Here is a 72,089-nt window from a genome sequence, read left to right as displayed (position 1 = left end):
AAAATCGCTTTCTGTCCTTCAGCCACAGCAACAAAAACCTGTCTTCCCGACTCTGGCAGTCTCTAAACCGGCCTCTAAATACAGGTATTCAGACTGTCAGAGTGAAATAAAGACTTTGAGATTTCCGTTCCATCTCTTACCCTTCAGATGCACCGGCACTTCAGATACACCCCGCTCAGTGTCCATGTAGGCGAACTGGCTGTCACCTGTTCAACAGATTAACCTGCATGAAGTCTGTTCTGTGTAATACTGTAAATTCATCAGCATTTACATCTGTAACACACAGTGTATTGTTCACCGTACCACGTTCCCGTATTTCATTCAATATTCTGCTCAGCTTCGGTAAATGGTGGTGTAGTTTCACAAAGGATTCCCACATCACCCTCCGGGCCCCTGAGCCCTTCTCCATCACCAGGTCCAGGAGGAGTTTGGAAGCGCCCGCTCGGTTTCCCTTCTCCGCCAGCTCAGTCACGCTCTGTAATGAACAATGGGGAATATATCGAGGAGCGGAGGGATGGGTACAAATCTACCCTGAACATGGACTGACCCAGTGCATTCTGCTCGCCGCAAATCACTAACAGCCATTGAAGTGTTCATAGTGGGGGAAAGAATTTAAAAGAAGTGAGCGGGGTCAGTCATGTCCTTCTCAACGCCACAGATTGTCGGGAAACATCCGCTTGGCAAGTTTTAAGTGGAGTAGACACAGTGTGAGTGAGCCAGGGATAGAGTGGGGAGTTGAGGCTTTGTGTCAGAGAAGGTTCAGTGAGGCAAGGTGGAGGCTTTAGGTAGATTTTGGATAGTATTTTCCCTTCCTTTTCACGGTTAGAACAGTGAGAATACCAGGCAGGATAGTGGAATGCTCTTCATACTGCGTGTAGCAAGGCAGGGAGACCGCCAGTGTCCCAGATAACTACACCTTCAGGAATTGCATCCAGCTGCAGCTTCTTACAGACTGTGATCAGGAATTGGAACTGGAGCTGGTTGAACCCAGGATCATTCAAGAGGATGAGAGGTTGACTGACAGGCTATACAGGGATGGAGCTATACCTAAGGCGCAGGACACAGGTAACTGAGAGGCAGCCACTGCAGGAAACTCCTCTGTAACAGGTATACAGATTTCTGTTTCGGGGTATGACCTAGCAGAGGAAAGCCACGGTCATTAAGCCTCTGATACCGAGTTTGGTTTTGTGACTCAGAACGAGTGAGAAGCGTGAGCTGAACTAACAGGGGGAATTCCGCGGTTAGGAAAACAGACTGGAGATTCTGTTGACGAGAACAATATTTCTGGATGGTGTGTCAGGGATATCTCGGTTCGAGTCTGAAACTTTCTTAAGGGCAGTGTGAGCAGCCAGAGGTCATGGTCCACGTTGGTACCAATGACAAGAGTAGTAAGTGTGATGAGGTCCTGCAAAGTGAGTTCATGGAGTTAGATGCTAAACTGAAGTGCAGGAACTCCAGGGTTGTGTTCTTAAGATTGCTACCCGTGCCCCATGCTGGGGAGGACTGAAATAGGACGATAATACAGTTTAACGTCTGGCTGATGAGATGGTGCATGACCGAGGGCTTCAGATGTTTGGATGTTTGGGCTCTCTTCCAAGGAAGTTGTGGCCTGGACACCCGTGATCGTTTTACACCCGAACTGGAGGCAGACTGATACCCCTGTGGGAAGGGTTGTTAGCGCTGCATGGAGAGAGGGGAGGTGTCAAACTTGAGTTGCAGGGGGTGAGGAACTAGCATGGATGGTGGAGTGGTTGTGTGGGAAAGATGTTGTTAAGCCAACATACAAAGTCAGGAAACTAAAGGATGAGAATCGTTTTTCCCAAAATACGTATTATTTCAATGCAAGGAGTACTGTATGAAAGACAGATCGGCCTAGCATGTGGATCAGCACATTGAATTACAGCATTGTAACCATTGTTGTGATTTGGTTGGAGGAGGTGCAGGATTAACAGCTCAGCATTCCAGTGTTCCGTTGCATTAGACACGATTCGATAGAGTGGGAGGGATTACAGAGGGACGGGTGGCATAACTAGTCAGAGAAAATGTCACTGCATTGCTCAGACAGGACAAACTGGATAGCTGGTCCAATGAGACTACATAGGTGAAACTACGGATTAAGAAAGGGATGACCATGTTAGTTGGATTATATTATAGAGCACCCAATAATCAATGGGATTTAGAAGAACAAACGTGCAGGGAGTTCACAGAAACAAGAAACATAAGATTCTGATGGTAGACAATTGACTTTCCATTTATTGACTGACTCACTGGGTTAAAGGGCTGGATGGGATAGTGTAGGTCAAATGTGTCCAGGGAAGTTTCTGTAATCGATATATTCAGGTCACAACTGGAGAGAGTGCATTCTGGAATCCCTATTAGGGAACAAAACAGGGCAAGCAATAGAGGAGTGTGCAGGAGAACACTTTGGATCTGGTGATCATAATAACATCAGTTTAACAATCATTATGGAAAAGGATGGGTCTGGTCTTTGGGTTAAGACTTTAAATTGGAGAAAAGCCAATTTTAAAGGTACCAGAAAGGATCTGATGAAAGTGGATTGGGACTGGTTGATTTCTGGTACAGATGTGCTTGGTAAGTGTAGGGCCTCCAAAACCTATATTTTGAGAGTACCGAGTTCAAATACAGAAATGACCACAAATGAAGAGTTTGAATGTTCCCGACAGAATAAAAGACAAGGGTATCTTCGTTTAGGGAATGTTGTTTTCTTCTTCTTTATTTTTTTTTTTTAAAAAGAGATATCAAGGCCCTGAGCATATCACAAGTATAGGCTCAAAGGATCAAATGAGGCATTTGATGAGTACAGGAAATGCAAGAGTTACTACAGGAGGAAATCAAGAGGGCGAAAGTACAGCCTGAGTTTGCTACAGCAGACAAGGGAAAAGAGAACCCCAAATCCTTCATCAAATGTATTTAGAACAAAAATATTCCAACGGTCTAAATTGGTCTGCTTGAAGCTCAGAGTGGGCATTTGTGCTTGAAGCTCAGAGAGGGCATTTGTGCTTGAAGCTCAGAGTGGGCATTTGTGCTTGAAGCTCAGAGTGGGCATTTGTGCTTGAAGCTCAGAGTGGGCATTTGTGCTTGAAGCTCAGAGTGGGCATTTATGCTTGAAGCTCAGAGTGGGCATTTATGCTTGAAGCTGAAGTAGATGGGGGAGACTTAAAATGGATTTTTTACAGTTATATTTACTCAGGAGACATATAGCATCTTTAGAGTGAGGCGGAACTGCAGTGAGATCATGGACTCTATACAGAGGAGGAGGTGGTTGCTGTCTTGAGGCAGATTAGGGAGGGTAAATCCCCAGGGTTTTCCTTCATAATTTGTCTGAGGCGAGTGCAGAGCTTGCAGGTGTTCCAGTAAAGATATTTAAAATGTTAGATGCAGAAGTATTGGAGGGTAGATAATGTTGTTCTGCTGTTTGAAAAGGCTGTAGAAATAAGCTGGGGAATTATAGGGTCGTGAGCCTGACAACAGTGGTGGTAAAGTTATTGGTGGGTATTCTAAGGGACTGGGTATGAGTATTTGGATGGACAAGGATTCATCAGGTATAGTCATCACTGATTTGTACCTGGTATATCTTGTCTTACCAATCTTATGGTTTCTTGAGGATGTTACCAGGGGAGCAGTGAAGGCAAGTGAGGGATGTTGTCTACATGGACTTCAGCAGGGCCTTTGACAAGGTCCCTCATGGGAGCCTGGTTAATAAGGTAAAGTCGCTTGACATTCATGACATGGTAGTAAGTTAGTTTAGATATTGGATTCGTGAGAGAATCTAAAAGAGGCAGTAGAGATTCTCTGACTGGAGGTCTATGACTAGTGGTGTGCTTCATGGATCTGGATGATAATGTGGTAAACTGAGTCAGTAAATCTGTGGATAACATCTAGGTAGTAACGGCGAGGAAGTTTATCAGAGTTTGCAGCGGGACCTGAAACAGCTGGAAGAAGGTGGAGTGGAGATCGGCAGATAGAATTTAATGAAGACAAGTGTGAGGTGTTGCACTATTTGAGGACAAACTAGGATAGCATTAAGACATTGAGTGGTTTGGCAATGAGCGGTGCGGTAAAACCAAGATATCAGGGAATACAGATCCAAAATTGCTTAAAAGTGTTGTCAAAGGTAGATGTCCTGATAAAACGTTTAGGATATGGGCCTTCTTAAATCAAAATATCGAATACAGAAGTTGGGATATTATGTTGAAATTCATGTTGCAGAGGCTAATTGGGAGCAATGTAACCATATAACCAGATGACAATTACAGCACGGAAACAGGCCTTCTCAGCCCTTCTAGTCCGTGACGAACGCTTAACCTCACCTAGTCCCACCGACCCGCACGCAGCCCACCTACCTCTCGGAAGGATATCAATAAGATTGAACGAGTGCAGAAAAAATTACAAGGTGTTGTCAGGACTTGAGGGCCTGAGGTAGAGGGAAAGTTTGAATAGGTTAGGACTGCCATAGAGTGTAGGAGGACGAGGAGAGATGTGATAGAGGTATAAAAGTTTATAAAAGGTATAGATAAAGTAGATGCAAATAGGCATCTGTTACTGAGGTTGGGTGAGACCGGAATTAGAGGCCATGGATTAAGGATGAAAGATGAAAGAAAATTTGAGGGAGAACTTCTTCACTCAGAGGCTGGTGAGAGTATGGAACGAGCTGCCATCGGAAGTGGTACATGTGCATTCGATTTGATCATTTAAAAACAATTTGCTTTAAGTACATGAATGAAAGGGGTATGGATGTCTCTTGTCGGTGTGCAGATCAATGAAACTAGGCATATAATAGGTCAGTGTGGACCTGATGGGCCGAAGAGCCTGTTGCTGTACTGTAGAGTTTGATGACTATGGCTAAGTCAAACTATGACAGAGTCACTGTTGATTTTCCCAGGGGTAATCTCTGGTGACCGCAGCAGGTTCACAATTAACTGCCCGGCTCCATGATGAGTCCAGTGTCAGCCTACAGCTGGGAACTAGCAGTGAGGAGCAGACAGTAATTACAGGACTTTTGTGCATGTCAGAGAGACCAAAGTCAAATGGTAGTAATACAGAGAGGGAAGGTTGGATTGAAATTGTCAGCTGTCGCATGTGGAATGTTAGCGCTGGGGATAATATGTGGCTCTTCACTAAAATTCAGTCTGGTGAGCAATAGGTGAATGTGTCCCAGTAACAGGAGGACCACTGGAAAGACGTTTCTTGGTAATTCTGTGTTATCTGCAGATGCTTGGACGATTTTCAGTGATATTATTTTGCAGTTCCTAGTGTTAACAGGAACTGTGGTAATTACAAACTCAACATGGAACAGTGACAAGGAACAGAAGGTAACTGAACCATGAGGATTGTTGGAATATTTGATCAAATGAAAGAGGGTCAGTAGTTGAAAAGAGAGACGATATTCAGTCCTGCCTGTTCAATTGATGATGGAGTTGAAGGTAGACTCGAGAAATGAGCTGAGAAATAAGTTAATATATATTTGATTTGTGGGAAACCCGGGAGTAATCAAGAGAGTCTGCTGAATGGCCATTAAGGTCGAGCATTGGGAACATGATGTGATGTCAGTGGTTCTCTGTCCACTTGCAATGCCCATCAAGTGTCACATCACTAAATTCACCTGTCAATCATTGTCTGTATCCTAACCTGTCTAAAAGTGAATGTGTTCAGTAATATTGACAGAGGTCTGGGTTGGTTTCTGCAAACAAAAACTCTGTTCTTGATGTTGACCACAAGCATTGCAGGATTTTCATAGCCCAGAGGTAACATTACACTGGTTCTGTCAGTCTGTGATTGATTCAGTAGAATCTACACTCAGTCTATGTTCCTACCACTTACGTGATACTCTGGCCCGGTGAAGTGATCCTCGCCCATTAACATGAAGCCGACTCCCTCCACACCCTCCTCAATCGCCTGCTCCAGTCGCTCCATGTAGAATCTCGTCAACTGGAACAGTTGGTGATCCTCACAATTTGACAGGAAGGCCGAGATTGCGGAGTTCAGATCTGTAGTCAGTCATAGAACGTAAAATATTTGAGTGTACGATGTGTATGCGGACACGATGCCAATTTAAACCAATCCCATCTTCAGGAACATGGTCAATATCCCTCCGTTCCCGGCCTACTCATGAGTTCAAACCCTCTCAGATGCTGCTGAGTATCTGTTTCCAGTCCCTCCCTCGGCAGCTCATTCCAGACACCGATTACTCTCTGTGGAAAACATGCATCCTAAATCCCCTTTAAACTTTACCCTCTAACCTTGAACCTATTCACTCCAGTGCTTGATATTTGCACAAAGCCATGGACTGTCGAACTTTGCTTTGCCCCTCATAAATATATGAATTCTCTGAGATAGAGGTCTCAGACTCCGACGCTCCAGAGAAAGGAATCCAAGCTTGATCGACCTCTCCCAGAAGCCAATATTCTGTAATCAGGGTGAAACTCACCTGCACCCTCGCCAGAGCCTTTACATCATTCTCATGATATGGCTACCAGATTTGTGCACAATACTGAGATTGTCTCTTAACCACAGTTCATCCAGTTACAGCACAACTTTAAAAATTACGTACTCACACATCAACTCATCGTTAGCACGCTGCCAATTGTGTTCCCACTTTCAGGGAGCTATGCCCATCCATCACAAGACCCATCCATACATCAGCCTTCCTAACGGTCCCAGCATTCACTGTGCACAGCGCTAGCAAACTTGATCTCCCAAGGTGCAACTCCTCACATTTGCCCGAATTAACTGTACTCGGTGACTTTCTGTTCATATTTCTCATTGGATGCTGAACATTTTGACAACAGTCCCAAATTCACACAACTCCGCCGAGTTGGTTAATCGACGAATCAATCCACCTACGTGATTCTTTCTATTTAATACATAGTTTATTATTAAGTTATTTACATCACACACGACACATAGCGAGCCAGTAGCCTTGCGGAGATTACTGGTCACAGACCTTCACCCAGAAGAATGATCCTCCATTCCTGCTCTATTTGATGTGGCCAAGACAACACTGAAATCAATGTACAAAGTCTCCGCTGAAGATTCCTCAAACCGAAACGTCGATTGTTCCTTTCCCTCGATAGGTGCTGCCTGACCTGCTGAGCTCCTCCACCATTTTGTGTGCTGCCCTCACTACTTACCCTCTTGTTTTACTTTAATCCTATTCACCAAGGACATTCAATGCCTCCGTAGCCCACTCAGATTCCCTGTTTAAAATTTCTCTGTCACTGTCTCCCGCACCCAGCCCGTTCTCCCACAATATAACGCTCCTTAACTCGGCCACAGAAAACACACCGAGAACTCCCCTCAGCTCCATTGAGCAACAACCCGGAAATCCGGGGAGAATTCACCACTGGCCTTCCAAACAGAAAACAACATCTGTTTCTCACTGTCTGTTGAAGGCATTTCCCACATCAGGATGTAACAAATACTGACAGAAATTCTGTCTGTTCCCTGGACGGTTACATTGCCCGCTGCTGTATTCCTGTCTGAGTGTCACCCATACCCACCTTATTCAGGAGCTCCTTCCCCTTTCACTCAGGTGAAGATCTGCACGGTGAGCGGAGTGATTCGACCATTCCCGTTGTAGGTCCCTGCGCTGGACCTAGTGAATTGTTCCAGTGCTCAAGGTCGCTTTACCGGTAGGGTCAATGACCCCGTTTAATGGCACGTTTTGCTGTGCCCCTTTAGCGCCCAAGTTTATTCCTCTGAACTATTGATGATTTGACTACACGTGTACAATGATGACAGAGTTTTAATGACAGAGAGCCCAGTGAACATACCTGTGTACATTCTGACTCTGAATGACGTTGGTTGATTGTCGTCTGCTTGTCCGCCGTCTGGGTGGAAGAAAGCACCACCTGCTGGCGATGATCTGAATTACACAAATAAAAGAGTGAGTCAGTCAAGCCTGGTTTATACTCTGCGTCAACGCGTCGCTGTAAGCTCTGCGTCACCGCAAACCCTACGCAAATTTGATAAGGACCCCCACGCGACAGCTTGCATTGCTGCGACGCGCACCTCTCACAAAATTCAATCGCGCGTCGCGGCAACACAGAACGCAACAACTGTGATCGGTCCGCTTCATTGTATCGCATGTCATTCTACGCTGCAATAGCTTCCCATTGGGCGACTGAAGGGCAGGGAAGGAACTCTGGTTGTAATGCTTTCCATAAAGCCTTACAGACCTCCGAAATTGGACAGGTTGCTCTCTGGGAAGGATGTGATCGGTCGGTGGGAAGCCTTCAAAGAAGAAATTTTGAGAGTGCAGAGTTTGTATGTTCCTGTCAGGATTAAAGGCAAATTGAATAGGAATAAGGGACCTTGGTTCTCAAGGGATATTACAACTCTGATAAAGAAGAAGAGGGAGTTGTATGAAATGTATAGGAAGCAGGGAGTAAATAAGGTGCTTGAGGAGTATAAGAAGTGCAAGAAAATACTTAAGAAGGAAACCAGGAGGGCTAAAAGAAGGCATGAGGTTGCCTTGGCAGTCAAAGTGAAGGATAATCCAAAGAGCTTTTACAGGGTATATTAAGAGCAAAAGGATTGTAAGGTATAAAATTGGTCTTCTTGAAGATCAGAGTGGTCGGCTATGTGCGGAACCAAAGGAAATGGGAAAGATCTTAAATAGTTTTTTCTGCATCTGTATTTACCAAGGAAACTGGCATGAAGTCTATGGAATTAAGGGAAACAAGTAGTGAGATCATGGAAACTGTACAGATCGAAAAGGAGGAGCTCCTTGCTGTCTTGAGGAAAATTAAAGTGGATAAATCTCTGGGACCTGACAGGGTGTTCCCTCGGACCTTGAAGGAGACTAGTGTTGAAATTGCAGGGGCCCTGGCAGAAATATTTAAAATGTCAGTGTCTACAGTTGAGATGCCGGAGGATTGGAGAGTGGCTCAGGTTGTTCCGTTGTTTGAAAAAGGATCGAAAAGTAATCCGGGAAATTATAGACCGGTAAATTTAACGTTGGTAGTAGATAAGTTATTGGAGGGAGTACTAAGAGACAGAATCTACAAGCTTTTGGATAGACAGGGGCTTATTAGGGAGAGTCAACATGGCTTTGTGCATGTTAGGTCATGTTCGACCAATCTATTGGAGTTTTTCGAGGAGGTTACCAGGAAAGTGGGTGAAGGGAAGACAGTGGATCTTGTCTACATGGACTTCAGTAAGGCCTTTGACAAGGTCTCGCATGGGAGGTTAGTTAGGAAAATTCAGTTGCTGGGTATACATGGAGAGTTGGTAAATTGGATTAGACATTGGCTCGATGGAAGAAGACAGAGAGTGGTGGTAGAGAATTGCTTCTCTGAGTGGAGGCCTGTGACTAGTGGTGTGCCACAGGGATCAGTGCTGGGTCCATTGTTATTTGTCATCTATATCAATGATCTTGGATGATAATGTGGTAAATTGGATCAGCAAGTTTGCTGATGATACAAAGATTGGAGTTGTAGTAGACAGAGAGAAAGGTTTTCAGAGCCTGCAGAGGGACTTGGACCAGCTGAAAAAATGGGCTGAAAAATGGCAGATGGAGTTTAATACAGACAAGTGTGAGGTATTGCACGTTGGAAGGACAAACCAACGTAGAACATATAGGGTTAATGGTAAGGCACTGAGGAGTGCAGTGGAACAGAGGGATCTGGGAATACAGATACAAAATTCCCTAAACGTGACATCACAGGTTGATAGGGTCATAAAGAGAGCTTTTGGTACATTGGCCTTTATTAATCATTATTAATCAAAGTACTGAGTATAAGAGCTGGAATGTTATGATGAGGTTGTATAAGGCATTGGTGAGGCCGAATCTGAAGTATTGTGTTCCATTTTGGTCACCTAATTACAGGAAGGATAGTAATAAGGTTGAAAGAGTGCAGAGAAGGTTTACAAGGATGTTGCCGTGACTTGAGAAACTCAGTTACAGAGAAAGGTTGAATAGGTTAGGACTTTATTCCCTGGAGCGTAGAAGAATGAGGGGAGATTTGATAGAGGTATATAAAATTATGATGGGTATAGATAGAGTGAATGCAAGCAGGCTTTTTCCACTGAGGCAAGGGGAGAAAGAAACCAGAGGACATGGGTTAAGGGTGGGGGGTGATAGTTTAAAGGGAACATTAGAGGGGGCTTCTTCACACAGAGAGTGGTGGGAGTATGGAATGAGCTGCCAGACGAGGTGGTAAATGTGGGTTCTTTTTTTAACATTTAAGAATAAATTGGACAGATACATGGATGGGAGGTTTACGGAGGGATATGGTCCATGTGCGGGTCAGTGGGACTAGGCAGAAAATGGTTTGGCACAGCCAAGAAGGGCCAAAAGGCCTGTTTCTGTGCTGTAGTTTCTATGGTGCTATGGTTCTAAATTATGGAGGACACATTTCGCACGAAAAAAGACGCTCGCGTCTTGTTTACCCTGACACTACCATGACCATGAAGCCTTGTGTGGGCGGATGAGTGCACATGCGTGACGTGCGGGAATTGCCGAGCTGCACAGATACACCAACGCACAAGTATAAATGCTCAAAATGCGCGTAGACCACTTGCGTAGGTTACGCCGTCCAGTTAATGCAGAAGTATAAACCACGCTTTACTCTGCCCTTCAAATTTAAAACACTTCTGTAAGATTGCTGCTCAGTCTCCTACTTTCCAGGGAGTAAAAACAGAGTGGTCATCCTCTCCCCAGAACTGAGGCCTTCTGGCCCTGACAACAGACTCGCAAATCGTCTCTGCACTCTTTCCACTTTACCCAAGCCTTTTGAAACATATAGCGGCAAGAACTATACTTTGTACCACAAACACAGTCTCACCAACGACTGATACAACGGTCCCATAGTGGTTAACACACGTCTTTACAGTTTGAATGACCCAGTTGCAATTCCCACCGCTGCCTGTAAGAGTTTGCAGGTTCTCACTGTGATCACATGGGTTTCCTCCAGATGATCTCGGGGGACCTAATGGGCAGCGCGGCTCACTGTATCTCAATAAAAAAATAAATAAAATAATTTCCCAAATCCAGCACTCAGTACCCTGACTGTTGAAGGACGACGTGGTAAACACATCTTCACTACCCCATGTTGCCGTATTGAGCGAACAGTGCACCCATACTCCACAATGCCCCCGTTCTGCGACAATCTCAGACCAATATTCAATGCAATATTCAAAATGAAACTGCAGAGCACCAGGAAAACCAAGGTAAAGTAAGGTTTGATGTTGATAGCATCCCTCAAGAATATGCAGTGAAGCTGGTAGAGAGAAGCCAGAAGAGCATTGCAAACAAAAAGAAGACCAGGAAAGCTAAATGGATTTCTGCGAAAGCTGAGCAGCGAAGAGAAGTGAAGGACATTGGAACAAATACCTCCAAATGAACACAACGTTCAAGAAGACAAAGGAGAGATAAGAAAACTTACTTAACAGACTGATGCAAAGAAGATGAAGAAACCAAAGAATTGGAAAAACAAGAGATCTATTCAAGAAGATTAGAGAAATCAAAGGAACATTTCATGCAAAAATAAGTATAGTAAAAGGCAAAGAAGGGGAGGCCCTTACAGATCCAGAAAATGTCAAAAAGAAATGGCAGGAATACACAGAAGAATTGTACAGAAAATATCCCAACAGCCAAGACACCAGCAATGACTCCCTCGACGATCCAGAGCCAGACATTCTGGAAAGTGAAGTCAAATGGGTGATAGAAAACATTGCCAATATAAAGGCAACAAACATCACAGTTGCTGGTGAACGCAGCAGGCCAGGCAGCATGTCTAGGAAGAGGTACAGTCGATGGTTCGGGCCGAGACCCTTCGTCAGGACCAGCAACTTTGATGTCTGTTGCTTGAATTTCCAGCGTCTGCAGAATTCCTCGTGTTTGCGCCAATAAAAAGGCTGCAGGATGTGACAGGAGTCCAGTTGAATTGTTTAAAACTTTAAAAGATGTTGCTGTAAAAGTGTTGTACGCAATTTGCCAGCAGATCTGATAATCCTAACAATGGCCTTTAGACTGGAAAACAAAAGTTTATATCCCAATTCCCAAGAAGGTCAATGTAAAGGATTGTTCAAATTACCGAACAATTTCACACGGTGGCAAGGTGACACTAAAGATCACGCAAGCAAGACTACAGCAACGTATGGAACGAGAACAACCAGATGTACAAGTTGGTTTTCGAAAAGGCAGAGGGACCAGAGACAAAATTGCTAACATATGCTGGATAATAGAGAAATCAGCAGAATTCCAGAAAAGTATTTATCTATGTTTTAATGATGAATCTAAAACCTTCAACAGTGTGGACCATAATAAACTATGGCAAATCCTTAAAGAAATGAGGATACCTGGGCATCTGATCTGCCTTATGAGAAACTTGTACGGAGATCAAGAAGCAACAGAACTGACCACGGAACAACAAACTGGTTCAAGATTGGGAAAGGAGTATGACAAGGCTGCATTCTGTCACCCTACTTATTTAATCTATATGCTGAACACATCATGAGGAATGTTGGTCTAGAGGACTCAAAATGTTGGAATCAAAATTACCAGACAAAAGATAAACAACTTCAGATATGCAGGTGATACTGTTCTAATGGCTGAAAGTGAGGAGGATCTGAGGAAGCTTCGAATGAAAGTGAAAGAAGAAAGCTGGCTCCTTGCTCAATATTAAGAAAACCAGGCAGTCCTATTAACTCCGTCGTATTAAGTGGAAAGGAAGTGGAAGCAGTGATGGATTTTGTCTTCCTCAGTTCAACAGTTTCTACATGGTAAATGCAGCTAGAAAATTAATCGGTGCTTACTCCTGGGGAGGGCAGCGATGGGAATTTAGAAAAAATACTGAAACGCAGACACATAACATTGTCTCCGAAGTCCGTAGAGTCAAGTCTATGGTATTTCTAGTTGTGATGTGTGGCTGTGAGAGCTGGACTGAACACAAAAGAATCGACGCTTTCAACTTGGATGCTGGAGAAAAGTGTGAAGAGTTCGTTGGACAGCCAGAAGATCCAACAAGTCAATACTTGAAGAAACACTGCCAGACTGCTCACTAGGAGGCTTGAGAAGATGAAATATTTTGGCCACATCATGAGAAGACAGGATTCCTTGGAGAAGACTCTCATGTTAGGCAAAACAAGAAGGAGAGGATGACAGACACTACGATGGATAGATAATATTACTCAGACAATGGCTATGCCCTCGAGGGATCTTACCGAGGCAGTTTCCAACAAGAAGACTCGGTGTGCAGTAACGCTGCTGTATTTGGCTGTATTCATGGGTTTTCATGTATGTTTTGAATGACGATTAACGGAACATAAGTTGGACAATGATTGTATCATAAGCAAAATACAGAATAAATACAAATGTTTTCAGTCAATAACAGACTTGTAAATGTTGCATTTTGTCCCTCAGATAAATTGCTGATGCAGACAGGGAGAAACCATACTCCAAACATCTGTCCCCACAGCGCCCACTGGGACAGTCGTGTTGTGAGTGTTACTGGGACAGGCTGCTGGCCCAAGGTGGGTCTGTTTACTCCGCTGTTTAAACCCAGCCAGCTCAAACAAAAGGCAGCCACTGAGTCCCTGCAGCCCGTTGTGTCATAGAGAAAGATCGTGACTTGCTCTCAATATCCCCCCCCCCACCCCCTGCACACTGCACTTGCTGGTCAACACTTTACCGGTGTCCGCTACAAATGTATTGAAGCCTTCGTCCTCGCCACTTCAGAGGAGATAAACCCCCTGTTCTCCCTCTTCAATCCGTCGCCCTTGCAGCTCCTCTAACTCCATGGCGAGGAAGAGCGGCATTGAAGCAACAAGCTTGTTGGATCTTTCCCAAGAGTCAGTTTAGGAAACAAGTGGCGGGGTCTAGAGAGGGAACTCCTTAATGACAAACCCCATATTCCCATTGGTTGGTATGCTAAATTGGCATTTGCTGTCACCAATGAGAGACAAGTAAATCTCACGTCACTTCACGGGAGATACCGGGCACGCGCAGCGTCAGCACGGGAGCGCGAGGGTGACGGCGCTCCGCCAGAGGGCGCGCGTGGGCAGTGGGAGGGGTGGTGAGCTGGAGCGCGCGGAAGATGGGGAGACTGTCGAGTCAGTGACAGAGACCGCGGGAGCCTGGCGCTCGGTCCCGTACCGTGCTGGCCAGCTCACCGAATGAGTCATGGTCGATCCGCAACCCGCTGCGGTACAACACTAACTCATAAATATCCATGTATATACCTAATCAATGTAGTGTTTCTATTCAGTTCCACAATATAATTAATATGCAGAAGTTATATTGGCTTACACTAATTAAACTGTCAGAACTTTTCTAATCAACGCACCAAATGCATAAGTGGACCACTCGGCTTTCCGAAGCTGCTGCTGATCTGATTCAAACTTCCGTTACACATTCCCCCATGTTCATCTGGAAAACACTTCAACACCACTCTTTATAAAGAAACTGGGCTCTGAATGGAATCAAAGGCTTTACTTTCACTGGTCTGTGAGCAGAAAGAGTTCCTGACTCCCGTGATTAATACTGGTAAAAAAAAACAGGAGAGTGAGAAGGGGAGTCGGGGGAGGGGGGAGGGGGGAGGGGAAACTGATGCTGCTTTTCATTACATGATGCCCTATCCACAGCTAATCCTTCCGCAGTCTCTCTGAACATTGCATCTTCCTTAATATCAACGGCTTCATCATCTGACTCAACAGGCTGCTTCCCATCCCTCAACGACTGAGTTTAAACCGACTCCGGCAGCTGTAGCAGTCCTGGCTGCGTGGACATTCGTTCATCTCAAGTCAGATGTAACCTGTGTCTTTGCTACAGGGTCAGATGGGAACATTGTAAAACCTACGTCTGCTTGAGCACAGATTCTGACAATTTATTGGTAAAAAAAAATAGTTTATGACGCCAGGGTATGTAAGTATTATTTATTGGTTGGCTGTTGCTAGTTAGGACTGAATGAAATGTGGTGCTGGGACATTTGGCTTCAAGAGGGTTTGCTCTTAGCAGAGGCTTGCACGACGATATACTCGAGGGCAAGTATATCATTGCAGCTTGCAATAGACGGGGGAATTAATGACATGTTGCTGCAGTTCATGGTACGACACCCCGAGCTACCTGCCAGCCTAGTCATCATATGGGAGCTGAAACATGGGAGGATGAACCCTGGGCGCCCTCTCAAGACTATGGTCAACACGGTCCTAGAAGACAGCGGCACGGCTAATGTAGGTGAACTGAACACACTGATGAGGCAGACGGAGCAGTGGGGAGTCCGTCATCGTGCCTGACGCCGGCCCCCTGGGCCTGAGTCGATGTAGTAGTAGTCATGGTAATTCCACATTTCTGTTATCACTACAGCAGGAAACAACTGCGGCGTCTAATAGAGGGAAGAAATTCTAAACGCATTTCACAGACAAAGCAAGGAAAAATCGGAAGTGACAAGTTTGAAATGAGCAAACAATATGAGGGAATGTGCGTGGCTTCACAGAGCTGATGCCGACGGCATATTAGCAGATCTGGAATGATTGCAACTGACATAACTGGCACATCTAGGTTTATTTAGTCTCATTCCAGCTATTTCCTATTTTCCTTGGTACAGAAGTGCAATGTCTAAAGGACCAATGTTAGAGTAAATGAGACTCACCAAACTTTCTCCTGGCTGAATTAATGGAAACTTCGAGTCAGAAGGGTTCTCTCCAGTTGATGCTCTCAGTCCTCGGGCTGGTTCAATTCTTGCTGTTCCCTCATCTTCAGTTGTGGTTCGCTTCCAGTCGTGGGCTTTTCTTCCAATAAACCTCTCACCGCAGGTCTAAATTTAACCAGACAGATAATGAAATATGTTACTAACACAAACGAGAACAAAGCATTAACCTGAAATTTAAATCTTGTATACAGATATCATGATCTGAGTGAAGAAATCTGGAACTGTCCCTTACACTTTACATAGCCTGTCTTGGATACAAAAGAACAGACAGAAAATTCTACAGGAACCCATCAGGCCAGGCAACATGTGTACGTTGACTCTACTCTCTTCCATAAATGCTGCCTGGTCTGCTGAGTTCTTCCAGCATTTTGTGTGTGTTGCTTGAATTTCCAGCATCTGAACATCTTCTCTTGTTTGTGACGGGATACAAAGAAGTCATCGTTCAGTCATGTTATAAGATACAAGTTATAATACATAGGAGTAGAATTAGGTGATTCGGTCATTCCAGTCTGCTCCATAATCAATCATGGAGGATTCTTTTTCCAAAACCATATTCTTGCTTCCCTGCAATAATATTTAACCTATTTAGCAATCCAGAACATGAATATACCGAACGATAGCCTCCACCACCCTCTGTGGCATCAAATTCTACAGATGAACCAACCTTTGGCTGAAGTAATTTCTCTCGTCTCAGTTTTAAAGTGAAGTCTGTTTATTCTGAGGCAGCACTCTCAGATCCCAGACTCTCCGTCTAATCAAGACACCCTCTCCATTCCCACTGCATCCAGACTTGCTGTTATTCAGTTGGTGTAAATAATCACCCCTGGCCCTAACTTCCTGCCACCCCCCCACACCAAACCCCAACCACCATCCCTCTGAACTCCACTGAACAGCAGGCCCGGGGTCATCAGAAGCTCCGCCTGCATAAAGCTTATCATTGCTCAGATTATTCTTGTGAACCTTGGTAGCAACAACGTTACTGAATACATTTCCAGGAAAACAGGACAATTGGCCCCAGGACAATGTACTGGGAAAAGCTCTGGTTTCTTTACTCTCCTATCAACTCTCACAAAATGAGTGCTGGGACACTGGTCCATTCGCAGGAGATTTAAAATGTTCCAGGGTGAATGTAACACAGAGAAACTGGAATCACGAGAAACACTCAGCAGGTAAGGAACAGCTGTGGGGAAGGGAAAAAAGTTAGCAATTTGGTTTCCAAACCTTTCATCAGAATGGATTCAAACATCATCCAATTCTTAGTGGAAAATCTTGGGTTGTTCTCCATGGAGTGGTAGGGACTGAGGGAAGATCGGATGGAGGTTTATAAGATTACGATAGGCACAGATAGAGTAGACAGGGAACATACTTTCGCTGGTTAGAAATGTCTAATACCAGAGGACATGCAATGAAGGTGTGAGGGAGTAGTTGCAAAGGAAATGTTAGGGTAAGTTTTTCTACTCAGAGAGGTGTGGATGCCTGGAATGCATTGTCTGTTATGGTGGTGGAAGCCAACACATTGGAGGCTATTAAGAGATGTTTAGGTAGGCACATGGGTGTGAGGAAGATTGAGAAGATATGGACATTGTGTACGTAGGTGTCATTATTTTTTTTGGGGTGGGGGTTGATTTACTTTTTATCTGGTTTGGCACACCATTGTGGCCGATGCGCCTGTTCCTGTGATGTACTGTTCCATGTTCTGTTCTATCTTCAGCATCTTGAGTTTCCCTTTGACTCCCACTGGCAGATAGACAGTTGACAGTGAGGGGGAATTTCCAAAAGTGAATTGAATTCTGAAACCCCGGTCTATTTCTACTGGGGCAAACACAAAATAGTGTATTAATCACAGCCACTCCCTGCGAGGGATGGAATGTGAACTCATTCTCTGCTTTGTGTCCAAAGGAACTTCAGAACCAAACATCTGAGCACAGAACAGAAATACTCGCTCAACATCTCATAAACCCGGACAACTTGATCCCCTGATTCATTTTATCTGGGTGAAAACATGTGTGATGTCCCAGGATCCAACCTCAGTGGGTCAAAGCCCCCACCGAGAGCCTCGCACATCTTTTCCACATCTCACACAGAGTGTTTCCACATCTCACACTCAGAAACTCACGCTACAATATCCAGTCCCCGGAGACGTCTGCTTCACCGCGGAAGCAGGGACATCCAGCCGCATCTGTAAAAGCACCAACGTAGACCGAAGCCCAAACACTACCAGTTCCATATTCCTGGAGCCCCCATCGCAGGATTATATCTCAAGCACCAACCCTCCCAGGGCTCTTTGCTGGCGGTAATATGTGGCAGTGTCTCAGCTAATCCCAGTTCTAAAATTTACCCTCCGACATCAACCCATGACAGAACTGGAGCCTGATGATCCTTTGTCTGGACGGGGATCAGACGGAAAACATAGGCCTTGGGTTACAAAGAGGGTTTTGTTACATTTCAACTCAGTTACATTGAGCACATTTGCTCATTATTTTATTCTTGAGTGCAGTATAGCCCAGCTCAATTAGCTGGCACTTTCCCCGTAGTGTAACAGGAACAAAGTGTTTTAAATATAAAATTGAAAATATAGCACTGGAAACTGAGCACTGGAGATTTTTTTGTTCTTTCGATGCCCAAAACACTGACTGACTATAAGATGTTTGACACACTGAACAGAATTGCACAAATGCAATCCCTACAATCATTAGTTGTTTCTTCATTCCAACACAGACATCATCCATCCGGCACAGTTAATGCTCAAAGCATCCTCGTATCAGCACCGGCTGCTGAGGCCACTCTCTCTCCGCTGAGAGTCAGTAACCAGAGAGCAATAAAGATGTTCAACTCTCCTTGCAGCTCTGGTGAGCTGTTGCCCTGGCGACGGAGGAAGTGGCTCGCAAAGGTAACCGAGAAAGGAAATAACACACGCAATGTGACATGATCTGAGTTTCATTCTAGCAAAGATGAACTGAACATTCAGCCATTTTGTAACGATGAAACTAAAATTCCAGCGGTTGTATTGACCCTGTCGAGGTGCATTCAGCTAATCTTCTGCTAGTTCCAACTCTGCAGAACTTCCAGCTGCGCAGACGCTGGTCCAAAATAAAAGCACGTTGTTGGATACGATCCGTCTGCAACAGATGTCGATTATGTGTAGATGTTTCAACTGAGATTCAGAGAGCCCTTACAGCACAGGCAGGACTATTAACCCATCCAGTCTGTGCCATGTTCGGTGTGGTCCAATCCCCCTGCACCCAGACCATAGCCCTCTATATCTCCCTCATCCATGCACCTACCCAAACATCTCTCAAATACTACAATTCAACCTTCATTGCTCATTCGGCTGGGAGCTGTTTCCACATTCGCACCACCCTCTGAATGAAGTAGTTCCCCCTCAGATTCCCCTTAAATGTGTCACTTTTTGCCCTAAATCCATGACCTCAACCGACCTGATGGGCAAACGCCTACCTGCATTCATGCTGTTTATACTACAATACTTTTGTATATCTCCAGCAGGGGCTTCCAACCTGGGATCTCTTTAAGACACTGTCTGACTCTTCTGCTACCTTAAAGTAATTATGGATCTGTGTTCCAATGTCAATTTGTTTTGTCCCACATCCCAGACCTCCTACCACTCAATCAGTAAATCATAGCCTCGTTTTCCCTGCCAAAATGTAACACCCCTCACTTATCTGTATTAAATTCCATCTGATAGTTTTCAATCCAATTTCCCAGTTCCACACAACTCTGTTTCCCAAGAGACTTCAATCATTCCAAAGCAATGTGCTAAAAAGCTAGAAATGAAATAAAACCTCAACAGGTAATCAGTCGAAAGATAATTTTTCCGGTCTACCACCCTGTGTTGGAATGGCTTTGAACAATTTCTGATTTGATTTCAGGTCTCCAGCATCTTGAGTGTTTTTTTAATTTCCAGCTGCTCACAGGCAGGTGAGAATAAGTAGGAATTTCCAAACACGGAGAGAATACTGAACCCGATGTAGATAACCAACGATGAAAACACTGGATAACTCATTCCAGGTTCTCATTCGCTCTGTGTATTGAGATTAACTCTCAGGTCCCTTCGATCAAACTCCCAACCCTGGGCAACGAACCCTGGTGTATGTGGCTAGGCATCAAGGGCTTTACAGAATAAATAAGGGGAAAATATCCTTAACCGTACTAGTAACGTTCCCTCCCTGGTGCTCTAAACATTCTTCGAGGCACAACACAAACCAGACACGAAAATTACTCCCTGTGAGCTGAGCAGTCAATGTCTGTAATAGCAGACGTAATACGGACTCTGCAGGGGTGCCGGGCCAGAAGACATCCAGGCTGAGCTCGCATACAGTCTGCACATCAGCGCATTGATGTCTTCACAGCCATCGCCAACACTTCACTCATCCAGGCTGCTGTTCCCTCATGCTTCAAATCAGCCACCATCATCCCTGTACCAAAGAGCTCTCCACACTCAGAACAAAACGACTACTGCCCAGTGGACTTGACGCCCATCAGCATTAAGTGCTTTGAACGCCTGATAACGGCACATATCAAAAACTCCGATCCTTGCTCACTGGGCACTCACCAATAAACTTACCGACAGAATCTCTCCAGGGCAGATGCCATAACGTTTGTCATTCCTCTTGGCCTGACACACATAGAAAACAGGGACACTTGTGTCAGAATGCTGTTTCTGAATTTCAGTTCGGCATGTGACACCATTGTCCCACAGACTTTGGTGAACAAATTACTTCTCAGCCATCTAATTACACCACTGCGCAACTGGATGCTAGGCTTCCCAGCCACCAGACCGCAGACAGTCAGATTGCACAACCGCTCGTCCCTTCCCATTATCCTGAACTCGGCTGTGAGCTGAGCCCATTGTGTACACTCTGCTCACACGTGTCTGTTTAGCCAAACACCCAATAGCCACATTGAAAAATAAAATCACCGATGGCACTGTGCAATGAGGCTCATCAGTAACAATAACGATATGTCAGACAGAGAAAACAGTCACATAACCTCTTTCCCAATGTCAGCAAGACAAAGGAGATGGTTATCGACTTCATTCTCCCTCTTGATTTTATAAACATACAATGTCACCCAAATTCTCCTGTGCTCCGTGGAATGAAGATCCAGCTCGGCCAGCCTCTCCCTATAACTAGGCCCTCTAGTCCAGGTAGCATCCTCAATAATCTCTTCTGCACCCTCTCCAGATTGATAATATCTGTCCTACAATAGGGTGAACACAACTGTACAGATTGCTTGGTGTATCCTCACTAGCTATTTATATAACTGCAATATAATGTCTGTAATCCAAAACTCAATGCCTGACTGATGAAGGCCAGCATGATTAAAGCCTTCTTTTCCACCCTCTATACTTGCACATCCGCTTTCAGAGAACTTTACCCTTGTAATCCCAGCTCGCTCTGTTCCACGTCACTCGGTGACCCTCCATTCAGCATAACAGGACCACGATGGTTTCATTGTCCAAAATGCACCATCTTTTACTTGTCCAAGTTGAAAACCATTTGCAATTTCTCAGTCTATCTCCATAACTGACTAACATCTCTTTGAAATGCATTATAACATGTTGCAATATCAACAAGACTCCCTAACTTAGTAGCAGACTTGCTAACCGTGCCATGTACATTCATAAACAAGTCAATGTCATGAGTAATGTATCTCAATACCGACACACGCTTCATCGTCGTCACAAGCCTTCATTCACTAAATCCATCATCAGTTATCATCCTGTGTTCTCTGACATCGAGCCGGGTCAAAATTGTTATCTCTTTCTAAAACATCGAAATACTTGGCAGGCTAGGTTCCACTGGTTGGTATAATTGGTGATTTCCCCACAACCAAAGTCCAAACTCTCCGATCACCCTTTTCGCTTCAATCTGAGGAAATTCCAACCCAGCTGACCAACCTAGAGTAGAGCCCGTATACCGCCAGTTCTATAATCTCAGAGACTCCATTCCAATGTTGTAACCCGCACAGACTACCCTGGGACGCTTTGCTGCCGGCGATGTGCCGTGATTTCCCTGATGCACAAATTAAGATGGAACGGGTACCTAACGACGCTCTTCCTGGGCCGGGGCTCAGGCTGGTTCACCGGTCTGTAGATTGTGAGAGGATGCGGATGCACCCACTTATCCCCAGCAGCTAACTGGAGCTCATTTGTTCTCTATCTTATTCCTGAGTGGGATCCTGCTCAGCACGGTGGCTGCTATGTCTTCCTCAGGGTAGCTGGAACGAAATGCTTTCAATGTAACATTGTAAAATATAAGATATTGGGAAGTCAGGCTACATCTGTGAATGGAGAAATGGCGGAAGACCCAGTTTGAGATCTGGGGCCGTCCAAGATGCTGAAGATCTGCTGAGCGACTCCAGTATTTTCTCTTCTTTCTTTACATTTCCTGCAACAATAGTATTTTCTCTCTATTTTAACGCACGGATATTAAAATTGCAAAATGCTTGGGACACCCCAAAACTGTTCAACAGGTTTGTGGAAATTCAATCACCACCCCCACCAATTGGTTGGATATCAGTTCATTCCGACCCTGCTGTAATACATTCCATACAGTCAATGCTCACAGCATCCTTTCCTCCCACTATCATTACTGACACACCCATCACACTTCTCACAAGCCTCTATTTGCTCAATCCATCTTCAATCATCGCCCTCCGCTTACTGTCATCGAGCTCGGTCAAAATAGTTATGTATTTGTAAAACTAAAAAATGTTTGACAGACCTGACATCTCACTGGCTGGGGTAGTCAGTGATTTCCCCACAACCAACGTCCAATTGCCCCGATCTTCAGCGTCACTGCAGACTGTAGGCATTTCAATTCCAGCTGTAGAATTACCAATATACTGTCCGTTCCACATTCTCAGAGACTCCATCCCAATATTATAACCTGCACAAGCACTGCCCACTGACGCTTTGGCATCAGCGATTTGCCGTGGTGTTGCTGGCAGTTCCGATTCACAAACTAAGGAGAAATGAACCTGATGGTCCATCTTACTTTAAGACTCTTGCAAAAGTACATTGTCTTTTTTCCTTTCTCTCTGTTTTACTGCACAGATATTGTCTGACTGCAAAACGTTTGGGGATCCCAAAACTGTTCAACGGAATAGTGTAATGCCAGACCCACCCCCACCGATTTGTTAGTTCTCAGTTCATTCCTACTCTTGTGTAATACATCCCATACAGTCAATGCTCACAGCATCGTTTCCTCCCACTATCATTCTGTTGCAGTTGCTCCTGAGGGCACTGTCTCTACGCTAAGAAGCGGTGACCACAGAGTGATAAAAATGTGCAGCACTTCTTGCAGCTCCGCAGGGCTGTTACCCTGGAAACGGAGGAAGTGGCTCGCCAAAAATAATCGAGAAAGGAAACAACAAACTCAATATAATATGCTCTGAGTTTCAATTGTGACAAAAGTTAGCACTGCAGCCATTTTGTAACAGTGAAACTAGAATTTATTGACTTAATGGTTGTGTTTACCCTGCCTCGTGCTGTGTTCAATTAAACATGTCGAGGAACCAACTAGAGAGCAGGCTATTCTGGACTGGGTTTTGAGCAATGAGGAAGGGTTAATTAGCAATCTTGTCGTGAGAGGCCCCTTGGGTAAGAGTGACCATAATATGGTGGAATTCTTCATTAAGATGGAGAGTGACATAGTTAATTCAGAAACAAAGGTTCTGAACTTAAAGAGGGGTAACTTTGAAGGTATGAGACATGAATTAGCTAAGATAGACTGGCAAATGACACTTAAAGGATTGACAGTGGATATGCAATGGCAAGCATTTAAAGGTTGCATGGATGAACTACAACAATTGTTCATCCCAGTTTGGCAAAAGAATAAATCAAGGAAGGTAGTGCACCCGTGGCTGACAAGAGAAATTAGGGTTAGTATCAATTCCAAAGAAGAAGCATACAAATTAGCCAGAGAAAGTGGCTCACCTGAGGACTGGGAGAAATTTAGAGTTCAGCAGAGGAGGACAAAGGGCTTAATTAGGAAAGGGAAAAAAGATTATGAGAGAAAACTGGCAGGGAACATAAAAACGGACTGTAAAAGCTTTTATAGATATGTAAAAAGGAAAAGACTGGTAAAGACAAATGTAGGTCCCCTGCAGACAGAAACAGGTGAATTGATTATGGGGAGCAAGGACATGGCAGACCAATTGAGTAATTACTTTGGTTCTGTCTTCACTAAGGAGGACATAAATAATCTTCCAGAAATAGTAGGGGACAGAGGGTCCAGTGAGATGGAGGAACTGAGCGAAATACGTGTTAGTCGGGATGTGGTGTTAGGTAAATTGAAGGGATTGAAGGCAAATAAATCCCCAGGGCCAGATGGTCTGCATCCTAGAGTGCTTAAGGAAGTAGCCCAAGAAATAGTGGATGCATTAGTGATAATTTTTCAAAACTCATTAGATTCTGGACTAGTTCCTGAGGATTGGAGGGTGGCTAATGTAACTCCACTTTTTGAAAAAGGAGGGAGAGAGAAACCGGGGAATTATAGACCGGTTAGCCTAACGTCGGTGGTGGGGAAACTGCTGGAGTCAGTTATCAAGGATGTGATAACAGCACATTTGGAAAGCGGTGAAATGATCGGACAAAGTCAGCATGGATTTGTGAAGGGAAAATCATGTCTGACGAATCTCATAGAATTTTTTGAGGATGTAACTAGTAGAGTGGATAGGGGAGAACCAGTGGATGTGGTATATTTGGATTTTCAGAAGGCTTTTGACAAGGTCCCACACAGGAGATTAGTGTGCAAACTTAAAGCACACAGTATTCGGGGTAAGGTATTGGTGTGGGTGGAGAATTGGTTAGCAGACAGGAAGCAAAGAGTGGGAATAAATGGGACCTTTTCAGAATGGCAGGCGGTGACTAGTGGGGTACCGCAAGGCTCAGTGCTGGGACCCCAGTTGTTTACAATATATATTAATGACTTGGATGAGGGAATTAAATGCAGCATCTCCAAGTTTGCGAATGACATGAAGCTGGGTGGCAGTGTTAGCTGTGAGGAGGATGCTAAGAGGATGCAGGGTGACTTGGATAGGTTGGGTGAGTTCATGGCAGATGCAATTTAATGTGGATAAATGTGAAGTTATCCACTTTGGTGGCAAAAATAGGAAAACAGATTATTATCTGAATGGTGGCCAATTAGGAAAAAGGGAGGTGCAAGGAGACCTGGGTGTCATTATACACCAGTCATTGAAAGTGGGCATGCAGGTACAGCAGGCGGTGAAAAAGGCGAATGGTATGCTGGCATTTATAGCGAGAGGATTCGAGTACAGGAGCAGGGAGATACTACTGCAGTTGTACAAGGCCTCGGTGAGACCACACCTGGAGTATTGTGTGCAGTTTTGGTCCCCTAATCTGAGGAAAGACATCCTTGCCGTAGAGGGAGTGCAAAGAAGGTTCACCAGATTGATTCCTGGGATGGCAGGAATTTCATATGAAGAAAGACTGGATGAACTGGGCTTGTACTCGTTGGAATTTAGAAGATTGAGGGGGGATCTGATTGAAACGTATAAGATCCTAAAGGGATTGGACAGGCTAGATGCAGGAAGATTGTTCCCGACGTTGGGGAAGTCCAGAACGAGGGGCCACAGTTTGAGGATAGAGGGGAAGCCTTTTAGGACCGAGATTAGGAAAAACTTCTTCACACAGAGAGTGGTGAATCTGTGGAATTCTCTGCCACAGGAAACAGTTGAGGCCAGTTCATTGGCTATATTTAAGAGGGAGTTAGATATGGCTCTTGTGGCTACGGGGGTCAGGGGGTATGGAGGGAAGGCTGGGGCAGGGTTCTGAGTTGGATGATCAGCCATGATCATAATAAATGGTGGTGCAGGCTCGAAGGGCCGAATGGCCTACTCCTGCACCTATTTTCTATGTTTCTATGTTAAACATCAATTAACCGAACAAAACACAGCTCCTTGTAAGCTCAGTGAGGTAAAAATGCAGTACAATACTTCAGAATGAGACAAGGCTTAGAAGAAAGATGGTTGACATATATCAGTGACGTGGTGAGATACAGGCTGGACAGATTTTGAATAAAATGGCACGGAATGGTCAAATAGAACTAGCTGGGAGAAGGGATCAATGACAATCACTGATGGTCCTCCAGCTTTACACAGATACTGAATTAATAGTACATACTATATATATATAATCCTAAAATGTCAAAGCTATAGCAAACAACAAGAACGTTCGCATGCACCCTTTGCCCCTGAACGCACCACAGAAAGTATCCCATCCGGATACTTCACAACTTCCTACGGCTACTGCTCTGCGTTTGACTGCAGGAAGGAGCAGATAACTGTGGTCACAGCTGAGCGCGCCACAGAAACTAGCCTCCTTTCCATGGACTCTCTATATACTTCCCACTGCCTCAGTGAATCAGGAAACATAATCGAAGATTCCCAGAACCCTGGACATTCTCAATTTCAACTACCCATCGGATTGAAGATTGAAAGGAAACAGAAAGCACACCACCAGGCTGAAGGACGGCTTCCATTCCATTGTAATGAGTCAACTGAATATTTCTCAGCACGGTACGATGTAACTCCATGTGAATCTGCATCATATGTTTACCTGCAGTACACTTTCTCTGTACCCATAAAGCTTTGTTAAACTCTGTTAATGTTTTACCTAATATACTAGGGGTGACTGATAAGTTCGTGTGGTCTAAGGTAGAAGGAAATGAATTATTAACTTCAAACTTTCTGCATAATCACTCAAAGAGTTGACCTGCACATGCCTGTAACGAGAGCTGTATAACTCATCCCCGTCTACCCTAGGCCACGAACTTATCAATCAAACATGCTGTCGGCACTTTCTGGAGGTCCAAGATCCGTATGCTCCACGACCAACAGTCTAAGTGTGTAAAATAGGAGGGGGCTATGTTGAAAAATTAAAGTGCTAAGTTTTCTAAAATTGTCTCCGCCTATCTTAGGCCACGAACTTATCAATCACGCCTGGTGCTCTTGTATTGATCAGTGTGGGTGGTATGCAAGACAAGATTTTCACTGTACGGCGGTATATGACAATAATAAACCATTCCCCATTTAATTGTGTGGAAATATTACACAGACTAAGCTTCAGCTCTGGAACTTCGGGAGGGCGATTTCACCGAAGTGTACAAATTTTTGAGGAAGAGACAAATGGAAAAGGCCTAATTATCGCATGAAAACGGTTATATACTCGGAAATGTTCGCTGCGCTTCGGCGGGTCGTAACTGTGGAATGGAGTCAAGAAAAAAATTGCCCACACAAAAAGAGGGAACGTCACAAATTCGATCTCACTGCCCTGTCTGAACTGACGAAAGATAAAACTACTCATAGACACGGAGCAGTGTCCCGCAAATGCGATTACTCCGTTTAACCTCCGGCTGCAAGAACACAACAGGCCGAATGGCCGCTTCCCGTGCCCTGAATTATCTAAAACAGTTATTGACCCCAGGCATCGTACCAGGCGAAGTTTGGATCTGATACCGCGCGGGGTGATGGAGGTACAACTCAACGGATGAGTGCAGTCCCGGCATCAGCACCTTACCCTTTCTTCGGGCTAAAGCAGCAGGGACTGAGCGACGGCTCATCTCAGACGGTTCGGTGTGAAGGCCACACAGCCCGGATCGACCCCGGCAGGTTCTCTCCGGGAACCCAGACCGATCCCCAGTTCGGGTGAGTTAACGGGATTCGAACATGCCCGCTCGGAACGGCATCAAATCCTCACCGATGGGAACTTGATGTATTAACCTCGCAGACAACAATCCTTCCCCCGTCTCCCCGCGACGTTCCGCTTCAACACAGAACGGAAAGGCAGCCACCCAACATCCGAAACTGAGCATGCGCAATGTGAGCTCCGCGTCTTCAGAGCCGGGGCGGGGGTTTTGTAGGCAGAGTAAAGAGATTAGAAGGGACAGCATAGAGCATAGACCACAGAGCATAGGGTCGTTCAAAAATTTTAAAAAAAATAATAATAGCAGTAAACCGATCCCCCATTTTAATTTTGTGGAAATATTAGACAACCTTGTTTGTAGCTTTGAAAAGTGTACACATTTTTGAGACACACAGATCAATGGAAAAGGCTTAATTATCCCATACATACTGTCGTACATTGGAGAACATTAGATGCACCGCAGCTCGTAACATTGAAATGAGTCAAGAAAAAAAAAATGCCCACCCACAGCGAAAGGACGTGAGAGATCTGGATCTCATAGCCTTGTCTGAACGGAAGAAAGATTGAAATGCACAACCACGAGAAACGAACCCGCAGATGCCGCAGATCTGCGGTAAAATGAGAAAATGGAGCGGGATCGAGTGACGTGCTGAAGGTCTCCCTCCTAAACCGGTGAGTCTGCTCCTCACCCCTCATACGCTGCATGACCCACCTGCCGCATTTTCCACATTATTTCATATTTACACCAGTTACATTTTTAAATTATTCCTCCGTACCTTTTCCCTTTCTCCTTCCTTAGGGCATTGATTTCTGGGTTCAGTCCCCATACCAGTCCACCATGCAGTTTACACCCAGACAGGAAATGTGCAGGTTCCAATCAAATCAGTCCAATGTTTACAAACACTAACTTCTAATCGCATTCCCCCGGGCTCACTGGACAGTGAAAGTTTACCTTCACCAAGTGAGACACAGCAGGAGGTGGCCATTCAGCCCATCGAGCGATCAACAAGATGGCGACTGCGCTCCCATCTCAGCCACATGTTTCTGTCCAATCCTCATTTCCTCGATCCCTTCGGTCTCCACACATCTGCCGGCCTCTGTTTTATGTGAGGATGATCATGAACCTTTACTGCCTTCTGTGGTGGGGATTTACACTCATTCACCATCCTCGAAGTGGAGACATTTCCCTTCATCTCAGTCCCGGACAGCCCCTTTTTCCATTGGTTCAACCGCTAATGATGCTGTGCATTTCAATGTGTTCACTCCTTCATCCTCGGTTCTCTAAATTAAAGGCTTATCGCGCTTGATCTTTCTTCACATGATGACCCGACCACTCCAGGGATCAGTCTGGCGAATCTTCATTGCATTCCCTATCACAAATACTCTCTAACCTCTTTGTTAATCCTGTATAAAATGAAAACTTACAAAATTCTTGAGAAACTCGGCAGGTCAGGTAGTACCTACGGAAAAGAGTAAACAGATACATTTCGGACCGAGCCCCTTCTTTAGGACTGAGACTGAAGAGGGGAGATGCCTAAATTAAAAGGTAGTGGGTGCGCAAAGAGGCCTTCTGGAAGGGGATAAGGAAAATCAGGTGGGTGGGAAAGTGCTGGAGAAGAAAGAATCTGAAAGGAGAAGAGAATGGACAATAGGAGAAAGTGATGGAGAAGGGGGCCCAGGGCTTACAAACAATCAAGTTTAGGAACAATTCTTAAAGTCTTAAGATTCAGATGGCAAAGTAAAACAGATGATGGGAGAGAGATTTGTAATCCACATAGAGGTACGCAGAGAGAAGGCGATACGAAGAATCACAGGTTCCACGCTGGTAAGTGAAATAACAATCGTTGAAGATCTTGTCCGTTGAATCGTTCCGAAATCTACTTAGAGAAATCACCAGGTGACAGTCACAAGAGTATCGTCTTCACTTAACACCCTGATTCCAGGTAAAGAGCCAACAAAAGTGATACCACAGGTTACTCCAGGAAATCCACACAAATGGATTATACGAAGAGACAGTCACACATCAATTGTGCACTGCGTGCCGATAATCAATCCAATCTTTTGGGCATCAGAGAGTTCCAAACCATAGCAGTGACAAGCTGAAGTTCCAACAGTCAGTCAGTGTCTGTCTCTGTCTCTGTCTCTGTCTCTGTCTCTCTCTCTCTCTCTCTCTCTCTCTCTCGTCCGCAGCCGGCTGCTGCAGCCTGTGACTGACGTCATAGTCCCGCCTTACTCAGGCGCTCTTAAAGTAACACTCACAGTACTCTGGTAACAGGAGAATGTGACGGGGGGAGGAGTGCAGAGGGTATTAGTAGGAGGTGAGAAGAAGTAAAAGGTCAGAGTGTAGAATAGGGAAAGGGGAGAGGTTAAAATTTTGATCATCGGAAGGAGAAATCGGTATTTCTCCCGTTGGGGTCATCTACTGTATCCGTTGCTCCTGGTGTGGCCTCCTGTGTATCAGTGAAACCCGACGTAGACTGGAGACTGCTTCGTCAAAAAAAGAGGGATCTCCCTGTGGCCACCCATTTTAATTCCACTTCCCATTCCCATTCCGACATGTCAGTCCATGACCTCCTCTGCTGCCGCGATGGGGGCGGACTCAGGTTGAAGGAACAACACCTCATACTGTATTCCGTTTGGGCAGTCTTCAAGCTGTCGCCATGAACTTCGATTTTTCGAATTTCCGGTAACTGCCCACCCCCTCCCTCACCATTCCCCATTATCTGTTTACCTGCCCATAACCTCCCTCTGGTGCTCCTCCCCCTTCATTTCTATCCATGGTTTCTACCCCTCTCATATCAGATTACCCCTTCCCCAGCCCTTTATCTCTTTCACCAATCAACTTTCTAGATCTTTGCTTCACCAATCGCCTGCGACCTTGTACTACTTCCTCCACTCCCCCACCATTATTTATTCTGACTTCTCTCCTTCCATTTCAGTCCTGAAGAATGGCCTCAGCCTGAATCGTCAACGGTTGGCTATTGCCCAGAGATGCCGCCTGACCTGCTCAGTTTCTCCAACACGCTGTGTCTGTTGCTTTCGGAAAAAAAATACTAATAAACATCCAACTAAACTAATCTTTTTTGCCTACACAGTGTCTATATTCTTCCATTTCCTTCACTTCAATCTGCCTGTGTAACTGGTTCTTCAAGGCCTCTAATGTATCTGCATCTACCATTACCCAAACAGCACATTCCAGCTGCTCACAGTTCTCTGTGTGGAAGAGCTTCTCCCTCACATCGCTTTTAAAATCACCCGTTTTCACCTCAAATGCATGGTCTCTTGTTTAAGACATCTCAAACCTGGGAAAAAGATACTGTCTGTCTCCTCTATCTATAAGTATCCTACTCCTACATTCCTTCTGCGAGTATAGCAACAGCCTGCAGGGCTCCAGAGGGAAAAAAAAATGGGTTTGTCCAAACTCTCGTTATAGCTCAAGTCCTCTAATCCGGAGAATATCCTGGCAAAACTCTTCTGCAACCTCTTCTAAGCCCCTACATCCTTCCTAGAATGGGGTGACCAGAAGTGTATGAAATACTCCAGCTGAGGCCGAATACTGCTTGATAAAGCTGCAACATAACTTCCTGACTTTGGAACTCAATGCTTTGACTAATAAAGGTAAGCATACCATTTGCCTTCTTAGCCACTCTATCAATCTGTGTGGCCACTTTCAGGGAGCGATGAACTTAGACTCCAAGATGCTTCTGATCATCGACATTATCCAGGATCTTTCATTTAACAGTGTACTGTCCCTTTAATTTCGACCTGCTGAGTTGCCAACATGATCATTATTAATCAAATTTCTCTGAGTTGTCTCATGTCATGTTGAATTTATTGCCAAGTGCACAAGTACGGGAAGGTACAGGGACAGAGAAACACTGACTTGCAGCAGCAGCACAGGAAACTACATGCAGATAACACACAGAACATCAATTATACAATTTTCTGTCATTAATAATATAGAAATATAGGCTTTATGTCATTAACAATCCACAAATATGAATTTTTATTTCATTAGCTGAGTACAAATACACATTTTATGTCATGATTAATATATAAATATGCATTTTGTGTCAACAACAGACTTGGAAATGCCGAATTTTGTCCCTCAGCCAAATTGTTGACACAGTTTGGGAACAACTGGTCTCCAAGCACCGGTCCTTAAGTTACAACACACACACTGGGACATCCTGCAGGCCCAAGAACTGTCTGGTTATACCTTCTTCTTAAACACACAGACAGCAGGAACAGGACCAGGCCACTCGGCCACTCCAGTCCGTCCTGTCATTCAATAAAATGTGGGGCCGATCTACCCGTGTTCTCCAAAACCACTCCAATCCACTTTGCCCGGATTTTTGGCCCCACTTGCAGGTCAGTAGTTTGCCAGTATTTGCCCCCAGTGTGGTAAATCCCTCTGCTCGCCACCACCATGGACTCAGACATTTCCACAGATGAGCCCCTCCTGTCCCCGCCGGGACAAACATCCTGTCCGCCCCCTCTCACACCACCTTCATCCCCGCTCTCCCTCCTTCTGTCGGGATCCCTCCGTCCCCAGGGAGTGATGTTGGAATCCTTTGTGGAAATGAGGAATGGGCTGGCAAATTTGGACAAAGTGCTGACGGTTCTGGAGCTCGGTATGTTAAAACAGCACAGTGAACTGAAAATCGCATTGAAGCATTGTAGCTGTAACAATATTATATAACATAGACACAGAAGATAGAATAGTATAGCACAGGGACAGACCCTTCGGGCAACAATGTACACAACTCTCTGGAAGGCAGGTAAAGTAGTAATCAAATGGCCATCTATAGTAATCCATTATGCATTCAATATATCCATATTCTTCTATTTTCCTCACATTCATGTGCTGATCTAAGAGTCTCTTAAAAATTCTTATTGTATCTGCTTCTACCATCACAAAAGCGTTCATTCTCGGTGCCCCCAGATTGTGTAAACGTACTTGTCTTTTACACAGACGTTGCCTTTCTTCTCTGGACTCACTCCCTCTCACATTAACTACATATTCTATGGTATTATATATTTCAGCCACTCAACAAAGATCCTGTCTACCTACTCTATTTATGCCTCTCATGGTCTTATAACCCTCTATCAAATTTCACCTCACACTCTCCCGCTCCAGAGAAAACCACGCAAGTTTGTACAACCACATGCCCTACAATCTGGGCAATATCCTTGTAAACCTCTTCTGCATTCTCTCCAAAGCCTCAACATCCTTCCTAGAGTCAGATAACCAGAACAGTTTGCGATACTCCAGATGTGGCCTGACTAGAGATTTATCAGTTGCAACATAACTCCCTGACTTTTGAACTCAATACCTCGAATAATAAGATCAGGCATTCCATATGCGTTCGTAATCACCTAATGAACCTGCATAGCCAATTTCAGGGAGCTTTGATCTGAATCACAACATCTTTCTGCTTATCAGCCCCTGTTAAGTGTCTTGCATTTAACAGTCTACAGTCTCTTTTTATTTGACCTACCAAGGTGCGACACTTCACGTTTGCCTGGAACAACTCCATCTGCCATTTCTCTGCCCATATTGCAGTTAATCTACAGTACGTCCCGCTGTATTGTACGCCAGTCATCTGTGCTATCCACACCGGTGTACATTTTCAGCCAGATCGGTTAAATATATCTGAATCTGCGGAACAGCTGGAATAGTTCCCTTCGACCACCACCCGCTGTCTTCAATGGGCAAGCCAGTTCTAAATCCAATTCACCACTGATCCCATGTACCTTACCTTCCGGGTGAGCCTCCCATGTGTGACCTTGCGAAATGCCTTTCTGAGATGTGTTGAAATAACAATCATAGCTCTACCTTCATCAATCATCGTCATCACCTTATCAATAAAATCAATCAATGTTGTAAGACACAATTTTCCCCACAGAAGGCCATGCTGGCTCTCCCTAATTAGACAAATACTCTTCGTTACCTTCCCTGCTGACGACGTGCGACTTACCGGTCTATAGTGTCCAGGATTATACCTGATTTCCTTCTTGAACAAAGGAGCAACATGAGCTTCTCACCAGTCCTCCAGGACCTCGCCTGTGGCTATGGAGGATACAATGATATTGCTCAAGGCCCTAGCAGTCTCTTCACTTTCCTATCAATTACCTGGGGGTATATTCTATCAGGTACGAGGGAGTTATCCAACTTATTGCTATTTAAGTTACCCAGCACTGCCTCCTCCTATACTTCCCAACGTCTCAGCATTTTAATACTCTTGCCAATGATCTCCATATCCTCCACGTCCTTCTCTTTGGTAAATATTGATTAAGCGAACTCATTATGGACCTCAGCCACATCCTTCGCACCCAAGCAAGTGTTCCCCCCACGCCTCCCCACCAGTCACTTTAGCCTTGTGTGGTCCCACTTCCTCCTTGTTATCCTCTTCTCCTGATGTATGTACACAATTCCTTGGGATTCTCTTTAATCCCACTAACCAAAGACTTTTCGTGGCCTCTCCTGGCTTTCTTAACTCCCCTCCTAAGTTCTTTTCTGGCTTCTTTATAATCCTGCAAGTCCCTGTTTGATGCTAGCTTCCTCAGCTTTATCTACTGTTCCTGTTTATTCTGCACTACATTCATGATCTCCCTCGACATCCACGGTTCTCTTACCTTGCTATCCTTGTCCTTCCTCCTGACTGGAACATACCTGTCCTGTGCTCTGTGTAGTTAGACTTCAAACACACTCCACATATCCGGTATTGACTTGCCCAAAAACAACTGATTCTACTTAACTGTCTCTAATTCCTGCACAACGCTCTGGTAATGTAACCTGCTCCGCTTTAATAGTCTTTCACAAGCTCCATGCTTGTCCTTATCTGTAGCTATCGTAAAACTTCAGCAGTTGTGGCAACTGTGTTGTCTGAAAGATAGGTCAGCCGGCCAGGTTCATTGCCCAACGCCAGATAGAGTACAGCTTCTGCTCTTGTTGGACAATATACATATTAATTTCAGAAACCCACCCGAATGTCCCATCTGAACCACTTGCACTAACAAGTTGCCAGCTTATATTCCTTTTATTGCTATGATATAGGTGATCATGGTCTTTCTATGATAATGAGTGTTCGGCAATTTTTGCAACAGGAGTGCTTTATCATTGCCTTCTCCCAGACAATATCTTTACAAGACAGATGACACCGATCATTGTCAATACTCTTCTGTGATTGCGTACTACAAACAAATTTACTGGATGCACCTCAAGACAGGGTTAAAACAAGCACTGGAATTTAAGTTTTCCCATTACAGATGGGCTGAGAACTCAGTATTCATCTTCGTCATAATGAAACTCAGAGCATGTGAGGTTGTTCCTGATTTCCTAAATTCAGTTAGTTCTGCTGAGACACTTCCTCCATCACCAGGGTAACAGCCCGCCAGAGCTGCAAAGAGTGTTAAACGTTTCTGTCACTCTCTGGTCACTGCCCCTCAGCAGAGAGACAGTGTTTTCTGGAGGTGGTGTTGAGGCGGGGATGTGTTGGGCATTTACTGTATGGAATATTGTATATGATGCCTGTGTTGGAATGAAGAGTTAAATACTGAAAGTGGAGATTGCATTTATGCAAGACTCTTCAGGATACCACAAACATCTTGAATTCAGTCAATATTTGTCCATCAAAAACCAAAAAAAAAAACTGTACTGAGTTTCTGGTGACTTATTTTCAATTTTACATTAAAAGCATTTTGTTATTGTTTCACTACGGAATTGTGGTGCGAAATGCGCTGCTCCAGATCCCACTCGGCAATAACATAATGAACAAATGTGCCAAATTTACCTGCTGGAGACAAATTAAAATATATTCCCACCTGCTGGTGAGCACAGCCCAGGATCCCCGCCCAGTTAACGCATCACCAGGTTCCAGTGCTGTTATGGGATGGAGGGGAGTGTTAATTTTAGAACTGAGAATAGCCAAGATGCTGCAGCATATTACCGACAGGAAAGAGTCCCGGGAATGTTGGTGCTTGGGCTATAATCCTGTGATGGGACTTCAGAAATGCGGAACTGGCAGTGTTTGGGCTTTGTCTTTGGCCCAGGTTTGTGTTTCTGCAGATGAGGCTGGATGTTCCTCCTTCTGCAATGAAGCAGAGTTTCCAGTCAGGTGGGTGGAGATTGGTTGTAAGGCATGAGCTGTAACGAGTGTTTGAACATACTCTGTGCTGTAGTAGAATTAACTTAAATTAAGTGTTCTACACAAGTCCATGTCCCAGGAAACTTAAATCATTCCACTGTAAAACCTGGATTGTTTCCGCAGAGTGGTGCAGGCTGGGGTGAGACTGGATAGAGGTTTATAAGATTATGAAAAGCATAGCTAAAGTAGATAGACAATATCTTTCCCCCAGGGTTGAAATGTCTAATGCCGGACGGCATGCATTTAAATTAGTTGGGGTATTTTCAAAGGAGATGTGAGGGGCAAGTTTTTTTTCCCCATAGAGAGTGGAGTGGCTGGAATATGCAGCCTGGGGTGGTGGTAGAGGCAGATATATTGGGGACTTGTAAGAGATGTTTAGATTGGCTAGTGAATGTCAGGGAAATGGAAGGATTGTAGGCATTGTGCAGGCAGAAAGAATTATTTCAGTTGGATATTTGATTACTAATTTAATTGGTTCGGCACAACACTTGGGCTGAAGGGCCTGTTCCTGAGCTGTGCTGCTCTATGTTCTGTGTCTGTTGCCGAGAGGTTTCGGGGTAAAGGAGTGAGTGGGAACAGCAGGTCAGCCGGAGCCCAGTGTGGGGAATGTGAGATCACCCACTTCAGTAGGAGAAACAGAAGCACAGAATGTGGTTTAAATGGTGAGGGACTGAGGTGCAGTAGGTAGGAAAGGAGGTCAAAGATACATTGAATATATTGCAAAAGTTATTGGGTATACGTTGGCCCATCTCTGACACTTCATCCCTTTTCCTGATCTCCCTGTCTCCATCTCTGGAGACAGATTGTCAACCAACATCTTCTATAAACCTCCTGATTCCCATGATAATCTCGACCGTACCTCTTCCCAACTTAGCACCTGCAAAATGCTCTTCCCGTTCCTCAGTTTCAATGCTTCCGCTGCATCTGTTCCAGGGTGTGGCTGTCCTCCCTCCGCTATTGATGCTTTCTTCTGCTGCATCAACTCCATTTCCCGTACATCAGTTCTCATCCCATCTTCCTACAGCCGTCCTAGTGATAGAATTCCCCTTGTCCTTACCTACCGCTCTTTAAGCCTCTGCATCCTCCACCATCTCCAGAGATCTTACAACTAAACTTATTTTAACCTTCCTCGCTGCAACCCCGACCTCTTCCTTCAACACGGATCACTCCCTCCACATTTCTCTTGTCCATTCATCCCTCCTCACTAATCTGCCTCCAGCCACTTATCCCTACAAATGGCCTGAGTGCTACACTTACCGGTACACCTCCTCCCTCACCTCCATTCAGACACAAAACAGGCCTTCCAGGTGAGGCAACACTTCACCTGCGAATCTGCTGGGATCATCTATTGTGTTCCGTGCTCCCGATGCGGTCTCATTTGCATTGGTGAGACCCGCCATAAATTGGGAGACCGTTTTGTCGAGCATCTCTGTATCATGTCCCACAAGGGGGACTTTGCAGTGATCAAACATTTTAATTCTGATTCCCATTCCGACGTCTCGATCAATGGCCTGCTCTTGTGCCAAGATGAGACCGTCCTCAGGGCGGAGGAGCAACACCTTATATTCAGTCTGTGTATCCTCCAACCTGATTGAATTCTCCTTCCAGTAAACAAACTCCCCCACCCCCACCCCCGCAACACACTTCTCTATTCCCCACTCTGAACTTTCATTTCTGCTCACGAGCCGATGACTTCCTGCTGGGTCCCCTCCTTCCCTTTCTCTTATTGATAACACTCCTATTATTTTATCTCCAGCCCTTGACCTGCCCATCACCTGACGTCACCTGTCACCCTCCAGCTGGCCTCTTTCTCCTCCCCGACCTTTTCATTCAGATATCTTACACCCCCCCAACCCCAGTAATGAAAAATGCTCGTTGTCCAAAAAGGCTCGTGGTCTGCCTGTTGTGCTGAGTTCCTCCAGCATTTTGTGTGTGTTGCTTTCGATTTTCAGCATTTACAAGCTTCCATCGTGTTTAAGTATGGTAATTACCGTAACAATTATTTGGGATTTGTTGAGATTGTACCTGGAATATGGTGTAAAATCCCGCTCCCCACACTAACACGGGTCACACAGACCAAAGAACAAACTGCCGGAGGAACTCAGTGGGTCGGGCAGCATCTGTGGAGGGAAATGGACCGTCAACATTTCGGGCCGAGACCCTCCCTCTGGACTGAGAGTGGACGGGAAATAGTCCGAGAAAAGAGGTGAGGGGTGGGGATGGGGCAAGAGCTGGGGAGTGAGAGGTGGATCCAGGTGAGGGGCAGGTGGGAAGGTGGAAATAGTGACGGGGGTGGGAGGTGAGTGGTTGGGGCAACACGGGGCTGCAGAAGACGGAATTTAATTCCATGGAGCATTTTCTTCACAGTCAGAGGGTGTTTGTTTTAGAGATTCACCAGACTGATTCTTGGAAGACGATGAAGGATAAGTGACCGCCCTCACATAAAACACAGGGCAGCCGATGTGTGGAGACCGAAGGGATCGAGGAAATGAGGATCAAGCAGAAAAATGTGGCTGAGATGGGAGAGCAGTCGCCATCTTGTTTGATGGTTCGAGGGGCTGAATGGCCACCTCCTGCTGTTTCATACTTGATGTTTCAGTTTTCCTGTCCTGTGAGGCCTGAGGAATGTGGATAGAAATTAGTGTTTATAAACATAGAAGTGATTTGAATAAAACCTGCACAATTCATGTTCGGGCCTGAATTGTGTGTCATACTGGATAAGATACCTCACGCAAGGCTTATTGAGAAAGTAAGGAGGCATGGGATCCAAGGGGACATTGCTTTGTGGATCCAGAGCTGGCTTGCCCACAGAAGGCAAAGAGTGGTTGTAGATGGGTCATATTCTGCATGGAGGTCGGTGGCCCGTGGTGTGCCTCAGGGATCTGTTCTGGGACCCTTACTCTTTGTGATTTTTATAAATGACCTGGATGAGGAAATGGTGGGATGGGTTAGTAAGTTTGCTGATGACACAAAGGTTGGAGGTGTTGTGGATAGTGTGGAGGGCTGTCAGAAGTTACAGCGGGACATTGATAGGATGCAAAACTGGGCTGAGAAGTGGCAAATGGAATTCAACCCAGATAAGTGTGAGGTGGTTCATTTTGGTAGGTCAAATATGATAGCAGAGTATAGCATTAATGGTAAGACTCTTGGCAGTGTGGAGGATCAGAGGGATCTTGGGGTCGAGTCCACAGGACACTCAAAAAGGTTGCTCAGGTTGACATTTTGGTTAAGAAAGCATACTGTGTGTTGGTCTTCATCAATTGTGGAATTGAACTTAGAACCCGAGAGGTAATGTTGCGGTTATATAGAACCCTGGTCAAACCCCACTTAGGGGTTCTGGTCGCCTCACTACAGGACGGATGTGGAAGCCATAGAAAGGGTGCAGAGAAGATCTACAAGTATGTTGCCTGGATTGGGGAGCATGCCTTATCAAAATAGGCTGAGTGAACTCGACCTTTTCTCCTTGCAGCGACAGAGAAACTATAGAAACCATAGAAAAACTACAGCACAGAAACAGGCCTTTTGCCCCTTCTTGGCTGTGCCGAACCACTTTCTGCCTAGTCCCACTGACCTGCACACGGACCATATCCCTCCATACACCTCCCATCCATGTATCTGTCCAATTTATTCTTAAATGTTAAAAAAGAACCCACATTTACCACTTTGTCTGGCAGCTCATTCCATACTCCCACCACTCTCAGTGTGAAGAAGCCCCCCCCCCAATATTCCCTTTAAACTTTTCCCCCCTCACCCTTAACCTATGTCCTCTGTTTTTTTTCTCCCCCTTGCCTCAGTGGAAAAAGCCTGCTTGCATTCACTCTGTCTATACCCATCATAATTTTATATACCTCTATCAAATCTCCCCTCATTCTTCTACTCTCCAGGGAATAAAGTCCTAACCTATTCACCTTACTTTGTAACTGAGTTTCTCAAGTCCCGGCAACATCCTTGTAAACCTTTTCTGTACTCTTTCAAACGTATTAATATTATTCCTTTAATTTGGTAACCAAAACTGAACACAATACTCCAGATTCGGCATCACCAATGCCTTATACAACCTCATCATAACATTCAAGCTCTTATACTCAATACTTTGATTAATAAAGGCCAATGTACCAAAAGTTCTCTTTACAACTCTATGACCTGTGACACCACTTTTAGGGAAATTTGTATCTGTATTCCCATATCCCTCTGCACTCCTCAGTGCCTTACCATTTACCCTGTATATTCTACCTTTGTTTGTCCTTTCAAAGTGCAATACCTCACACTTGTCTGTATTAATTTCCATCTGCCATTTTTCAGCCCATTTTTCCAGCTGGTCCAAGTCCCTCTGCAGGCTCTGAAAACCTTCCTCACTGTCTACTACACCTCCAATCTTTGTATCATCAGCAAATTTGCTGATCCAATTTATCACCTTATCATCCAGATCATTGATATAGATGACAAATAACAATGGACCCAGCACTGATCCCTGTGGCACACAACTGGTCGAAGGCCTCCACTCAGAGAAGCAATTCTCTACCACCACTCTTTGGCTTTTTCCATTCAGCCAATGTCTAATCCAAATTTACCACCTCTCCATGTATACCTAGCAACTGAATTATCCCAACTAACCTCCCATGTGGGACCTTGTCAAAGGCCTTACTGACGTCCATGTAGACAATATCCACTGCCTTCCCTTCATCAACTTTCCTGGTAACCTCCTCGAAAAACTCCAACAGATTGGTCAAACATGACCTACCACGCACAAAGCCGTGTTGACTCTCCCTAATAAGCCCCTGTCTATCCAAATGCTTGTAGATTCTGTCTCTTAGTACTCCCTCCAATAACTTACCCACTACCGACGTCAAACATACCGGCCTATAATTTCCAGGATTAATTTTCGATCCTTTTTAAAACAACGGAACAACATGAGCCACTCTCCAATCCTCCGGTACCTCACCCGTAGACACTGACATTTTAAATATATCTGCCAGGGTCCCTGCAATTTCAACACTAGTCTCCTTCAAGGTCCGAGGGAATACCCTGTCAGGTCCTGGGGATTTATCCACTTTAATTTCCCTCAAGACAGCAAGCACCTCCTCCTTTTCGATCTGTACAGTTTCCATGATCTCACTACTTGTTTCCCTTAATTCCACAGACTTCATGCCAGTTCCCTTAGTAAATACAGACGCAAAAAAAACGTTTAAGATCTCCCCCATTTCTTTTGGTTCCGCACATAGCCAACCACTCTGATCTTCAAGAGGACCAATTTTATCCCTTACAATCGTTTTACTCTTACATACCTGTAAAAGTTCTTTGAATTATCCTTCACTTTGACTGCCAAGGCAACCTCATGTCTTCTTTAAGCCCTCCTGATTTCCCTCTTACGTATTTTCTTGCACTTTCTATACTGCTCAAGCACCTTATTTACTCCCAGTTTCCTATACATGTCATACAACTCTTTCTTCTTCTTTATCAGAGTTGAAATATCCCTTGAGAACGAAGGGTCCTTATTCCTATTCACTTTGCCTTTAATCCTGACAGGAACATACAAGCTCTGCACTCTCAAAATTTCTCCTTTGAATGCTTCCCACTTATCGATCACAATCTTGCCAGAGAACAACCTGTCCCAATCCACGTTTTACGATCTTTCTCATTTCTTCAAATTTGGCCTTCTTCCAGTTTAGAACCTCAACCCTAGGACCAGATCTATCCTTGTCCATGATCAAGTTGAAACTAATGGTGTTGTGATGACTGGTACCAAAATGCTACCCTACACAGACTTCCATCACTTGTCCCAACTCGTTTCCTAACAGGAGATCCAATATTGCAACCCCTCTAGTTGGTCCCTCTATATATTGGTTTCGAAAACTTTCCTGAACGCATTTTACAAATGCTAAACCATCTAAACCCCTAACAGTATGGGAGTCCCAATCAATATATGGAAAATTAAAATCCCCTACCACCACAACTTTATGTTTCCTGCAGTTGCCTGCTATCTCTCTGCAGATTTGTTCATCCAATTCTCGCTGACTATTGGGTGGTCTATAATACAAGCCCACTAATGTGGCCATACCTTTCCTGTTTCTCAGCTCCACCCATAAGGACTCAGTAGACAAGCCCTCTAATCTGTCCTGCCTGAGCACTGCTGTAACATTTTCTCTGACAGGCAATGCTACCCCCGCCCCCCACCTTTCATTCTTCTGCCTCTATCACATCTGAAACATGGGAACACTGGAATATTAAGCTGCCAGTCCTGCCCCTCCTGTAGCCAAGTTTCACTAATTGCTATAATGTCATAATTCCACGTGTCAATCCACGTCCGCAACTCGTCTGCCTTCCCCGCAATACTCCTAGCATTGAAATATATACACCTCAGAAGATTTTTACCACCACTCACAACTTTTCTATTAGCGGATTTGCTTAAACTTTTAACATCATTTATTTTCACCCCAGCCTCACTGTCAGCTCTGACACTCTGGTTCCCATCCCCCTGCAAATCTAGTTTAAAGCCTCCCCAATAGCACTACTCCCTGAAAGGATATTGGTTCCCCTGTAGTTCAAGTGTAACCCGTCTCTCTTGTACAGGTCCTCAGAAGAGGTCCTAATGATCCTAAAATCTGAAACCCTGCCCCCTACACCAGTTCCTCAGCCACTTGTTCATCCTCCAGATCATCCTATTCCTACCCTCACTGGCACCTAGCACAGGTAACAATCCTGAGATTACCACCCTCGAGGTCCTGCTTTTCAACTTCCTACCAAGCTCTCTATACTCACTCTCCAGGACCTCCTCACTCATTGTTGCTATGTCATTGGTACCGATGTACACCACGACATCTGGCTGATCACCCTCCCATTTCAGAAAGTCATGCAATCGATCAGAGACATCCTTGACCTTGGCACCCGGGTGAGAGGATGAGATGTGACTTGATAGAGGTGTACAAGATGATGAGAGGCATTGATCGTCTGGATAGACAGAGGCTTTGTCCCAGGGCTGAAATGGCTAGCAGGAGAGGGCACAGTTTTAAGGTGCTTGGAAGCAGGTTCAGAGGAGATGTCAGGGGTAAGTTTTTTTTACACGGAAGGTGGTGAGTGCGTGGAATGGGCTGCCGGCGGCGGTGGTGGAGGCGGAAACGATATGGACTTTTAAGAGACTCCTGGATGGCTACATGGAGCTCAGAAAAATAGAGGGCTATAGGTAAGCCTAGGTAGTTCTAAGGTAGGGATATGTTCGGCACAGCTTTGTGGGCCGAAGGGCCTGTGTTGTTCTGTAGGTTTTCTATGTTTCTATGGGAATCGAACCCGTACTCTGAAAACCGGGGGCGTGGAGCGATGGGGACAGCAAAGGTTCTGAGGGAAAAATTAAAACTGTAGCTGGTGTAAAATGCGGCAGGTAGGTCGGGCAGCGTGTGATGGGCGAGAGTCCCTCCACCCGTCACGTGATCCCGTGTCTCGCTCCTATTTCAAACGCAGATCTGCAGCATCTGCGGGGTTTTCGCTTCAGAAGTCCCGCCCCGCTTCCGAGGCCCCGCCCCCGCCCTCACAGTCCCCGGATGGGCACTGGTTTTCTTTCCGTTCTCTGTTGAAGCGGATCGTCGGCGGGGAGCTGGGGGACGGTTCGCTGTCTGCGGGGCAAATAGAGCAAGTTCCCATCGGTGAGTATTGAGACCGGTCACTAGGGTGAACGAGACCGACAATTTCCCATCGGTGAGTACTGAAGCCGATTCCGGGTGGTGGAGGGGTGATCTGATGTTGGGCAGAGTCCTGTTAACTTCCTCGAACTGTCGGCCTCGTCCCGCTTCTTGGACATAACCTGCCTGGGTTCGTCCGTGATGTGGGACGTTCACACTGCACAGCCTGAGATGAGCCGCCGCTCAGACCCTGGGGTTCTGGTCCCAGGAGCGGATGAGGTGCTGATGCTGGGATTAAACCCATCCGGTGAGTTGTACTTGGGGAACTTTATCTGCATCACCCGGCTCGGATTCGGATCCTAACTTCACCTGAATCGATGCCAGGGGTCGATAATTGTTTTATACTGGAAGGGGCCGTTCGGCCTGTTGTGTTCTTGCAGACACGAGGGTTAAACAGAAGAATCGCACCCTCGGGACACTGATCCACGTGTATGAGTAGTTTCATCTATCCCTGTTCAGACAGGACAGTGAGATCCGGATCTCTCACGTCCTCTCGGGGATCTGGGAAGTTTATTTCCATCTTCTTTCCATTGCAACGACTTGCCGAAATGCTGACAATGTTTCCAGATATCTGGCCCTATTAATGCGAGAATTAAGTCTTTTTTTCATTTATCTGGGTTTCTCGGAAATGTGTACACTCGCTCCAGAAGTTCCAAAGGAGCAACTCAGGCTGACTAACAGTTCCACGCGATTAAGTTAGGGAATCTTTATATTGTTTTACATGTACAGAGGTACAGTGAAAATCGTGTCTTCGGTATTATGCACATCGATCAATACGTTACAGTAGTACACTGAGTTAAAACGATACCAGGGTGTAACAAATCATGATGGTTACAGATAAACTGCAGTGCAAAGGTTCCCCTTCTAATTGTTTCCAAACTAAGACACAGCGTCACTTGAGAGAACCATTGTGACAAAGTGGGAGCTGATGTTTCCTTCCACTTCAACAAAATGGCCCTCCTAGCTATCAATGTTTTTGAGAAAAGATGGGGTTCATTTGCTCGTTATTATCATTTGAGTTAATTGATAGATTTCCTCCACGATCTAATTGTAAATTTTGGTACTTTTTTTTGCTGGCGGTTTGATGTTCATCTTCAGAAGCTTTTTGTGTGACGCATGGCGCCGGGATTGAACACCTAATGGGGTTTCTTTCCCACTTTTCTCGCTTAGTAGGTTTTTTTCATTACCAAAATTTTTACAATCTTTAATGTTCTTTTTCTTGAGACATTGTAAGCGTTCTTTGATGTACTCGTATTAATTTTGGCTAATAGTAATAAACAGATTTTTTAAAAGAGTAAGTGCAGTGTGGGTAGATATGTGGTGCAAAGTCACATCGATTTAGACTGTGAGGTCAGGTCAATATGCTGGAGAACATTCAGTTCGCTTATAACAGCAGAATGGAAACTGTCCTTGAAACTGGTCGTATGTTTCTGTTCCATTTAATCTTCGACCCGATGGGAGGGTGAGAAGTGAGAATGTTCAGGGTTGTGGGGATCTTTCATTATGTTGGCTGTTTTACTGAGGCAGCGGGAAGTGTAGACTGAGTCCATGGAGGGGAGTTTGGTTTCTATGATGTGCTCAGCTGTGTCCACAGTTCTCCGCTATTTCATTCAGTTAAAGAAATAGCAGTAGATAGTAGCCGTATTAAGATGTGAGGTATGGGGATGGGATACTTTCTGCGGAGCATTGATACATATACTGAACTTCTTAGTTAAGTCAAGTTTATTGTCATTTCGACCATAAGCTACTGGGACAGTACACAGTAAAAACGAAACAACGTTCTTCCAGGGCTATTGTTTGTTCTGGCTTTGTTATATTGGAATCTGTTATCTAGTAGTGTGTACTATTATTTCAGTATCTGTGTATTACTGGACGACCATCGGAGAGTGCACTTGATTCCTTCTCCCACCGGGTTCCATCTGCTCATTCCCTGCCCATCTGGTTGAACCTCTGTCCAGTCTGTATCCCAATGATATATATCAACCATCTTGTTCAATCTCAGTCCAGACTGTGTCCCATTGCCGCAATGATATATTTCAGCAAACTCTCTCCTAAATTTTGTCTTTATTGCGAAGATTTGTTTTACATCTTTTCCAGGATTGGGTTTTTGATAGCTGGAGCTACCAGAGGTTTAATTGAACACAGCATGTGGCAGGGTAAAAGCAGCCATTTCAATTTTAGTTTCCCAGTAACAAAATGGCTGCAGTGTTAATCTTTGTAATAATGGAGCTCACAGCATCTGATGTTGAGTTTGTTATTTCCTTTTTCAGTTATTTTCGGTGAGCCACTTCCTCCGTTTCCAGGGTAACAGCCCGTCAGAGCTGCAGCAAGTGTTGTACTTTTTATCGCTCTGTGGTCACCGCCTCTCAGCGTAGAGACAGTGGCCTCAGGAGCAAATGTAACAGAGTGACAGTGGGAGGAAAGGATGCTGTGAGCATTGACTGTATGGAATGAATCACACCAGGGTCAGAATGAACTCTGAAATAACAAACTGATTGGAGTGGGGTGGTATTTAGATTTTAGCGCGTTGCTGATATTTTGCAATCAGTTACCATCTGTGCATTAAAATGAGGAGGTGGAATAAAACTAGAGTTGCATGAAATTTGAAGTAAGAAGATGAAAATACTGGAAATGCCCAGCAGATCGACAGCTTCTTGAACAGTCCCAGTTTAGATATCGGGTCTTCCACCATTTCTCCTTTCACAGATGTAACCTGATGTACTGAGTTCCCATAATTTTCTACTTTATAATTTTACATTTTGTTCCTGCTACACTGAGGGGAAACATGGCAATATCCCACACAGCAATGACATTGTGACCAACGTGCTCAGTTTAGTTGCTGGAAACAAGCTGAAGTGTATCTGCATCCTCTGACAATGTACAGACCGGTGAACCAGCCTGACCACCAGCCCCGGCAGAGGGTCATTAGGTTCCAGTTCCATCTCAGATTTTGAGCCGGAAATGGGAGGAACATCACGGCAAATCGCTGGCACCAAAGCGGCTTTGTATTGGTTATAATATTGGGCTGGTGACTCTGGCAGTATACGGGCTTCAGTCCAGGTTGGTAATTCGACAGGTTGGAATTTCCTCAGTCTGCAGTGAAGCTGAAGTCTCGGGCGGTTAGACATTGGTTATGGGGAAATTGCCGTCTGCACACCCAGTGGGACATCAAATCTGACAAGTATTCTGGAGATTTTTGAACAGCTAACTATGAGGATTGATGAAATAGGGCAGTGATGTTGTTCATCTGAACTTTGGAAATGTCTGTAAGGAGGTCCCGCATGGCAGCCGATATGGAAGGATAGGTCCCGAGGGATTCATGGGGAGCTGGCGAGGTGGATTCACACCGGGATCGAGAACAAGAAGCAGAGGGTGATGACTGAAGATGGACTTAGCAAATGGAGGCCTATGACGAGTGGGATGTGCTTGTCACTGTCGAGACCTTGTTATTTTTTTATTCATGCCATTGATTTGTATATGAATGTACATGGCACAGTTTGCAAGTTTGATACTAAATTCAGGCATCTGGTTGATATTGCAACAGGTTACAATAAATTTCAAAGACATCTTGGTCAGTTATGGAGATGGGCTGAGAAATGGCGAATGGTTTTCAACTTGAACAAGTGAGAGTTGGTGCTTTTGGACAGTCAGACCAGGGTGGGACCGGTATAGTGAATGGGAGGGCAGGGAGTGTTGTGGAACAGATTGAGAAACAAAAACAAACATCATTAATATGCAACACAGACTATAATGCAGATAGAGAACAGATACGTGGCTCCTACAGACAGGCTCAGCTCTGATACAGGGTCTTCCATCTGAAATATTAACATACTCTCTGTCTTGTCGAACAATTCTAGCGGTTTTGTTTTAATTATGTTAAAGATATTTTGCCAACTTGCTGTTTTGTATGTATAGCGCGTCTACATTGTCTTTAACAAGGTGCGATGTGACAGTCTGGTAATAGCAAAGTAAATGCTCAAAGAAATCTTGACCGGGGTTTAGGTGATAATATGGATCTTAAAATCCTGCTGGAGAAAATGTCATGATTCTGAACAAGATGTCACGATGTTAACGCAGCAGGCCAGACAGCATCTCTAGGAAGAGGTATAGTCGACGTTTCGGGCCAAGGCCCTTCATCAGGACTAACTGAAAGAAGAGCTAGTAAGAAGTTTGAAAGTGGGAGGGGGAGGGTGATATCGGAAATGATAGGAGAAGACAGGAGGGGGAGGGATGGAGCCAAGAGCTGGACAGTTGATTGGTAAAAGGGACATGAGATGATCATGGGACAGGAGGCCTAGGGAGAAAGAAAAGTGGGAGGGGGGGAACCAGAGGATGGGCAAGGGGTATAGTGAGAGGGATAGAGGGAGAAAAAGGAGAGAGAGAAAAAGAATGCATGTGTATATAAATGAATAAATAACGGATGGGGTACAACGGGGAGGTACCCCTTCTCACTGTACACCTTGTCTATCCTGTGGGTCACCCCCCACCTTTTCTTTCCCCCAGGCCTCCTGTCCCATGATCCCCTCATATCCCTTTTGCCAATCAACTGTCCAGCCATTCGCTCCATCCCTCCTCCTCCTGTCCTCTCCTATCATTTCAGATCTCCCCCTCCCCCTCCCACTTTCAAATCTCTTACTCACTCTTCTTTCAGTTAGTCCTGACGAAGGGTCTCGGCCTGAAACGTCGACTGTACCTCTTCCTAGAGATGCTGCCTGGCCTGCTGCGTTCACCAGCAACTTTGATGTGTGTTGCTTGAATTTCCAGCATCTGCACATTGCCCCGTGTTTGCATGTCACGATGTTATGGGTGAGATTGCATTGTTCAGGATGTCAGAGTTTTTCTATGTAGACTCAGACCATATATTGCCATTGGTGTCATTACCAGGTGATGTTAAACTGAAATGAGACAGTGAGAATCAGGTGTGATTGAGATATCTGTATAATTCAGTGACGAGAGGAATGGGTGTCCCATTGGTCAGCAGAAATGTTTTAACCCACACTGCTAGAACAGTTGTCCATTACTCTCCACAGCGCCAACAGTGGTAGGAGGACCAAAGCAGTGGGCGCTGTCTGCTCAGCCTGCCTTGCCTTCCCATTGACACATCACTCCCAGTCCAGGGCACAAGACTGGTTCCTAAAAGGGAATTGTCTGCAATATAGCGTGTAGATACACCGGAAAGTCCCGGCGCAGTGTACAATCCATGGAAATAGATGGGAGCAGGTGGATCAGGCTGTGTCAAGGCTTCAGTGGACAGGTCCAAGATGTTTGGCAGTGTTTGCCTCAGTTTAAAATCAAAACAGTGTTCCCCTTTACACTTGAATTAATGTTTGACCCTCCTGTTAATTTTGTTTTGTTATAGAGCAGCAAAAACTGATCACATCTGTCCTCAAAATGGCTCAAGGTGCGAGCAGGGGAGGAGTTCCAGTGACGTCAACATCGAGAAAGAACACAGGTACGTTGGTGAAGTATTTTAATTTATAAATATTGCTTAGACTTTGTGTCTGTGTTTAATTCAATATCAGCAATTCACAAATATTTGTGAAAGGACTGAGCGGAGGGATGACAGAGAGAGAATTAACATCTCAGGGGTAAGCACAGTCACACGTGCAAAGGGGTACGTTTACTGTCTGTTCCTGCTCCTCTCGCAGATTGTGATTAAAGTAGCGAGTTACTCCAGAAGACATTCTGCAGATGCTGAAAGTTTTGGGCAACACAAAGAAACACAAAATATTGGCAGAACTCAGCAGGTCAGGCAGCATCCATGGAGGGGGATAAGCATTTGATGTTTTGGATCAGGACCACAAAGAATAGAAAGTAATGTGGCAATATCTAGAATTTCTGTCCCCTCATTTCCAGTCCGATGAAGGGCCGTGCCCGAAACGTTGATTGTTCATTCTCCTCCATAGAGGCTGCTTGACCTTTTGAGTACCTCCAGCATTTTGTGAGATATCCCAGAGACTTGCCGAGGAAGGGGTTGACCAGGCAGGCAGACAGTAAGCCAGAGCAAAGCGGTGGTGATGGGCAGTACCAGGAGAATGATGGTGATGGGTTATGATACTCTCAGGAATAAGCAGAGTCCTTTCCAAACAGAGAGGTATATTTCTGGGGAGACAAAAGAGCAGCCTTCAACAGATAGAACTATAACCCCTCCTATACCCCCCTCCCACCCCCTGGCCTGTGCCCATTCCTCTCCCCCCCCCATATATATATTTCGGACTGTATTTGGTGATCTTTAGGTTCCAGAGAGAAAGTTGCTGCTCAATATGGGGTCAGTAATTTTTTAATTTTCCCCATTTTCATTCACAGGTCCGAGCTCAGAGATCTCCGAGCTCCTGGCAAGCTGGGACGATTTCCAGCTGCTGCAGTTGACGGATTTCTACTGGGACAGGCTGGAGCAGGCGATGGAAGGAGGGGTGCACGGAATGAGCCTGGCGTTAACGGCCGAGAATCAGTTCAGTGGAGAGGAACATCGGGTGAGTGGGAGGGAGAATGGGTTTGAATTGTCACACGTCACAGGACTGATGGGTGTCGGAACTCTGACTCATCGGATATTAAATAGATAAAATAAAAACTGGGAAATAAGTATTGTACATACAATCTCAAAGATTTAAATCTGAACCAGTGATAGAAAGAGGTGAAAAGACCCCGCGGACTGGTGGGTAGCTGCTCAGTGTTCAGAGTGAGTTGAGCAGGTAACAGTTGTGTGGGCTTCCAGTATTAAATGGAAATATGACGGGAGGTTTCGGTTTGGGAAGACCGTGCAGCGTGCCGGCAGGATGTCAGTGAGAACCGGGGCATCATCTGTGGGTGCTGCAGGAGCTGGAGTGTGTTCTGTTCTGGGTGGAGATGATTGTGTTACAATCTGTAACTGCAAACAGTGTGGATCGGGGAATACTGCCATGTTGTAATGTGTAATCACTGAATAAACCTCCATCGGAAAGGGCAAAGGAAAGGCATCAGGTGTCAGCCGGTAATCCGCTGTCATGTTGGACACTGGCAGACTGAGGAGATGAATCACAGCATCTTTTCTGCAATTTCCCTGGGACCGTTCACTCTGTTATACAAAAACCCTCCTGAGTTCCTTGTTCATCTGTGATTGTTATTTTCTGATTTCTGTTTCCATCGTCAAATCCGGTGAGGAATTATTTACGGATTTGGAGCCAGGTCAATGAAGCGGTCACAGACCAGCCAGAATCTCATTGACTGGTGGACCAGGTTCACGGTGAATGTCCCCCCGTGTGCTCTGCACTCAGAATGTACAGTCCATGTCCAGACAGGGTGACTGCTCAGTGTGATCCCGTTATAGAACATAGAACATAGAATAGTACAGCACATTGCAGGCCTGTCCGCCCACAATGTTGTGCCGACTCTCAAACCTGCCTCCCATATAACTCCCCACCTTAAATTCCTCCATATACCTGTCTAGTAGTCTCTTAAACTTCACTAGTGTATCTGCCTCCACCACTGACTCAGGCAGTGCATTCCACGCACCAACCACTCTCTGAGAAAAAAACCTTCCTCTAATATCCCCCTTGAACTTCCCACCCCTTACCTTAAAGCCATGTCCTCTTGTATTGAGCAGTGGTGCCCGGGGAAGAGGCGCTGACTGTCCACTCTATCTATTCCTCTTATTATCTTGTACACCTCTATCATGTCTCCTCTCATCCTCCTCCTCTCCAAAGAGTATAGCCCTAGCTCCCTTAATCTCTGATCATAATCTATAGTCTCTAAACTAGGCAGCATCCTGGTAAATCTCCTCTGTACCCTTTCCAATGCTTCCACATCCTTCCTATAGTGAGGTGACCAGAACTAGACACAGTACTCCAAGTGTGGCCAAACCAGAGTTTTATAGAGCTGCATCATTACATCGCGACTCTTAAACTCTATCCCTCGACTTATGAAAGCTAACACCCCATAAGCTTTCTTAACTACCCTATCTACCTGTGAGGCAACTTTCAGGAATCTGTGGACATGCACCCCCAGATCCCTCTGCTCCTCCACACTACCAAGTATCCTGCCATTTACCTTGTGCTCTGCCTTGGAGTTCGTCCTTCCAAAGTGTACTGCCTCACACTTCTCCGGATTGAACTCCATCTGCCACTTCTCAGCCCACTTCTGCATCCTATCAATGTCTCTCTGCAATCTTTGACAATCCTCTGCAATATCTACAGCACCACCAACCTTTGTGTCATCTGCAAACTTGTCAACCCACCCTTCTACCCCCACATCCAGGTCGTTAATAAAAATCACGAAAAGTAGAGGTCCCAGAACAGATCATTGTGGGACACCACTAGTCACAACCCTCCAACCTGAATGTACTCCCTCTACCACCACCCTCTGCCTTCTGCAGGCAAGCCAATTCTGAATCCACCTGGCCAAACTTCCCTGGATCCCATGCCTTCTAACTTTCTGAATAAGCCTACCATGTGGAGCAGAGTGTGATCCCGTTACAGAGCACATCATTTACTCCTCATTCTCTGTGTGAATCTGTCAGTCCCCAATATGTTCACCGTTACTCTTCACAGAAAATCTCTGATCTCGCTGATAAGGGAGAGCGGGCGGACAGTTCTAAACTCCTCCTGAGCCTGGTGATGGAGAAAGGCTCCCGCGCCCGGAGGGTGATGTGGGAAACCTTTGTGAAAATGCAGAACTGTGTCCCAAATTTGGACAAAATACTGAAGGAAATACAGATATATGGTGAGATAATATCAGCAATTAATTTAAATTTGGATCACAACACAGCACACCTTACAAATTTACAAAAATGATTTCCTCAATTTGTTTAAATTCATCAGGTTGTGATCCCTCCCATCGACCAATTCCCGCTCAACTTTTACTAGAGTTTCTCAGTGAGCTGAAAGGTAAGTGACCGTGCATTGAACATTGCAGAGGAAAACACTGAGATAAGCCATTAGGCCTATCATATTGTGCCGAAACAGCTAAGAAGTAAATCAGACACACCCAAGCTCTAATCTCTGCTTCCTACACCATGTCCATATGCGTCCATCTTCCTTACATCCATGTGTCTATCCAAACGTCTCTCAGAAGTCCCTAACAATTTGCCTCTACCACCGTACCAGGCAGTGCATTCCAGGCATCCACGGCTCTCTGATTTAAAAAAAAACTATCTCTCACATCTCCCATAATCCAACCCCCTCTCACCTTCACTGCAGGCCCTCTAGTAATAGACATTTGAACCCCAGGAAAACTATTCTCTCTGTCTACTCTATCTAAGCCTCTCATAATGTTGTCAACCTGTGTCAGAGCTCCCTCGGCCTCCGATGGTCCAGAGAAAACAATCTAATTTTCTCCAGCCTCTCATGATAGCACATGCCCTCTGAACCAGACAGCATCCTGGTGAATCTCTTGTGCTCCCTCTCTAAAGCCTCAACATCCCTCCGGTAGTGGGGCAATTGGAACGGTACGCAATGGCCCAGATGTGGCCGAAGCAGAGTTCATAATGTTGAAACCTGACCTCTGTTTCCACCAACGGTGGTACTTTACGTCGGGCGGTTAAATTGTTGAGCCACAAAGATCTGACCAGGTAAATGTTGGCACTGTGACAGAGAACACAGTGAGACACAGGGAAACGTGTTTGCTAGAGGGAGAGTTTTCAAAGGACATTTTGAGGAAAGAGGCAGAGAGCTGGCGAGTTTGACTAGAGTTGTCACACCGCTCGGGGACCTGCAACTACAGATCTCCACCAGAGTCTGTGTGGAGAAGGGGGCGATCCGGAGAATGGGAAAAAAGAATTTCTTCACACCAAAAAGTCAAAACCTTCTCTTGCCAGCCACTGTCCCCTCCTGAACAGCCTCATCCTTAACCATTTTCTAAACTCCCCCAGTTCCTGCAGATTATCTTTTCTTAGAGTTGGGCGTCCACTGAAGTTCCAGTCACAGAACAGTAATAATAGCATCACTTTAATTAGAAAAGCAGGTAACATCCCAACCGGTCTGTTCAACCACAGAGCAGCATATGAACACCGCTGTGTTCACATCTGCACTCCCCAGTACAAACACTGCTACAGTGTTAGAGAGGGTGAGATTGGGGGACAAATTCCTCAGCTCAGTCCACAGAAGCTGAAATTCCTGTCTGCCAGTGTTGTGTGATGGATACTGTGGAAGAGTGAGAGATGGGAATTAGGACAGGGAAACCGAGAGTTGTGGGATCGTGACAAGGAAAGTGCAAAGGACTGAAATTATCCGTAAATAATATTACAATTTGTCAAATTGTGATGGTCTGGATGGGAAGCTCACTACATCCATAAGCCCATCATGTCAGTGAGAATGGAGCCCGGGGCAGTGCATGGGCTCAGAGATTGTGAGGCTTCATCATCGCAGACTGAGTTAGACAGAGGAGAGAGCGTAAGAAAGACAAATATCACAAAACTTATTAACATTGCATCAGCCCATGTTTCACTGATTATTCGAAGCTCTTAACAGAAATATAAGGAATCTCGGCCAGAATCCTGGTTCAATCTCTTTCATTTACAAGAACAAATCCCAAAGACAATAATTTAAATCTGGGACCAGAGAGAGACAAATCTGGAAGTTTACAAATTACTCACGTCTCTGTCACCTCTGTTAATGATGTTCCAGTCCACATGCGGTCAATGAAACCCCTCAGTTTCCCTGCACCATGGGTTTGGTAAATCGCTACAAGCTTGTCCTTCACTAATCATCCTGTTGTTTGCCGAGGGAACAGACACGACAGTGAATTTCCCACACCCATTTCTGAATATCAAACAGATACACTCCCAGATTATTGAAGAACATCATTTCAACAATTGTCACATTCTCTAAAGTAAATATGTACACAATCAATATTTTCCTACACTCCCAATCACAGCCAAATACATTCAGTGGAAACCCTAAACATATCTGACAGAGTCCCGACACACTGTGAGACCCCACACACCCCTGACAGGGTCCAAAAACAGTGTGAGACCCCAGACGTCCCTGTGAGGGTCCTGACACACTGTGACACTCCACATACCCTGACGGGGTCCTGATCCAATGTGAGACACCACACACTTCTGACAGGATTCTGACATGCTGACGAATCTCATAGAATTTTTTGAGGATGTAACTAGTAGAGTGGATAGGGGAGAACCAGTGGATGTGGTATATTTGGATTTTCAGAGGCTTTTGACAAGGTCCCACAAAGGAGATTAGTGTGCAAACTTAAAGCACACGGTATTGGGGGTAAGGTATTGGTGTGGGTGGAGAGTTGGTTAGCAGGCAAGAAGCAAAGAGTGGGAATAAACGGGACCTTTTCAGAATGACAGGCGGTGACTAGTGGGGTACCGCAAGGCTCAGTGCTGGGACCCCAGTTGTTTACAATATATATTAATGACTTGGATGAGGGAATTAAATGCAGCATCTCCAAGTTTGCGGATGACACGAAGCTGGGTGGCAGTGTTAGCTGTGAGGAGGATGCTAAGAGGATGCAGGGTGACTTGGATAGGTTGGGTGAGTGGGCAAATTCATGGCAGATGCAATTTAATGTGGATAAATGTGAAGTTATCCACTTTGGTGGCAAAAATAGGAAAACAGATTATTATCTGAATGGTGGCCGATTAGGAAAAGAGGAGGTGCAACGAGACCTGGGTGTCATTATACACCAGTCATTGAAAGTGGGCATGCAGGTACAGCAGGCGGTGAAAAAGGCGAATGGTATGCTGGCATTTATAGCGAGAGGATTCGAGTACAGGAGCAGGGAGGTACTACTGCAGTTGTACAAGGCCTTGGTGAGACCACACCTGGAGTATTGTGTGCAGTTTTGGTCCTCTAATCTGAGGAAAGACATCCTTGCCATAGAGGGAGTACAAAGAAGGTTCACCAGATTGATTCCTGGGATGGCAGGACTTTCATATGAAGAAAGACTGGATGAACTGGGCTTGTACTCGTTGGAATTTAGAAGATTGAGGGGGGATCTGATTGAAACGTATAAAATCCTAAAGGGATTGGACAGGCTAGATGCAGGAAGATTGTTCCCGATGTTGGGGAAGTCCAGAACGAGGGGCCACAGTTTGAGGATAGAGGGGAAGACTTTTAGGACCGAGATTAGGAAAAACTTCTTCACTCAGAGAGTGATGAATCTGTAGAATTCTCTGCCACAGGAAACAGTTGAGGCCAGTTCATTGGCTATATTTAAGAGGGAGTTAGATATGGCCCTTGTGGCTACGGGGGTCAGGGGGTATGGAGGGAAGGCTGGGGCAGGGTTCTGAGTTGGATGATCAGCCATGATCATAATAAATGGCGGTGCAGGCTGGAAGCGCCGAATGGCCTACTCCTGCACCTATTTTCTATGTTTCTGTGTTTCTATATCCCTGACAGCATACTGAAACACCTTCAGACCCCACACATCGCCGATAGTGTTCTAAAACACCCCTGACACGGTCCTATAACACTGTGAGACCGCACATGTCCCTGAAAGGGCTCTGACACACTGTGAGACCCACACACCCCTGACAAGGCCCTGACACACTGTGAGACACTACACATCCATGACAAGGTCCTGACACACAGTGAGACCCACACATCCCGTTCAGTGTCCTAAATCACCCCTGACCGTGTCCGGACACAATGTGAAACCCAACAAGTTCCTGACAGGGTCCTTACACACTGTAAAACCCAACACGTCGCTGACAGGGTCCTGACACACTGTGAGACCCCGGGCACCCCTGACAGGGACCTGACACACTGTGAGAACCCGGACACCCCTGACAGGGACCTGACACACTGTGAGAACCCACACACTCCTGACAGATCCTGACACACTGTGACACCCCACACGTCCCTGACTGCTTCCTGACACACTGTGAGATCCCACACGCACCTGACAGGTTCCTGACACACGGTGAGACAACACATAGCCATGAAAGGGTCCTGACGCACTGTGACACCCCACATACACCTGGCAGTGTCCTGACTCACTGTGAGACCCCACACGTCCCTGACAAGGACCTAACACACTGTGAGACCCCACACATCCCTGACAAGGACCTAACACACTGTGAGACCCCACACATCCCTGACAAGGACCTAACACACTGTGAGACCCCACACGTCCCTGACAAGGACCTAGCACACTGTGAGACCCCACACGTCCCTGACAAGGACCTAGCACACTGTGAGACCCCACACGTCCCTGACAAGGACCTAACACACTGTGAGACCCCACACGTCCCTGACAAGGACCTAGCACACTGTGAGATCCCACACGTCCCTGACAAGGACCTAGCACACTGTGAGATCCCACACGTCCCTTACAGGTTCCTGAAACACTGTGAGACACCACACACACCTGACAGGGCCCTGACACACGGTGACATACCACAGGTCCCTGACAGGTTTCTGACACACTGTGAGACCAAAAACACTCCAGGCAGTGTCCTGACACACTGTGACACCCTACAGGTCCCTGACAGGTTTCTGACACACTGTGAGACCAAACACACTCCAGACAGTGTCCTGACATACTGTGACATCCCACAGGTCCCTGACAGGTTCCTGACACGCTGTGAGACCCCACACGCCCCTGAGAGGTTCCTGATACACGGTGAGACGACACACAGCTATGACAGGGTCCTGACGCACTGTGACACCCCAGATACACCTGGCAGTGTCCTGACTCACTGTGAGACCCCACACATCCCTGACAAGGACCTAACACACTGTGAGACCCCACACGTCCCTGACGGGTTCCTGAAACACTGTGAGACACCACACACACCTGACAGGGTTCTGACACAATGTGATACCCCAAACACTCCTGGGAGGGTCCTGACACACTGTGAGACTCCACACTTCCCTGACAGGGCCCTGACACACTGTGAGACCACAGACACCCCTGACCACTATGAGACCCCACACACTCCTGACAGGGTTGTGACACACTGTGAGAGCCTGCACACGTCTGACAGGGACCTGACACACTGTGAGACCCCGCAAACCCCTGACAGCGTCCTGACACAATGTGAAACCCCAGAAGTCTCTGACAGTCTGAGATCCCACACACACCACTCACAGGTTCCTGACAGACTGTGAGACATCACACACACCTGACAGGGTCCTGACACACAGCGAGACTCTGCAAACGTCTGACAGGGTCCTGACACACTGTGAGACCCCACACACCCCCGATAGGGTCTTGACACACTGTGAGACCCCACATTTCCGTGATAGGGTCTTGACACACTGTGAGACCCTGGACATCCATGACAGGGTCCCGACACACTGAGACCTCACACACACCTGACAAGGTCCTGACACAGTGAGAGACCCCACACACCCCTGATATGTTCCTGACATACTGCCCGAACCCACATACAACTGACAAGTTCCTGACACACAGTCAGACCCCACACACTCCTGACAGGATCCTGACACACCGTGAGACCCCGCAGACCCCTGACAGTGTCCTGACACAATATGAAAACCCAGAAGTCCCTGACAGGGACCTGACACACTGAAAGGCCCCACACTCTCCTGACAGTGTCCTGGCACACTGTGACATCCCACACGTCCCTTACAGGTTCCTGACACACTGTGAGATGACACACATCCATGACAGGCTCCTGACGCACTGTGAGACCGCACATACACCTGGCAGTGTCCTGGCACACTGTGAGACCCCACACATCCATGACATGGTCCTGACACAGAGTGAGACCCACACGTCCCTGACAGGTTCCTGACACACGGTGAGACGACACACATACCACTCACAGGTTCCTGACACACAGCGAAACCAGACACACACCTGACAGGGTCCTGACACACTGTGAGACCCCGCACACCTCTGACAGGGTCCTGACACACCTTGACAGCCCACATGTTGCTGACAGGTTTCTGACACACTGTGAGACCCCGCACACGTCAGACAGGGTCCTGATACTCTGTGAGACCACACACACCCCTGTTAAGGGACCGACACACTTTGAGACCCCATATCCCTGACAGGATACTGAAACACTGTGAAAACCCACACACCGCTGACAGTGTCCTAAAACACTGAGAACGCACACGTCCCTGACAGGGCCCCGACACACTGTGAGACTCCACACACACCTGACAATGTCCTGACACACTGTGAGACCCCACACACACCTGGCATGGTCCTGACTCACTGCGAGACCTCACACTCCCCTGACAGGGTCCTGACACACTGCGAGACCCCACAGGTCATTGACAGGGTAATGACACACTGTGAGACCCCACACATCCATGACAGTGTCCTGACACACTGTGACACCCCACACGCCACTGACAGGTTCCTGACACACGGTGAGACGACACACAGCCATGACAGGGTCTTGACGCACTGAGAGACCCCACATACACATGGCAGTGTCCTGACACACTGTGAGACCCCACACGTCCCTGACAAGGACCTAGGACGCTGTGAGACCCCACACGTCCCTGACAGGTTCCTGAAACACTGTGAGACACCACACGCCTGACAGAGTCCTGACCCAATGTGAGACCACAAACATTCCTGGCAGGGACCTGACACACTGTGAGATCCCACACACCCATGAGAGGGTCCTGACACACTGTGACACCCCACACACTCCTGACAGGGTCCTGACGCACTGTGAGACCCCACACACCCCTGACAGGGTCCTGACGCACTGTGAGACCCTGCACACGTCTGAAAGGGACCTGACATACTGTGAGACACCACACACTCCAGACAGTGTCCTGACACACTTTGACACCCCACAGGTCCCTGACAGGTTCCTGACACACTGTGAGATCCCACACGTCCCTGAGTGGTTCCTGACACACGGTGAGACGACACACAGCTATGACAGGGTCCTGACGCACTGTGACACCCCACATACACCTGGCAGTGTCCTGACTCACTGTGAGACCCCTCACATCACTGAGAGGGTCCTGACACACTGTGAGACCACACACACCCCTGATGAGGTCTAGACACACTGTGAGACCCCACACTTCCCTGACAGGGCCCTGACACACTGTGAGACCACAGAGACCCCTGACACACTATGAGACCCCACACACTCCTGACAGGGTCCTGACACACAGAGAGACATCACACACTGCTGTCAGTGTCCTAAATCACCCTTGACAGTGTCCTGACACAATGTGAAACTCAACACGCCCCTGTCAGGGTCCTTACACACAGTGAGACCCAACACGTCCCTGACAGGGTCCTTTCACACTGTGAGACACAACATGTCCCTGACTGTGTCCTGACACCCTGTGAGACCCCGGACAACGTTGACAGGGATCTGACACACTGAGAGACCCCACACTCTCCTGACAGTGTCCTGGCACACTGTGACATCCCACACGTCCCTGACAGGTTCCTGACACACTGTGAGACGCCACATGCCCTTGACAGGTTCCTGACACACTGTGAGATGACACACATCCATGACATGGTCCTGACGCACTGCGAGACCCCACACATCCGTGACATGGTCCTGACACAGAGTGAGACCCCACACACCCCTGACAGGGACATAACACACTGTTGAGACCCCACACGTCCCTGACAAGTTCCTGACAGACTGTGAGACCCCACACGTCCTTGACATGGTCCTGACACACTGTGAGACCCCACACGTCCCTGACAGGATCCTGACACACTGTTAGAACCCATACACCCCTGGCAGCAGCCTCACACCATGTGAAACCCCTAAGTCCCTGTCAGGGTTCTGACGCACTGTGAAGCCCCGGACACCCCTGACAGGGACCTGACGCACTGTGAGACCCCACACACTCCTGAGAGTGTCCTGGCACACTGTGACACCCCACACGGCTCTGTCAGGTTCCTGACACACTGTGAGACACCACACGCCCCTGAGAGGTTCCTGACACACTGTGAGACCCCACACGTCCCTGACAGGATCCTGACACACTGTTAGAACCCATAAACCCCTGGCAGCAGCCTCACACCATGTGAAACCCCTAAGTCCCTGTCAGGGTTCTGACGCACTGTGAAGCCCCGGACACCCCTGACAGGGACCTGACGCACTGTGAGTCCCCACACACTCCTGAGAGTGCCCTGGCACACTGTGACACCCCACACGGCCCTGACAGGGTCCTGACACACTGTGAGACACCACATTCCCCTGAGAGGTTCCTGACACACTGTGAGACACCACACGCCCGAGAGGTTCCTGACACACTGTGAGACACCACACACCCCTGACAGGGTCCTGACACACTGTGAGACACCACACACCCCTGACAGGGTCCTGACACACTGTGAGACACCACACGGCCCTGACAGGGTCCTGACACACTGTGAGATACCACATTCCCCTGACAGGTTCCTGACATACTGTGAGACGACAAACATCCTTGACAAGCTCCTGACGCACTGCGAGACCGCACATACACCTCGCAGTGTCCTTACCCAATGTGAGACCCCAAACACTCCGAGCATGGTCCTGACATACTGTGACATCCCACATATCCATGAGAGGGTCCTGACACACTGTCAGACCCCACACACCCCTGACAAGCCCCAGACACACTGTGAGACCACACACACCCCTGACAGGGTCCTGACACACTGTGAGACCACACACACCACTGACACACTGTGAGATCCCACACACTCCTGACAGGGTCCTGACACACTGTAAGACCCTACACGTCCCAGACAGGTTCGTGATGCACAGTGAGACCCTGCACATGTCTGACAGGGACCTGACACACTGTGAGACACCACACACTCCTGACAGGATACTGACACACTGTGACACCCCACACGCCCTTGACAGCGTTCTGACACACTAAGAGACACCACGCACTCCTGACAAGGTCCTGACACACTGTGAGACCCCAAACACCCCTAACAGGGTCCTGGCACAGTGTGAGACTCCACACACCACTGTCAGTGTCCTAAAACACCCCTGACAATGTCCTGAAATACTGCAAGACCACAGACGCCCCTGACAGCGTCCTGACACACTGTGACACCCCGCACACACCTGACAGCGTCCTGACACACTGTGAGACTCCACACACCCCTGACAGAGTCCTAACACACTGTGAGATCCCACACACCCTGACAAGGTCCGGACACACTGTGAGAACCCACCCGCTCCTGACAGGGTCCTTCAACAGTGTGAGTCACAACTCACCACTGTCAGTATCCTAAAGCACCCCTGGCATGTTCCCGAAACACTGTGAAAGCACAGACGTCCCTGACAGGGCCCTGACACACTGTGAGATCCCACACACTCGTGACATTGTCCTGACACACTGTGAGACCCCACAAGTCCCTGACAGTGTCCTGACACACTGTGAGACCCTACACGTTCCTGAAAGGGCCCTGACAAACAGTGGGACCCCACACGTCCCTTATAGTGCTCTGACACACTGTGAGACCCCACACACCTCTGACAGGGTCCTGATACTCTGTCGGATCCCACACACTCCTGGCAAGGTCCAGACTGCGTCCAAACACCCATGACATGATTCGAACACCCCAACCACCGACCCACAGTGCACGTGCTGATCAGCAAAGCTACTTCTTTGTATTTTGAATCACTGATGGTGAGAGGGGAGGGGGAGCTGTGATTCCTCGACCTGTTCCTTTGACAGAATGCCCACTACCTTCTTCTCCATCTCCATACACCACATCAACACTGGAGATTAAAAGTTTCTTCCACAGGAACAATCACAGCTGTGACAGTACTGGGAGTTTGTCCAGTACGGGACACTTGGGGGTCAGTAAACTACCAGGGAAATACTCACCATCACAGCATGTGGAAATGTGATGATCTGGTGTTTATCTAGAACAGACTTCTCTGTCCAGTCAGGGGTCTGTTAATCTGATTTACTTCACTGTACGAACATCCATTGATTAATGCAATTAATGCAATAGTGTTGAGCTAACTCTTGTGCACTTAAATACTGAGCTCTGAGTTGAGGCATCTAACAGTTTGATCACGGTCTGTTCCCATGGAAGATGTTCAACAGAAACACAAGGAGACTCTGCGGGCACAAACTGAAACGCTGAGAGTGAACACGATCCTGATGAGGGAGAAGGTGAAGGTTTTCCAGCTGGTTGATCGATACGCTGAGCTCACGGTCATTTCTACTGTTCGAGATCGGAGACTGGTGGAACATGAGCTGCTGGCAAGAGGCAGAGACCACGAGGAGTGGAGAGAGGAACATCTCCGCGGAGAGCTGGAAAAAATCCGCACTGATCAGCTGTTCCAGAGCAGCTTTTCCTGGAGTAAATCCAAATCTGGGCGTTCAGCAGCAGTGGCCGGAGTGCCAGGGATCGGGAAAACCACAATGGTACAAAAGATTGTTTATGACTGGGCCACGGGGAAAATATTCCAACAATTCCAGTTTGCCTTTAGTTTCAAAATCCCGGATTTAAATTCCATTAACTGCAGAATAAACCTGAAGGAACTGATTCTGGATCAGTATCCTTACTTTGGGAATACCCTGAGAGAGGTCTGGAAGAACCCAGAGGGATTGCTGTTTATATTTGATGGTTTGGATGAATTCAATGACAAAATTGATTTTGCTGACAGTCAGAGAGACACAGAACCTCGGTCCACATGCACAGATCCTGAATTCAAGTGCAAGGTGTCTGACATTGTGTACAGTTTAATCCAGGGCAAGCTGCTCCCAGGGTGTTCAGTGCTGGTGACAACCCGTCCCACTGCGTTACATTTACTGGAAAAGGCGAAGATCAGTATCTGGGCTGAAATCCTGGGATTTGTTGGTGAGGAACGGAAGGAATATTTCATCAGGCATTTTGAAGATCAGACGGTGGCAGCAGCTGTTTTCAAACACGTGGAGGAGAACGAGATCCTGTACACCATGAGCTACAACCCCTCCTACTGCTGGATCCTCGCTCTGGCACTGGGCCCCTTCTTCATACAAAGAGTCAGGGACCCACAGCGAGTTCCCAAGACCATCACCCAACTGTATTCCTACTATATTTACAACATCCTGAAAAACCACGGCCGTGAGATTGAGAACCCCCGTGATGTGTTACTCAGGGTTGGTCAGATGGCCTTCAGAGGAGTGGCTGAGAAGAAGATTGTGTTTACAGATGGAGATTTGATCAAATACAATCTGCAGCCTTCCCAGTTCCTGTCTGGGTTCCTGATGGAGCTTTTGGAGAGAGAGGATTCTGCCCGGAGCGTGGTGTACACATTCCCACACCTCACCATCCAAGAGTTTGCAGCTGCAGTCGCACAATTCCTGAATCCACATCCCGGGGATATTCTGAGATTCCTCACTGAAGCCCACAGCACGACAGACGGTCGATTTGAGATATTTCTCCGTTTTGTTGCTGGTCTCTCCAACCCAATGACAGCTCGGGGCCTGGAGGAGTTTCTGGGTCCATTTCCTCATCAAACAACCTGCCGGGTGATTGACTGGGTGAAGGAGGAGGTTAAACGCCAGAGTGGAAACACATGGAGTGAAGCTGGTAAAAGGAGCCTCCTGAACACATTGCACTACCTGTTTGAGTCTCAGAATCGTGGACTGGCTCGGGCCGCACTGGGATCAGTGGAAACACTTTCATTTCGTGGAATGACACTGACCCCGATTGACTGCGCGGTCCTGTCTCATGGCATCGGACACTGTGATACAATAAAACACCTGGACCTGGAGAACTGCAACATTCAGTGTGAAGCAATCCAGCGGCTGGGACCCGGGCTGCACAAGTGCCAGGAGTTGAGGTAACTTGAATTATCTCTCACTCTGAACTGTGAAACTGTCCAGGTGTGTTGTTTCAATGTAAAGGGATTTGGGTAAAACTGTGATAAATACGATTGTGAAGAATTGTGACAAATGCCATCCCCCTTCCTCCTGTGGGATCTCTCTACCCCATCCCCATTCCCCCTTCATCCCTGCCCCTCTCATCCCTGTCACTCCAGGAACACGTTTCTAACCATCGGGGAATGAGACAGGATATGTGGAGTTTACAGGGTCACACCGACAGACTAAATTACTGACATTCGGTGAATACCCTGGAGCTGGGCAGTGAGGGACATTGACAGTGATGGGAACTCCGATCAGTGATTTACTGAAGGGTTTAATGTTTCCTGAAATATCCGAGTAAGAGAAATTCCCTCAGACCCTCGGCTTGAATCACTTTGTTCCTCAATCTGTCTGTTTGTGTTTAGACTCGGGCGGAATGAACTTGGAGATTCAGGAGTGAAACTGGTGTCTGCGGCTCTGAGGAACCCGGAGTGTAAAATACAGAAACTGTGGTAAGTACCAGACTGTGGGAGACTGTGTTTACAGTCACTGGGTGTCCGACACTGAGCATTAATGTGATCAGTAATTGTGTTACTGATAAACACTGGGGATTTGTACCGTCTCCTGTCTCTCTGTGTCCTTCACCCTCACTCTCTCTCATCTCCAGGCTGTTCGGTGTCGGTCTCACAGATTCTGGTGCCGAGGATCTCGTCTCCGCTCTCAGTACAAACCCATCACTGACGGAGCTGAACCTGAGTGATAATAAACTGGGAGATTCAGGAATGAAACTGGTGTCTGAGGCTCTGAGGAACCCAGAGTGTAAAATACAGAAACTGGTGTAAGTACCAGACTGTGGGAGATTGTGTTTACAGTCACTGGGTGTCTGACACTGAACATTATTGTGATCATAATTGTGTTACTGATAAACACTGGGGATTTGTACCACCTCCTGTCTCTCTGTGTCCTTCACCCTCACTCTCTCTCATCTCCAGGCTGGACCGTGTCGGTCTCACAGATTCTGGTGCCGAGGATCTCGTCTCCGCTCTCAGTACAAACCCATCACTGACGGAGCTGAACCTGAGTGATAATAAACTGGGAGATTCAGGAATGAAACTGGTGTTTGCGGCTCTGAGGAACCCGGAGTGTAAAATACAGAAACTGGGGTCAGTAGCAGACTGTGGGAGATTGTGCTTACAGTCACTGGGTGTCTGACACTGAACATAAATGTGATCAGTAATTGTGTTGCTGATAAACACTGGGGATTTGTACCGTCTCCTGTCTCTCTGTGTCCTTCACCCTCACTCTCTCTCATCTCCAGGCTGTGGGATGTCGGTCTCACAGATTCTGGTGTCGAGGATCTCGTCTCCGCTCTCAGTGCAAACCCATCACTGACGGAGCTGAACCTGGGATCAAACTCGCTGACAGACCGATCTGTCCCCGGTCTCCGCCGTCTCATACTGACCCTCCCGAGTCTGGAGCTGATCGGGTGAGTGTTTGTGTTAATGTTCAATGTGATAAAATATCAGCGGATCCGCGGGTTTTCTGGTGATATTTGTCTGTGAGTGTTGTCCCCTGTTACTGACACTGTTGTGTAATCTGTTGATTTCATCTTTATTCTCCCATCTGTTTCAGGCTGCTTTACAATGAGTTCAGTGAGACCGGGGAGAATGAACTGAGATCTCTGCGGGAACCCAGACCCGGACTGACCGTGTTCGTGTGAACATCTGAATGTGTGAACATCCCCGCCCGCGGGATGCCGACATTTTAGCCGATTCCCCGCCCTCCCCTTTAACTCCCACCTTCCCCTTACCTTTAATGTCCGCGCGCCAGGTTTAATTCCCAACCGTTCTAACGGAGCTAGTTCCGTGCTCACGCTTTGTGTTGATCTTTGCGTGCCCGAGGTGACGTATTTCCGTCTCCTGTCCAGCGGCGCTGCTTCCGCCGGATGTGCAGGTTTGAGACCCCCCCCCTTCACGTGAGACCCGGGTAATTACACAGACAGGAAGAGCCCGGGGGCCGGGCTCAGTCTGGGACACCGGTGTCCCGGGGTGGGATTATCCCGGGAGAGAATCCTTTTGCTCCCATTGCTGAGGACGGTGCATTCGGCAGTCTGGCTGATATAATGATGTTAAATTGACAAATACCTCGGCAGTGACCCTGGATCTGTAGCGATCCCGGACACAGCCCTGAAGTGTGATTTAATAATCATCGGTTCCCCGATGCAGAGTGACGGTGAGAAACGGGACTGATTATTCAACCGGTCACCCGTTGTCGCCGGTCAGTTAGTTCTGTGTGACTGTGATTGAGTCGGGAGCAGCTTATTTATTCCCGCACGTCAGCAGCTCACACATTTAACTCCATGCTCCGTCAGACCATCCCTCTGCACATGTATCCTCCTTATCACTCGTTCCGCCTCACCTTTCTCTACTTCACACTTCGCATTCCGGAACCGTGTAGTCCCCACCTGTCCTTTATACTTCATCTCGCTATCCTCTCTCACATTCTGGATCCCTGCCCCCTGCAGATTTAGTTTAAACCCCCCCCAAGCAGCCCAAGCAAAACTTTCCTGCAAGAATGTTAGTACCCCTCCAGTTCAGGTGTAAACCATCCCGTCGGAACAGATCCCACCTTCCCTGGAACAAAGCCCAATTATCTAAAACCCTGAAGCCCTCCCTCCTGCACGATCCTCTCAGCCACTATTGATCTGTATAATCCTTCTGTCCCTCGCCTCACTCACACGTGCCCCACCTCTCCCTCGTACCCCATCCCTTATTTATTATTTATTATCATTATTATTTTTCCCCATTTTTTTCTTTCCCTTTATTCTCCCTCTGTGCCTCTCACTATAGTGGGTTTCACTTCCCCCTTTCTTTCTCCCTAGGCCTCCTGTCGCATGACCCTCCCCCTCCTCCATCTCTGTATACCTTTTGCCAATCACCTGTCCAGCTCTTGGCCCCATCCCTCCCCCTCCTGTCGTCTCCTGTCATTTCAGATCTCCCCTTCCCCCTCCCACTTTCAAATCTCTGACTACCTCTTCTTTCAGTTAGTCCTGATGAAGGATCTTGGCCCGAAACGTCGACTGTACCTCTTCCTAGAGATGCTGCCTGGCCTGCTGTGTTCACCAGCATTTTTTGTGTGTGTTCCTTGGTTAATGTGGCCGCCAGGGATGGAGTGAGACACTGACTTACAATGGGCCACTGTCGCACACAGAATCTATGGCGAAGGAACATACGGTGCCCGTGGATACAATCCCGGGATCGAGTGTGTTATTGATTGTAATAACAGTATTTTAATTTGTGTTTTATATCGTCTTGGGTATTGCATGTATGTTTGAATTCTAATAATTTTCTCATTGAATAAACTAATGTATATATCTCAGATATTCACACATACACATATACATGTGGATTTTGGGGAGAGGGGTGAGGGGTTTGGGAGGAAGAGGAGTGATGGGACGAGGAGTGGACTGATGAGACGGTGACCGTGGCGAAGTCACTGACTCAGTAGGGGACGAAAAGGGGCAAAAGTTCCTGTCACAAACTGGTGGTTTGAGACGGGGTGAAGAGGAGTGAAACGACAGGAAGGGAGCGGGAGTGGTGTGACCAGGAAGGAGGGAAACTGATGGGACGGGGAGGGAGGGAAACTGATGGGACGGGAAGAGAGGGGAAGTTACAGGACTAGGAGAGAGGGGTCTGATAGGACAGGGTGGGCAGGAACAGGATGGGGAGTGTATAGGGAGTGACTTACTCAATAGAGCAGGAAGGGTGGGTGGTTACGATCCTTCGCAAATAAGACGAGCTGCAAGAAGAGGGGGGTGCGGACAGGGGAAAGGGGGAGCGAGGGGGAGCGAGGGGTCGGGACGCGGTCAGGGCTGATGGACGGAGAGTTGAGTGTCGTAACGGAGGGAGAGGGGAGATACTCACTCAACGATGGAGGGAAGGGAAATTTCCCATCGGAAAATGTTCACCACCCAGGATGTGGTGGATGGCGGGAGAAAGGACAAGGGGACAGAGAGGGGAGGGTGTCAGGAGTGACGGGGTGAGTAGGGGAGAGACTCACTCGGTAACAGAGAGAGAAGCGGCGATGAGGAGAGGCGAAAATTGGCATCGTAAAATGGCAGCCAACCAGCATAAAGTGCACAACATCGAGGTGGTGGGGAGAGGAAAGCGACGGGAGGGAGGGAGAGGAGGGGTTTGTGAGTGATGGGATGGGAAAGGGGTTGACAAGATGGTGAGTGTGAGGGAGTGACATACTTCATGGTGGAGGAAGTGGGAGGGAGGGTCACAACCTGTCACAAAATGGCTGTCAGCAGAAGGTTAAATGGAGAGTTGGGAGAGCGAGGAGGGAGGGAAAGAGGAGGGATGAGGAGTTGAGATTGAATAAACAGGGAGGGAAGCGAGTGGGAGATGAGGAAAAGGATGTGACTATTTCTACGATGCTGGGAGAGCAGTTATCAATAGCAGCCATCACAAAATGGCCACCAGCCAGGGTGAGATGGCGGTGATAGAGGGGACAGAGAGCGGAGTGTTTCAGGAGTGACCGGATGGCGAGGGTGGGACAGACCGACTTGTAACAAGGGAGCTTGAACTGGGGGGTACCCACGGGGAGGAATGTGACCACGGGAATGTCACCCACCAACCGCCCCCCCCCCAACTCCATCTCCAAAATCCCGCCTTGATTTTTCTCTCAGGCCGCTCGGCCCGAATCCTTTGGGCTGTCCCGTGGAGCGGGGAACGTGTCGTCACCGGGGCCCGTCAGAGGCCGGGGTGGGCGCCAGTTCGCTGGAGAAGATGAAGGCGAGGTCCGGCGGTGCGGGCTGGTTAGCGTGGATCACCACCATTCTCTGTGGGTGGGGGAGAGGGAGGGATCAGATTGAGGAGGGGAGGGGAGAAAGAGAAGGTGAGGAGAGGAGACGGAATCCACTGCCCACTCCCTGAGCCTCTCTCTCCCTCCGTCCCCTCTTCTCTCTGCATCTCTTCCCCCAACCTCTCTCTCCCTCAGTCCCCTCTGTCCCCTCTTCTCCCTCAATCTCTTCCGCCCCTCTCTCCCCCACCCTATCCTCCTCTCCCCACCTCTTTCATTCCCTTTCTGCCCCCATCTCTTTCTCTTGCTCCCTGCCGTCTCTCCCCACCCTCTTTCCATCTCCCCCCATCTCTCCCACCCACGTCCCATCCCCCGCCGCCCACACTCCCCCGGTGCACAGGAAGATCCCACTCACCACCGGAGGCCGCACGGCGCAGCACTCGAGGTTCCTGCAGTTGACGATGGCCGTGAGGACGGACATCACCAGGGAGACCAGGCAGTTCACCAGCAAAATCACCGTCACCCCGCTCACAGACCTCTGCCAGAGGGAGAGAGGGAGACATGGGGTGAGAGAGACAGAAAGGGAGGGGCTTGGTCCGGGGAAGAGAGAGACAGAAGAGAGGGTAGGGTCGGGAGTGGGAGTGCGGGGTAGGCGGAGGTGGGAGACCCAGACGGGGAGGAAGAGACTGGGGGGCGATGGGTGAGGAAGAGAGGGGGTGGGTGGGAGAGAGATGGGGAGAAAGAGGAGAGGGGGCAGAGAATAGTTGATAGAGGGAGAGTCAGACAGGGGAGAGAGAGAGGGAGGAGAGGGAGCGGTGGGAGACAGAGGGTAGAGAGGGGGGGAGGGAAACGTGAGAGGCAGGAGATGAGAGAGGTCGGACAGGGAGGGAGAGAAAGGTGGAGAACAGGGGGGAGAGACGGAGAGGGATGAGGGACAGAGAGGGGTGAACGAGGTAAAAGAGGGAGAGGGGTGGGAAATCGAGAAGGGTGAGGGACAGAGAGGGGTGAAAGAGGGAGAGGGGAGAGAGGGGGTGAGAGACGGAGAAGGGGAAAGGGGGTGAAAGACAAAGTTGAGCAGAGAGGAGAGATAGAGTGTGGGAGAGTTGAAAGTGTGAGAGAGAAGAGGGGCAGTTTCGAGGGCGGGGTGAGAGGGGAAGAGATAGTGAGGGGGGAGTGAACAGGGAGAGATGGCCGGTAAGACTGAGGGGGGGAAGTTTGGGGAATAGGGTAGAGACGGGGGAGAGGGAAGGAGCACGTTGGGTGGGGAGAGAGGGGGAGTGTGGGAGAGGGAGATGTGTTTACAAGTGTCGGGGGGAGTGGAGAGAAATCTGTGTTAACTCTTGTCTCAGGAATGTAGCTTTCTCTCCACGGAACACACCAGGTTTTGGGAGACAGTTCCCTGAAAGTGGGGAGACGGAGAGGGGGTGACAGGCGTGACAGGTTTTGGGTGACGGAGAGGGAGTGACAGTGGTGACGGAACACACCAGGTTTTGGGAGACGGTTCCCTGAAAGTGGGGTGACGGAGAGATGGGGCGATAAAGGCGGCGTTCGGCATCCCCGCCACCGTCGGACCGGCCACCAGGTTCAGGAGACCGGAGATCCCGGGGCTTAGCCCACTGCTCTACTGTCTGTACACCCATGACCGTATGGCTAGGCATTGCTCATCTGTAAATTCACTGATGATACAACCATTGTTGGTAGAATATGATATGGAGACGAGAGGGCGCAGAGGAACGAGATATACCAACTAGTGGAGTGGTGTCTCAGCCACAACCTTGCCCTCAACGTCAGTAAGACGAAAGAGGTGATTGTGGACTTCAGGAACGGTAAAAATAAGGATCAGATACCGATCCTCATAGAGAGATCAGAAGTGGAGAGAGTGAGCTGTTTCAAGTCCCTGGGTGTCTGGATCTCTGAGGTTCTAACCTGGTCCCAACATATCAATGCAGCTATAAAGGCAAGACAGCGACTATACTTCATTTTTAGTTTGAAGTGATTTGATCTGTCGATAAAAAACACTCAAAAACTTCTGTAGATGGGAGAACATTCTGTCAGGCTCTGTCCTTTTCTCCCTCCCTCTGTCAGTTTCTCTCTCTCTCTCTCCCTCTCTCTCTCTCTCATTCTGTCTGTCTCTTTCACTCTGTCTCTCTCACTCTTTCCCTTTCTCTTTCTCTCCTCCCCCTCTTTGTCTGTCTGCCTGTGTCTCTCTCCCTCTCTCCCCCTCTCGCTATCTCTCTCTCCCTCTCACTCTCTCAGCCAAATACTTATGCCACGCTGCTTTTCATTCAGAATATATGAAAAGTAAGCTTTTGAAACAAATACCTGTTTTATTTAAAGAAACTTAATGAGAGAATCTGCACATTTTATTCTAACCTTAACTTCGAATTTTACTCTGACTCAGTTTTTGCTAACTCTACTGAATATTTTAATAAACAAATTATGAACACATAAAACTTCATTGCGCGAAATTATTTTACAACACCTCCACACCTGCTACGCAGCTGCTGTGCAGAAAGGGTTAACCGCATCTGCCATTTCATTAAATGCCAATATCGTCATTTCCACGGAGGGTTTTGGCGTCACAAGGGAGTTTCCCTCTCCTATTAAATAGCATCGGAATCACTGAGTTCTCACTGAGCAGCCGCTCCGACACTCACAGCGACTCGCCGATCCACACAGCGGGACAGAGAGAGCACACCCTGCGGAAGGAAGGTTTGCTTGTTCCGTAATGGATCAGAGTCCGGGAACAGAAACGTGGAATGTGACAGAAACTCGGGACAATGTCTTCTGGGCTGCTCAATTTATCTTTGCGAAGCATGAATGGATGACCTTGGATCTTCGAATCACGCACGCATTAAAAGTCATTCAAGTGATTTACTACCCTTGTCTCGCTATCGTTGTTCTTCCCGGTGAGTGTCTCTCCAAAACTCAACTATACAACAATATTTAACCGCTTTCTAATATTTATCACCCATTTGAAATTATTGATACTGTCGCACACTCCAGGTAAGAAATCCCCAAAGGTTCAAATTCTGCAACGATTCTGTTCACTGTGGTTCTTGTAAATCTGCGGGTGTTATGGCCATTGATCCAATCGGTAAACTCCGTTCAATCGTTGCTCACATCAGTTCATAAACGAGGTTCTGATATTTTGCCTCTGGAAGCGTTGCTTTCTCTCAGTCGCTCCATCGTCCGCTCGAAAATATCGGGTTTTGAGTCAAGTTGCTTCAAACTCCTTGTGTTTGCAACGGAATTTAATCTGACTTCTAAACGTGCATTATTCTCACAGACAACCGGTCTGACTATCAACCAGCCGCCAACGTCACCGCTCACCCAGCACCGCCCGGCTCCGTACGTGCCTGCCACGTCATCGAACAGAACAT

At 47.0% G+C, this 72,089-nt stretch overlaps 3 protein-coding genes and 1 long non-coding RNA gene across 7 annotated transcripts in view; 2 read left to right on the top strand and 2 right to left on the bottom strand.

Annotated features, from left to right (window-relative positions):
- The window catches only part of LOC140208519 (NACHT, LRR and PYD domains-containing protein 3-like), a 36,407-nt gene extending 8,977 nt beyond the window's left edge, over positions 1-27,430 (bottom strand). The window contains exons 1-6 of the mRNA XM_072277260.1: positions 27,235-27,430; positions 15,615-15,779; positions 7,794-7,885; positions 5,842-6,008; positions 304-475; positions 141-206 (exon numbers count right to left, since the gene is read on the bottom strand). Coding sequence (XP_072133361.1) covers positions 141-206; positions 304-475; positions 5,842-6,008; positions 7,794-7,803 — 415 coding nt within the window. The 5' untranslated portion in view covers positions 7,804-7,885; positions 15,615-15,779; positions 27,235-27,430. The remainder of the gene's footprint in view (positions 1-140; positions 207-303; positions 476-5,841; positions 6,009-7,793; positions 7,886-15,614; positions 15,780-27,234) is intronic.
- Positions 27,431-43,072: 15,642 nt separating this feature from the next.
- Positions 43,073-67,028, top strand: LOC140208494 (NACHT, LRR and PYD domains-containing protein 3-like). Of its 4 annotated transcripts, none has more exons than XM_072277188.1 (11): positions 43,073-43,147; positions 48,543-48,635; positions 49,490-49,656; positions 51,709-51,880; positions 51,979-52,044; positions 62,144-63,881; positions 64,329-64,415; positions 64,571-64,741; positions 64,896-65,066; positions 65,222-65,389; positions 65,536-67,028. In XM_072277188.1, the coding sequence occupies exons 2-11, from the start codon at positions 48,575-48,577 to the stop codon at positions 65,621-65,623; spliced, it is 2,889 nt and encodes a 962-aa protein (XP_072133289.1). In that variant the 5' UTR covers positions 43,073-43,147; positions 48,543-48,574; the 3' UTR covers positions 65,624-67,028. The 4 variants fall into 4 exon arrangements, with proteins under 4 accessions (XP_072133289.1, XP_072133291.1, XP_072133290.1 ...); XM_072277189.1 differs by having other exon boundaries at positions 43,095-43,147; positions 48,548-48,635; XM_072277190.1 differs by lacking the exons at positions 64,571-64,741; positions 64,896-65,066.
- Positions 48,409-65,816, bottom strand: LOC140208496 (uncharacterized). Its single transcript, XR_011888802.1, has 3 exons — positions 65,714-65,816; positions 53,751-53,916; positions 48,409-49,285 (listed from the first exon to the last, which is right to left on the bottom strand). It is a non-coding gene; the product is annotated as an uncharacterized lncRNA (long non-coding RNA).
- A 4,396-nt stretch (positions 67,029-71,424) lies between the features above and the next one.
- The window catches only part of LOC140207488 (probable G-protein coupled receptor 139), a 6,671-nt gene continuing 6,006 nt past the window's right edge, over positions 71,425-72,089 (top strand). The window contains exon 1 of the mRNA XM_072276010.1: positions 71,425-71,615. Coding sequence (XP_072132111.1) covers positions 71,435-71,615 — 181 coding nt within the window. The 5' untranslated portion in view covers positions 71,425-71,434. The remainder of the gene's footprint in view (positions 71,616-72,089) is intronic.

This window comes from Mobula birostris, chromosome 13, assembly GCF_030028105.1.
Source record: "Mobula birostris isolate sMobBir1 chromosome 13, sMobBir1.hap1, whole genome shotgun sequence".
Classification (NCBI taxonomy): domain Eukaryota; kingdom Metazoa; phylum Chordata; class Chondrichthyes; order Myliobatiformes; family Myliobatidae; genus Mobula; species Mobula birostris.
The sequence above is the reverse complement of the archived record's forward strand: the minus strand, read 5'-3'. Positions and strand labels throughout refer to the sequence as shown.

Coding starts and splice junctions, on each gene's coding strand:
- LOC140208494 (XM_072277188.1), top strand. CDS start 48,575: ATGGCTCAAGGTGCGAGCAGGGGAGGAGTTCCAGTGACGTCAACATCG. Junction 49,657..51,708: donor TCAGTGGAGAGGAACATCGG/GTGAGTGGGAGG, acceptor TACTCTTCACAG/AAAATCTCTGATCTCGCTGA. Junction 64,416..64,570: donor TGTAAAATACAGAAACTGTG/GTAAGTACCAGA, acceptor TCTCATCTCCAG/GCTGTTCGGTGTCGGTCTCA.